The 72,089-nt window shown below is 36.4% G+C and overlaps 5 protein-coding genes and 1 non-coding gene across 8 annotated transcripts; 3 read left to right on the forward strand and 3 right to left on the reverse strand.

Annotated features, from left to right (window-relative positions):
• The first annotated feature begins 12,565 nt into the window (after positions 1 to 12,565).
• LOC116203445 (putative germin-like protein 2-1) lies at positions 12,566 to 14,227 on the forward strand. 2 transcript variants are annotated; one of them, XM_031535174.1, is made up of 2 exons: positions 12,566 to 12,795; positions 13,443 to 14,227. In XM_031535174.1, exons 1-2 carry the CDS (start codon positions 12,684 to 12,686, stop codon positions 13,979 to 13,981), a joined length of 651 nt encoding a protein of 216 aa, XP_031391034.1. In that variant the 5' UTR covers positions 12,566 to 12,683; the 3' UTR covers positions 13,982 to 14,227. The 2 variants fall into 2 exon arrangements, with proteins under 2 accessions (XP_031391034.1, XP_031391035.1); XM_031535175.1 differs by having other exon boundaries at positions 12,567 to 12,795; positions 13,446 to 14,227.
• A 3,431-nt stretch (positions 14,228 to 17,658) lies between these two features.
• On the forward strand, positions 17,659 to 22,511 carry LOC116203446 (protein DETOXIFICATION 46, chloroplastic-like). The gene is made up of 14 exons (XM_031535177.1): positions 17,659 to 18,209; positions 19,050 to 19,144; positions 19,318 to 19,426; positions 19,564 to 19,619; positions 19,852 to 19,907; positions 20,112 to 20,250; positions 20,373 to 20,510; positions 20,595 to 20,663; positions 20,790 to 20,900; positions 21,012 to 21,140; positions 21,442 to 21,519; positions 21,704 to 21,775; positions 21,871 to 21,933; positions 22,037 to 22,511. The coding sequence occupies exons 1-14, from the start codon at positions 17,720 to 17,722 to the stop codon at positions 22,136 to 22,138; spliced, it is 1,707 nt and encodes a 568-aa protein (XP_031391037.1). The 5' UTR covers positions 17,659 to 17,719; the 3' UTR covers positions 22,139 to 22,511.
• A 2-nt stretch (positions 22,512 to 22,513) lies between these two features.
• LOC116203447 (lysine-specific demethylase RSBN1L-like) lies at positions 22,514 to 25,680 on the reverse strand. The gene is made up of 3 exons (XM_031535178.1): positions 24,920 to 25,680; positions 22,982 to 23,188; positions 22,514 to 22,865 (listed from the first exon to the last, which is right to left on the reverse strand). The coding sequence occupies exons 1-3, from the start codon at positions 25,643 to 25,645 to the stop codon at positions 22,806 to 22,808; spliced, it is 993 nt and encodes a 330-aa protein (XP_031391038.1). The 5' UTR covers positions 25,646 to 25,680; the 3' UTR covers positions 22,514 to 22,805.
• A 73-nt stretch (positions 25,681 to 25,753) lies between these two features.
• Positions 25,754 to 25,825, forward strand: TRNAP-CGG. The gene has a single exon. It is a non-coding gene; the product is annotated as a tRNA-Pro (tRNA).
• Positions 25,826 to 32,069: 6,244 nt separating this feature from the next.
• LOC116204172 (protein terminal ear1 homolog) lies at positions 32,070 to 34,653 on the reverse strand. The gene is made up of 5 exons (XM_031536246.1): positions 33,983 to 34,653; positions 33,492 to 33,617; positions 32,650 to 32,791; positions 32,255 to 32,323; positions 32,070 to 32,141 (listed from the first exon to the last, which is right to left on the reverse strand). Exons 1-5 carry the CDS (start codon positions 34,651 to 34,653, stop codon positions 32,070 to 32,072), a joined length of 1,080 nt encoding a protein of 359 aa, XP_031392106.1.
• A 13,512-nt stretch (positions 34,654 to 48,165) lies between these two features.
• On the reverse strand, positions 48,166 to 49,859 carry LOC116205350 (B-box zinc finger protein 20). 2 transcript variants are annotated; one of them, XM_031537930.1, is made up of 3 exons: positions 49,646 to 49,859; positions 48,884 to 49,375; positions 48,166 to 48,725 (listed from the first exon to the last, which is right to left on the reverse strand). In XM_031537930.1, the coding sequence occupies exons 1-3, from the start codon at positions 49,829 to 49,831 to the stop codon at positions 48,459 to 48,461; spliced, it is 945 nt and encodes a 314-aa protein (XP_031393790.1). In that variant the 5' UTR covers positions 49,832 to 49,859; the 3' UTR covers positions 48,166 to 48,458. The 2 variants fall into 2 exon arrangements, with proteins under 2 accessions (XP_031393790.1, XP_031393791.1); XM_031537931.1 differs by having other exon boundaries at positions 48,586 to 48,725; positions 48,889 to 49,375.
• Between the last annotated feature and the right edge of the window lie 22,230 nt (positions 49,860 to 72,089).

Below are 72,089 nucleotides of genomic sequence, written 5' to 3' on the forward strand. Positions count from 1 at the left end.
AACAGTATAATATTAGATATATAATACTAGGAGTAATTTAATTTCACAAACAAGATAAAAGAAAAAAATTATATAAAAGAAGAGGATTTAAAACTAGTCTTGAAAAATTCATTATTTCAATATTATGCATAAAACATTAAAAAGAAAATTTTCAATCACGGCAAGATGATTTTTTTGTCTTCAATATTGTCATGATTCATAAGCATAAGAATATTATTTTTTGAAAAGCAAACCATATGATTTTTTTTATCCAATCTTCTCATGAAATATTTATAATTTAAAAAAAATAAAAAAGGCCAGCCCCATAAATCTATATCATATGTTTAAAAAAAATAGAAAGTTCATTTTTTAAAAAATAGGTTAAAAAGCTGAGAAAGTAATGATTGGTCCCATAAATCTATATTTGTATCTTTTAAAAAAATTTAAACATAAAAATCAAAAAATAATTTTTAAAGAAAGCTAAAAAAATTGACAAAATAAAGAACGATCCCATTATTCTATATCTATATCTTCTATGTATTTTAAAAAATTATAAATAAGATTAGTAAGATAAAAGGAATATAATTATTTTAATTGAAATTAAGGCAATTAATTAAAACTTTTTAGTTTATATAAGGAACTTTTAATTGTTAGCATCAAAATTTATTATACTGGGCGAACTCTATGAAATATTTTACTTACACAAAAAAGTGCTACTTCTTCATTAAAAAAACCATTAATTTATTATATTTTATTTTATAAATATAAGATTAGCAAAATAAATTTCTTACTCTAAATGAGGAACTTCTAATTGTTAGCATCGAAGTTGTAGACGATACTTTGATTTTTGTTTTAATTTTATATCTTTCGTACGATAATAAACCACTTCTATAATTTAAATGTTTCAACTAAAAATAATATAAATTTATTCCACGTATTGTGAGATTGAAATAAAAGTTTTATTGATGCATTTTATTTTGAAATATGAATTTATAGTTTTATTTCTAAATTTATTCTATGCACCATTAGTCTTTGTATTTATTTTCTAATATTTCACTTAATTATTATCCAAATAGAACATTTTCATCAAATTAGTGTCGGATATTAAACTTATGAATGAATAGTAGAATAGCTAGTTGAAATTTTAATTATTATATTAATTGCACATTAGTTTCACATGAAGCTTATGACCCACGAAATAAATTTTCGTTTACTTAGAAATGTTGAAATTGTCTCGTAGATCAAATTCAAGATTAATTAAATTATTACATTTTTAATTTTTCAAAGAACATGTATTTTGTTCCAGATACTTTTTTGTGATAATGAATGCTAAAATTACTATATATATCACTTTTATATTAGTAATGAGATTTTTTAATTTAATTTTAGGTGTAATTAATTTTACTTTGGCAAATGTGAAAATTTTTAAAAATTTCAAAGATTTTCGATATTATTATTCAGAAGTAATTAATTATTTAAGATGTTCAAAGAACGCGAAGTTGAGGAGTCGCTAGTAGGAGTTTGTCGTGTTTATTTAGACTTGCTAAGACATGATTGAAAACTCTGTTTGAAAAAACATAAAAAGAATTCACATTTTTATGTAGAGTAATAAATTAATGATGACATTTTAAGCATGCAAGGTTCCAAGGAAATCTTAAAAGGACAAAACAACTGAAAACAAAACAATACAATCAAACTTTCAAAAATAATCTAAAACGAATGGGGCCTTAATGCTTATTTAATTTTTGTGACCTTTATGAAAATGTTCTTTAAGGTCATGTCCACCAATGCCTTGGCATCCTCGTATCTACTGTGAACGTGTAAGAATTGAATCTTATCTTTAGATAACTCAAACTTTTGGATTTTCAACTTACAAGAGATCCTTACAGCAGTCGAATATATGTTACTTATCATTCGCTCTATCGCTTTTGTGTTACCTAGAGATGTCTTGACGGTCAACAAATAAAGGTTCATTCCCGTATTTTTGTCCTCACAAATGTCATTAAAATGAAATATATCTTTATATTATGAACATGCCAGTAAACAATTCAAAGTCGGTCTTCATCCAAAAATGATCCGTTCATGTTGTTTTGATCAATATTGACAATTTTTTTCCTGACCAACATTTGATCCTCTATAAATGCGAGAGGTAGCTCATGGCCAACATAAAAGAAAAACCCTCAAACATATAGTGACAACTCTGTTATTTTCTTCTTTAGAGAACTTATTATGTTACCATTAACAGGAACTCTATTTATGAATAAACATTAATTTTCAAAATGACTCAATCTTTTTCATATATGGTTTTGAATGTGACTGCTGTTCTAGACATCAACATAAATACTACTTCTACCTTTTAAATTGCGCAACTCATGCTAATCGAATACGATGGACCTCAAAATAGAACTTTGTCTAAAAAGGAAAATTCTTGGGATAAATTACTTAGTTATATCGACCAAATTCTCATGATGAGCAGAGCATAACTTGTAGTGAAGTATTATAAGCTCTACTTCAGTCCATGTAAACTTCAAAGTCCCATGCTCTAGAATCTTCAGTCAATTGCCTAAAGTCTCACTCCCTCCTATCAACTTGGCTAACAAAAATTATAGGAGACATGCTAAGTTCACTTAATCTCCTCTTCATTCCTCTACCGTATGTTCTCATTTTATTATTGATGAACCCGCCTTTAATGAAATCCAACCTCTTCAAAATATCTCTCTAGTCCTATAATTATTCTATAGTATGAGGGATATTGTTTGAAGAAGCTGAATTTCGTTAAAAGTGGGTTGGCTGTTTCAAGGTATAATTTTCTGTAGTTACTTATGTATCCCTATGATGATAAAATTTGATGCCTGCTGCATACTATAATAAATGAATGAAACCTACTAGAAGATATATATACCTAAGTAATAACAGTTGGAAGCTTTTTTAGAAATTCAATTTCTCGCTAGGTTGTTTACATTGATGAACCTACTAGCATAGTGGAATTTGATTCTAAGAACTGCAGTTTTTGATGCAACAATGTATGCAAAGGGATAGCTTATCATTATTCCAACTAGTGAGTAATCTTTCTGATTCCTTGTTCTTGTTCTTCTAAAATAGTACATGAAAAATATGAAAATAGACTTACTGGGAGTAATATACTTCTTAGCATGTCTTCTTAGAGAGATATATCTCTATATTCTCGGTTAGCCAATTTGATAGAAATGGCAGAGACTTTAGGCGCTCGATTTGGGATTTTGGTGGATGGGACTTTGAAGATTATGGGAACCATAATAAAGGAACTTCAGTAAAAATTATGTTCTGCTTATCATGAGAATTCATGGTTTATATATAATTGTCAATGTTGATTTTTTGAACTACTCATCATTCAAACTATGAAAACTACAATTTATTTAAGTAATAACTAACTTTAGTCTTAAAGGAAAAATTCATCTTGAAATTTTTCTTTAGAGAAAATCTTATCTTGAGGTCCTTTGTATTCAGTCAACATGAGTTCCGTTATTCAAAATATAGGAGGAATATATATGCTAATACCTAGGAAAATAGTCATGTTCAAAATCATACATAGAGTGGATTGAGTCACTTAAAAAATTAATGTTTCCATCGACATAAATAGAGTTTCTAGTGATAGGAACAGAAAGGAAGCACATGCTAGAGTTGTCGTTGTATATAGAGGATCAAATTTTGATACGGTTGGTCGGAGAAAGTTATTTGAATGTTGATAAAAAAAAAACATTGAGGAATTATTTTTGGAAGAAAACCAACTTTGAATTGTCTATTCGCATGCTCATATTATAAAAACCATCTATTTCCTTTTTCATGACAATTCTACGTGATAGTTGAAAACACAATATGGGCCCTTCGCCGAGATTATCTATTGCAAGTTGGGAACCCAAAAGTTCAAGCAACTGAAAAAAAAAAAAGTTGGATTCTTGCATATTCACAATCTAACCAAGGATGCCAAAGCATAATTCGATGTAAAATGTTGTGCAACAGTGGACATGATCTTGGAGGACATTTTCATCTAGGTCAAGCTAAGTAACCAATTATTAAATTCTTCATTTTAAGAATCCTTGTTGTCCTTTAAGATCAATTTTGCGGATTGTATAGTTTTGTTTCCTCCGCCACACTGATTAATAGGACCAATTTGGTAAATACATACAACATATTTTAGAAAAAAGGAATTTCAAAGATTGAGAATAATCAATATCTACTCTAGATCAATTTTAGTTAAAAATAAGAAAGAATGGGAAACTAGATTTGAATTAACAGAAAGCATGATTTTGAACATAATCAATGTGTACATTTCTCTAACAAAAATGATGACAAAAACCATGCTAGAATTGTCACTCTCCAACCATGGATATAATCTCTAGGATTTTTTTAAAGCTTTTATTACTATAATATTTGCATATGAATATAAAAATTTGCTTGAAATTGTGACAAGAAACTAAATTGAAGGTTGTTCATTTAAAGTTGACTTCGGGGCCAAATTATTGGCCATTTTCTCTAATCAATACTTAATTTATATATTTTTATGATGACGCTAATTAAAAATAATAAAATTTAAAGCTATTAAATAGTGGACGAAAAAACTTAAAAAATCTTAGCTTGCTTATAAGTTCTTTTTTAATAATTGCCTCATTGTTCTGTTTTATGATGAATATAATTCTCATAAAGAGGCATTTTTCGATAGGCCAAAAACAATTCCAGTATAATCACTATATGAAATTAAGAATATTACTTACACCTACCCGTGTTACATGCAGGATTCATATGACTAAATTTACTTATAGAAAATTTAAATTTACTTAACCGCCGGCGGGATAGATGGCCGTGACGGGGCCGTCGATATGCCTATTTATTTTTTAAAAATTTATTTATTTATTTATTTTTATTTTTTAGTATTTAATTAATACTGTTAACGACCGGTTGACGGCAAGGACGAAATTGATAGACTGAAGGGTAATGCTGGAGGTGTTTTTGATGGCTGTGAAAGGTTGAGGATGAAATTGATGGCCGACTCAAATGTGAGGGACCAAATTATCAGTTTACTCTTTATTTTTTATTTTTCTCAAAAAGTAAAAATAAAATATATAAAATTATTGTGTCTATACTAAGGTTAAAGTTTCGTTTATTGTTTCATATGTATAAATTTTAATTTTCGAAAAAAGCATGCACGCACGCGTATATGTACGTGTCTGTTGCTCTCAAAAAGTTGAAGAGTTACTCAAAGGATCTTTTAGTTAGAGAAATTCTTGTTCAGTGGCTGCATATTGAGTGGTTGCATCCCGTACGAAATGTTTTCGTATTTAAAAAATAACGTTTCGTATAAAATAATTAATCGATTGCATATACGAATCAGTCGACTGATGTTTTGTACGCAGTATTTTCATACTTAAAAAACATTTCGTATAAAAAGAATAACGTTTTGTACAAACTTTCAGTTGAATATTTAGCAGCTGGACTCAACAATAGCCCTTTTTTAGTTGATGTAATTCTTCCAGAATTTGGTAGCAACCTTTTTTTTCCTTTTGGAAAAGTAATTGGTACTGATTAGCCATCCCATATCTAATGTTTTGTTCAGATTGCATGAATGCACCCGGAATTGTTGGATGACTCTTACTGGAGAACTTAGCTCCAGTTTTGTTGACTCTGACTGGTTTTCTTCAATATATTGTCGTACATAACGGCTTCATTTTTTTTTCTTCCTGATACTAGTCATTTTCTTTGCAAATGGTTCTAATGCTAGTTTAGAAACCACTGCTTATATTTAGTGGCAGTAAATTGCAGCAATCTCCAGAGGTGCTTTAGTTGGAGTTTCTGAGTAAGTTCTGCTCAAATCCATCCGCTCTAACTTCGCATTTTTTCAGTGTAAACCCTAGTATCTGAAAGTGCAATGAGCTAGATGTTTGACGGTTTTTATAATTCTCCAAATGCACGGGCCGTGACAACTAATATAGAATGAGTAGAGTATCGTTTCCACATGAGAACTTGATTTATAATTCTACTAGTATTCGAATTATCACAACCTAATCGAAATCAAGCTAATCAACAATCGGTTTTTGAAAAAGAAAGCAAATAAATGAGAATCAAAATTCATTTGGTGAGACAACTTAAAATTACAATTTCCCCCGCACTTCGCTAATTCAATATACTCCCTCTTTTCCTAATTCGACTACTAATCTCAATTTCACAAGTATTTCCTAAGTATCTTCTGAATTGCTTAGAAAAAATATTTAACTCAACCAATCCCCCATATTCCTAGATAAACTACAATTAAGCTAAACTCATTAAGTTCCAATTTGAATTGGCTACCTAAGGTGTGCAAGTATATTCCTAACTTACCCACTAATCAACTCAATTTATCAAGGTTGAACTTAGGCTACTCTATCATTGTTCTAAACCCAAAATTCCTTTCCCAAATTCATTCAGATTAACAAATCATAACAACTGTTGATTAGGCAATTGCAAATATTAAGCACAAGGTAGAATAAATAGATCAAGATCGAAAACTAATTAGATCAAGAGAAAATAGACAAACTAATTACGTGTGGGTTCAATGTAATCCTAGCATATGAAATTAGTCCAAAAAGACAAAAGAACGCATAAAAAGATCCAACATAGACATCGAAATCTAAGAAATCAACGAAAAAAATAAGAAAAATGACAAGGATCTGCCATGAACCCCCAAAATCCAAGTTGGCTTTCTTCTCCAATATGTCTTTTGCCCTTAGCTATTCACGCCCTGATCTCACGGCTACTCTTGCTTTTACAGGAGAAAAATATTAAATCCTATCTATATCTCACTATATTTAATTTCTCTCGAAATCAAAGTTCATTTTTCCTATCTTATGCAGCAGGAATATCTTTCCTAAAATCCAAGAATAGGACACAAATAAACAAAACAACTCCCTCTTAATTTTCTTCTCTAGACATGCCTGAGATCCACAGAAAATATCGAGAAAGTCAATTTCTGGTCGGATCATCTGATTTGGACAGCGCGGTAAACTTCGATTGGTTGTATCTTCCTCGTACGAGCTCCAAATAATGAACCGTTTGAACCACAGCGTTCCTAACTCGATAAGCTTTCTATCCATATGCAATGTGCACCAACAACTCAAATTTAACTTGTCCAAAAAATAAGAACTTAGAGACTGCAAAAGGTCGATTAATGAATTAACTCATAAAATCACCTAAAAACAAACCTAAAACTAATAAAAACCCCTAAAACCTTTATGAATGCAAATGAATGAAAAATAAATAAAATATCTACTCAAATTAACCTAAACTCGATAAACTAGCTCCAGTTATATCCATAAAAAGTGTCGCATAACTTTATCATCACCTGACTAATCTAGTCGAGCCGGGTCGACTAACTAAGGAGTAAAACTCTCTCAATGTGAATTTTTTCTATCCACAAGATTCGAACCCAAGACCTTGCTTAAGAAGAACAAGCGTCGAACTACTTGAACCAACCCATATTGGTACTACCTTCATATTTTATGTTCTTAACTTTTATATTTTCAAATAATGCGGTTGGCTCAAATGAAAACGGATCAATTTGAGTCCATTTAATTACTATGTCAAGTTACTATTAATCCATAATAATAATCCAAAGGTATTTAATTACTATGATTATTTTTTCCGTCAACTATGGTAGAATTTTCAGTTACGCAACTTCCTCTCTTTACTCTGAGAACCAAATGTTTTATATAATATATATATATATATATATATATATATATGATAACTCGGTAAAAATCAAGTTAGAAGAATACATTCTGGGCAAGAATCGGTTGCTAGGACTTAGAGTTTTTCTTGTTTTAGATTAATTTTCGTATACTTTTAATTTGAGTTTGGTTTTTGTGTTTGAATCGTATTTGGTTGGTTTTTTGAGTTTTCCATGGACTTATTGCTATTGATCTCGAGTATATTGTTTTAAGTACAACTTTAGAAGCACGGAGAAGTCCAAGGATCATGATGGAGACTTTGGAATCATCAAAGAAGTCAAGATTGAACCTCAGCTGGATGGTGCCCAGGCGCCCTTTCAAGTGTGCCTCAGAACAGAAGATCTAATTTGATCGATTCAACTCTGTAAAACCGTGCTTAGGTACACACTTTGTTGTCCGAGTTTCTCAGCGAATTTTGTGTTTCTTCGGGCTATTTTGGGCAATTTAACGAGCTGGAGACTTTCTTGGAAGGGAAGGTATGATGGGAAGAGTTCGAGAATCAATGTTTGAAGCAGATATTTTGGATTTCTTTTGATTGAACTCTTATTTTTAGGTAATTATAATCTAGACTTCTAGAGGATTTTTAGGTTGCGTTTGGTTTCATAGTAGGATTTTAAAATCAGATTTTGATTTTGATTTTGAGTGGTATAAATGGGGTCCACCTTTGACTTTGTATATGTTATGTTGTTTTGTTGTGGAAAAAAGTGGTATAAATGGGGCCCACTCTTTGACTTTGTATGAGTTATTTTGTTTTATAGTGAGTAGAGTTAAAGTTAGAATTGTGATTCTAAAATACTATCTTGAAACCAAACATGCCCTTAGGATTTCTCTCTTATTTATTTAGAACTCGGCTGAACATAAGAGGCAAGTCAACACTAGGGAGAAGATGAAGAACGTCAAAGAGCAACGGGAGACAAACTTGAAGATCGAAGATGACTCGAGCCCGAGACCGGCCATGTTTCTTCGACTTTTCTTTTATTCTATCTTTGTTTTGTCATGTCTTCATTGATCTCTTGGTTGTTGAATTCCATTACTATGAGTTAATTTCATTTCCTAGGGTTTCAATAGAATCTAGGGTTCATTCTTAATATGTGATATTGCTTCTTGCTATTCAATTGGTTGATCGCGTTTATTTTATTCCATTTTTAAAGCTATTTGATTGATATGCCACCAATTAGATTGTTCTAGCAACTTAGATGAACTTGGAATACGGATTCTAAGTTTATGTTTGGGATAGAATAACCTAAGATTAATTCATGTTGAAAAACGGGATTGATTTGCGAGAGGATTAGAAATAATCAATCGCCTTGGTAAAAAGGGCATAATGTTTATTATATATATTTTGGTTATCATTATATCATCGTAATTTAAAACTCAATATCTATTAAATGTAATGAAAAGATTTCTCTTAGAAGTAACGAATTTAATTATTGATTGTACTCAGCTGACACTACGCTCAAGGTTTTAATATATTCATTTCAATCAAATAGTAATATTGAAAAGTTTCATTATTTGTAAAAGTAATAACTAAGTTCTACTAATTTTATCTAAATATCGATATCAATACATTCAATGTTTTCTAATTCTTTTATATCTTATCATGTTGAATGTAATTCTCTATATTGGGGACAAAAGTATTTCTATATATTGTTTTATCTTCCGATCCTTAATTAGGATTGAAAAAAGTATTTCTATATGTTGATGGAATCGTATATATGGTACCGCCGATTTTATAACCGTCGGATTGATAAATACATAAACGATAAATAAATAAAATGTTGAATCCAACGGCTATAAAGTCAGCGGTACCATACCGCTAGCGGGATGTCAGAAGCTCCCCAGAGCACGAAACTCTTCTTTTGCCTTTTGGTTCTATTCTAACTATCAAGGACACTTTGCTATTTGCATATGGGAATAAAGTGGAAATTTTACCTCTAATGTAAAGCTTCAAATATCGCACTCACGTTCAGACAGGATTCATTTCAACTAATATGTTGAAAACATCCATGATCTCATTGAAAAAGAAAAATTCAAACGATTCCATAGATTAACCAATTTGACATTTTTATGGGTGATTCAAACAGAAATTTGAACGGGTAAGAATATTTATATAGCATACCAATTGATGAGCCGGAAAATTCTTATCTAACAAAGAAATATTGATCATTACCGCTCCCATTTCACGTACCTAAACCTTCCACTCAACGGACACCTTCGCCCACTAATTGAACAAACACCAATCCCACCAAAGCCACCAAATCCATACGCTCGCTCGCTCCTCCTGTTACTGTCCGCACGCCTGCTTGAGACTCGGCACAGTCACGTACCTAATTGCTATGCTCAGCCACGTCCTATCCTGCAGAAGGAACCAATGTCTGTTGTCGCCGCCGCCCACCATTTATCCACTGACCGGTAAATCAATCTATGGAACACTCCTGCAGTGAACCCTGGCCTTGGAAACGGGGCATGGTCCCCTTCACACTATTGACCTAATTTGCATCATTAGACTGGTACCCATGCTTTCGTGTTAATTGAAACTTATGATAAATTTTTCCCCCATAGGCTGTTTTCTTACTCTATGCTCATATCCTTTTGTATACAATGATATCCTTCTCTTGAGAGACAAAAGAGTCGAGTAATTTTGAAATTCAAATAAAAAACTGAAGAGATAAGAATTGATAAATGCATACCGATTGATGGGCCGCAAAATCCATGGCTACGATGGAAATATTGATTGCTATTAGAGAGAAAGCAAATAGCAAAGCCTAGCGGGTGGAAAAATTAAAGGTGTGCGATGACAACGTTCATGCGGTTATATTTTACAATTGAAAAGGCACGTAAAGGGATATGAATGCATGGTTTTGACGAGACATGCTTTAAGGAGTTTCACACTAACATATATGTTAATTTTATAGATGTAGATAAATTTATGTTAAAAGGGCACAATCAGTAGTCAAATGTACCTGAAAAGGCATTTCGATTATAATAGTCAAGTTGTAACAAAAAAAACACAATATGTGTCAAGATACATTGAAAGGAAACAAAAATAGGCATTTTAAAAAATGCCCATGTATATTGAAGGGCAAAATTAGAATTTTAAAAAAAATCAAGAAACACTTGTGTGAGTTTCACACTTTTATAGATGTTATAGATATAGATTACAGATTAATGTTAAACTGGTTCAGAGCTGTGCTAGAAAATTGACAAGGAGCACCATCTTGTATATGTTACAAGCCATTGCTAAAATGAAAGTAAAATGGAATAGTTCCAACTGATCATGATATATTTCCACGATACAGTCGAGAATAGACATGATGAAGACGTAGAAAAATTGGCTGGCTAGCTGTGTCTAATTATACTCATTCAAATGCCGCAACCGTGTCCCGCCCGCAACTTGAGATCTTTGAATGAATCTCAAAACATTGCACTTATTGTCAACAAAATGTAGCAGCCGGCTCATGTAACACCAAAACATCCTCTCCATATTATATATATCAACTGCATATATATGCACACATATGTCCATATTTGCTATTAGGAACACATTTTGGTTACACCAGGGTTTACAAAATGTTTCAGCAATGTAACACTTTGGTACAAAAAGAAAATAAATTGACAATTTAGCACATGAAGTTTCAAAATGTTTCAATCGGATTTATTCCGTCGATTTCAGACTAACATCTTTAGCAAGTAATGACATGGCATAAATATTATAGTACCTATTATTTTTTCATTTTAAAAAGAGTAAAATAAATATATATTATAATTTTTTTAAAAAAAAAGTCTCCTTCACAAATTTCTATCTCCTTTATTGCTTTTTTTTTTTTAAGGGGATCGGGGTGGGGGCGCCCTGCTGACGAGGGTCGCCGGCGAGTTTAGACCCTTGAGGCTACCCCCATCGAGGCTGGGCTGGCCGGCAAGGGTGTCCCACCCCCTTCTCTGATCTTGTTTCATTTTTTCTTCTTGAAAAAAATAAATTTGCTTCTTTCGAAATTGCATAATGAATCTGTGTGAGATCTGTTTGCTTGGGTTTGTGTGTGGATCTGGAGAAACAAGATGGGGAACGCGGCTATTGTATCTACTGCTTGAATGCTTTAGAAGTTCATGCGGGCTTTCAACCAATCGAATTCAACTTAATTTTATTTTATTTTACTTTTTTCTTCAAATTAATAATGAAATCATTATTTTTTTATTTATTTATTCAAATTCTCTCTCGTACTTTTTCTTATCTATTATTACAATTAATTTTTTAATACTAAATTTTCTCAACAATTCAATATTTTTTCTCAATTCAACAAATACAATCATTACTTTTTTATTTTCTTCTTCAAATTCTCTAACATATTTTTTTCAGCTATTTTTATCTTCATCTCTTCAAATCAAATTAAATCAAATTTAACTTCGTCATGCAAAGATAATCTTTTGATTTTTATCCTTTTTTATTATTTATCATTTTATTTTTAGTTTATTATATTATGTTACGTCAGTATTCGCTAACGATGTTAGTCATGATGATAAAATGTATTTGATTGAAACTTTTGGAAACTTCATGTACTAAATTGTTTCAATTTTTCTTTTTATACTAAAGTGTTAATATTTTGGAAATATTTTGTATTCCTAGTGTAATTAACCCCAACTGTTTAGATCTACTGAAGTTTTCTTTTCAGACGACGGTATTGGACTTTGACTCTGTCAATTCTTATTCTTTGCCATGAAGTTGAGGAGACGGCACCATAAAGAGATTATTAATTAATTATTCTTAAGCTGAATATCTTAAAAGATGGATCGTACTCCATATGTCCATTGAGCGTTGTTAGTTTCCCTTATAAATAAGCAGATGCATCACTCCAGCTTTCACATAACACATAAACTACCTCTCAGGCTTCTTCACCAAGATTGTTACAGTTCCGACCTTTCTAGCTAGATCTATATATATTCACTTACTCTCGATAAAGATTATCGGGATCGATGGCAACCCATGTTCTCTTGATTGTGCTCCCAGCTCTTCTATTCTCCGTTATCATGGCTGATCACATTCCATTGCAGGATTTCTGTGTTGCAGATGTCGGTAACAACCGAGGTATAATATACATTAGCTTATTATATAGGATAAATTTTACCATACAATATGATATTTTGAAAATTTTCACCTGGTAGCACATATTATATTAATTTTATCAAATTACACGATATTTTAAAATTTTTCATCGCATAGTACGACGTCAATTTTCCATCAATTCTTAATAGAAAGTTAACATGGTCGACGTGTGGGCCCACCCTTGCATAGCTGGGCTTTTTGTGCGGCCCCAACGGCTTCTTCCCATGATATAAAATGGGCAATTTGACAAAATTAATACTAAGTGTGCTACATTATGAAAAAATTTTAAAATCCGTGCTATATTGTGAAAAGTTTTAGGGCCCACAAAAAGTCCAGCTATGCAAGGTGGGCAAAAAACGTCGACCACATTAGCTCTCCGTGAGGGAATGATTGGAAAATTGACGTTGTGTTATGCCATGAATAAAATTTCAAAACATTGTGCAATTTGGTGAAATTAATATAATATATGCTATATGATGAAAAATTTCAAAATGTTGCTCTGTACAGTGAAATTAACCCAATTATATAACCGGCTAATGATAGGCTATTGCGTCATTATGGGAATTGTCAGATTTTTGCGAAAGGTGTTGATGAAAATTATATTGATAATTAATTGGCTTTTATTGAAGCAGTACTAGTGAACGGGCTTTCCTGCAAGGACTCAAAGACTGTCCAAGCCAATGACTTCTTCTTCAGCGGTCTTCATCTCCCGGGCAACACATCGAACCCTGTTGGGTCGAGGGTCACCCCAGTGACCGTGACCCAACTTCCGGGTCTCAACACCCTTGGCATCTCTATGGCCCGTATCGACTACACACCGTGGGGCATCAACCCACCCCACACTCACCCACGAGCCAGTGAGATCTTGACCGTCCTGGAGGGAACCCTAGAGGTCGGCTTCATCACCTCCAACCCCGACAACCGCCTCATCACCAAGGTTTTGAGCAAGGGCGACGTGTTCGTGTTCCCAGTCGGCTTGGTCCACTTCCAGAGGAACGTGGGGAAGGTGAACGCAGTTGCTATTGCCGCCCTGAGCAGCCAGAACCCGGGGGTCATCACGATCGCCAATGCTGTGTTCGGGTCGAAGCCCGCCGTCTCTGCTGACATCCTTGCCAAAGCTTTCCAGGTGGATTCCGGTGTCATCAATAAGTTACAGTCAAAGTTCTAGAAGGATGACAAGAGTATGGGGCCAAGGAGTTCGGCGCTATGGAGTATAATAATTTATACGAACCATGGCTCAGTTTGTCTTTATGTGCTTATTTTTGCGTATCTGTAATTGATTTGTTTGGTGTGGGGAGTGTTATATTTGTTGACCATTTGGCATTCATTTATTCTATCCGATGTTTGTTGTCTGAAATCATCATTGTTATTCTTGGATGAATTTTTATAATCTCATTCCTTTCTATGTTTTGGAGTTTGCATAAATGACTTTCCTTTCTTATCTTAATTTTCCTAAGATTTATGAAAATTTGATAGATCAGATTGCTAAGGGTTGTTATTTTTTTGGTTATAAATGAGGATCTTAGAGTAAATACAATGAAATAAAAATCCTAGTAGTTAGGGGGCGCGGGTACTTTCACAACGAGTAGAATCTGAAATCATCTAGTACTTTCGCAAGTTTATATGGCGAGGGTTGCCTTACATTTTTAAGAGAAGCCTTTTAAATAATAATAAATCTTACAGCCATTATATCACCACTTTTGGTGAATGCCCTCCCTGGAATTTTCCGATAACCCATCGTCTATTACTTTACCCAAAGTAAAGTATATCATCTTATACTAAAGCTAATGCAAGGATGGAACGGAATGAGGAGGCAAAGAGACAATTTTTTATATCAAAATCTCCATCATTTGTGTAACCAAAATGTTCAACTTTTAAAAGGGGTTAATCTGGCTCGAACTGAATTAATAATGGCCTGTAATTAGTACATAGGAAAAAACTTCATCTTTTAATTTTTTTTTTCTTTTTGGGGTCCTAGAAAATTAAATAAAATTTAAAACAAAATGGGGGAGATTCTAGTTTGCGGCCGTGTCTATTGGCTGGAAAAATCCTGAAAATTGCAATCGTATGGAACACCAAAATTTTTAAAGCCAATTAGGATCAGCCCATGAGATGCTACGTACTTGCATGTCCGCCATTGATTGTGCGGTTGGTGGGTATGAGGAAAGTAAGGTGCCGACCAAATTTCGAACTTATTTTCCTGTCCTCCAAAGTGTATTGTGAATCACAGAAGAAACTACAGTAAAGGAACCAACAAATATTCATGGAGTGATAAGCAACTTCAAATTTTGTAAAGAGGATAACACAAGTTCGAATTCCAAAAAGCATACTTATTGTGAGAGGAAATAACCATAAATGCTCGATCTCTCGAAATTGCGGAAATAATGTCACTCATAATTTTTCATTATACTAGATCAATGACCTCAAAAATAAATGAAAAAATATAAGAAAATAAAAAGATGCATTTTCTTAACAGGCGACACAAAAAGGGCCGATGACGAAAACATGGTCATGAATAATTTGTAATTCGTAAAGTAGGTCCACGTTGGGTCATGTTGCTTCTCCCAGATCATTTGATAACTTCATCATATTACTTATCAAAATGAGTAAGGATCAATCTACATCTAGGACATAATCTACTGCATAACCGATACAATTTTCGGAACCGTGAAGGACTCTATTTATTTCGTATCGAGAATTACTTTAAGAAATTAATTGAAACGAAAAGCCCATTTTGTAATGATAATCAAGGAAGAGAGTCCAATCCCTTACTAGGACAAATGAATTCAGAGAGAAAAACAATTACATGTTGTGTCAGTTCATATTTGCTTTGCTTGCGACTAGTTAGCATATACCCTCCGTTTGGATTGAGGAAAACGGAAAACAGAGTTAAAGAAAAAGGAGGGAATAGAAAGTTGAAGGAGTTTTTAAAAATTCTATACAATGTTCCCTCCACTCCCTTATCATTTATTTCCTTCTCATTCAAACAAGCTGGTAGGGCTGTTATGGCAAAAAAATTAGGATAAATTGCACTAGCGATCTAAAAAGTTTTATAAATATTTCAATATGATACAAAAAGTTTTTTTTGCTACTTGATGGTACAAAATATTTCAAAGTTTCAGTATAGTACAAACCGTCATATCGCCATTGATACCGTTAAGCCGACGCTGATTGTGCAAAATCAATTTTTGTGGGACGTTACATGATGGTGCAAAATATTTTGAAGTTGTAACTTAATAGTACAAAATATTTTACGTAAGTTACATGATAGTGCAAAATTTACAGTCTTATAAAGGATGGCTTGACGGCGTCAATGGTGAGATGACGGCTTGTACTATACTAAAACAACTTTGAAACATTTGATACCATCGAGTAGCAAAAAAAACTTTTTATACCATATATTTATAAAACTTTTTGGACCATCAGTACAATTCACCTAAAAAACTAATAATGTAGAATTGTTTCGGGCCGAGTTCCGGAATGTGGTAAGGTCCGGTTTAAGCCTTATTGGAATTGCCGCTGGCACGACCGCTATGGGAAGCGTGGGCCCCACAAGTGTTACAGTTAGATCCGGCGGCGATAAAGAAGTTAGTTGGAGGGTTAGGAAGCCGATGTCTCTCCTTCAGCCCAGAAGCCACCAAGCCGAGCTTGCCTAAGGGTGTTAATGGCTTGAAACTTTTCTTTAATGAAATAAAATAATTAATGGCTTAAAACTATTCCAACTTCTGTCCATGTAAGGCATCATTGACCTATCGGGATGTGACACATGTCACTTTACCACCAACTCGACAAAAAATAGATGTGCCAGTGCCACCAATAAATAGGTGATCATCGACCTATCATACTAGAACAGTCGGTTTAATTTGTGAGTTATATTTCTAAAATTTTAACCCTACTCATTATATAATAAAAATTAATAATACAATCATTATTTTTTTTATTCAATTTTTTTAATTATTCAATTTATTTTTTAATGATAAATTATCTAACTATTCATTACTTTTTTCACAATTCAACAACACAAAATATTACTCATTCTCAACTATTCATTACCTTTTCACACTTTTTCTCATAATTCAATAACACAATTATTACAAATCTATTAAAATCAAAACTCAACTCTACTTAACTCTAAAATCAATCACACCAAAAATAAAATTCAAATGAGAGTTCCTTCTCTAATGGAGAGAATTCCTCAATCTATCAGATAAAAAATTTGACTATTTTTAAGGTCTTCTTTAAGTTAGCTTCTTCTGCTTCATTAGGCTTAGATGAGTGGAGTCATCATTGTTAATTGAGAGTTTTCATTTATGTGCTTGAGCGAGTGTCTCGTGTATATTCTTTGATATCAATGAAATTCTCCATTTATTCGAAAAATAAATAGGAGACCATATCTCATTTTCTGTGAATGCACCACATTTTCATTCATTTTACCATCTAAATTCATTTTAATAGTTAATGCTAAAAATTCTGTTTTTTAAGTTTTTCATTCTAACTAATCATACAATTTCCGACCATGATCAACCCGAAGTAAAACATTAAATTCAAGATTCAACCACATAAGGCTCGACAAGACTCTCGTTTCTCAAGCTCTAATTTGTAATTCATATGATTTAACTATTATCGGCATTTTGACTGAAGCAAGAAGAGCGTCCATTCGTTTTTTATTTACATCAAGGAACGGATCAAATGCTTTCTTCCCTTTTAGCTACTATTAACATCACAATTTGACCTTTCCTTTAATTCCAAGGACAAGCCGAGCCGAGCCACGTCATAGTTGCTTCAGCTCTCAGTCTGTCTTTTTTTTTTGTTAAACCACATAATAAAACTGAAACCGCTATTTTTCCATCTCACATTTTCTTCCCCACAGTGTATTCCCCTGTTTCCTCCATTGCCGCCATAAACAATGCAGCTCAGAGCTCTAACCCACCCTTCTTCCTCTCACACTGCATCATCAATTCCCCTTCCTGCAAGCCCGAAACGCCTCCACTCTCTCCCTCAGCAGCTACTCCTCACATCCCGCAATCCATCCCGCTCTTCCCCGCTCCGTCTTGCGTCATTACCACAAATAACCCCCAAGAACCGCCACTGGAGCTTCCTCCCTCCTCCCTCCTGCATCGCCTCGGACCAGCAAGACCTCATCGACGACCGCCCTGCTGAAATCCCCATCAAGAATGCGGAGAATGGGGCGCCAATATCAGCGCCGACAGAGCAGGGAGCGGCGGCATTGAGCAAGAAGAGAGAGGACCTGGCAAATAGGAGCTTATGGGATCAGATCAAGGAGATTGTCATGTTCTCGGGGCCCGCGACGGGGCTGTGGATCTGCGCGCCGCTGATGAGCCTCATCTCGACCGCCGTGATCGGCCAGGGGAGCTCAACGGAACTCGCTGCTCTAGGTCAGTGACTGCTACTACTGCCAGCAGCGGTAGTTCCTCCATAGGAGAATCTGAATAAACATTTTCAGTTGGGTAGATAGTTAGGTGTGAATGAAATGTCCTTAATTTGGACGGTCTCTGTTCCCTCCTACTCTATTTTCAGTTAGGAGAATTTACCTAAAATGACTCATGATTTATCCGTTTTGTCAAATTTATCATATATTTTTTTATCAAATTTATCCCATGGTTTACTTTTTGCATCAAATCTATCCCGACATTATCTTTTTCGTTGACATTTAGTGGCCGTGCTGACGTGACACTCACGTGGCAAGTGTGGCCTAATATCTCTCTACGTGTCACGTCAGCATAGCCGTTAAATGTTGACAGAAAAAATAACGTCGGGATAGATTTGATGCAAAAAGTAAACTATGGAATAGATTTGACCAAAAAAACATATGATAAATTTGACAAAACGAGTAAACCGTATGCCATTTTAGGTAAAAACCCCTTTCAGTTATTTATACTTATTTTTCAAGGCCCGCGCATTTCTAACTTTTGAAAGATCCGAAAAATAAATATTGAGTTCCTCGACTTTTGATAATTTACATTCAAATCCTTTAGTTAGGCATCGTCTCGAAGTAACCCCGTCATTTGGGCATGGTATAGGAATATTATTTCCCAGGCATAGTACTTTCTGGAGACTACTGATATAAGAAAGAGTTCTGAGGGTGAAAATGCAAAAGAATAAAAAGATCCCCCGGAGTGAAATTATATAAGACAATGTCTGGAATTCATGAAATTTGTTACCAGCATTCGCTTGCTACATAAGGTTCCGCAATTCAATGGTTTAAATGTTGACAGGTCCCGGGACGGTCTTTTGTGACAACATGAATCTTTTGTTTATGTTCCTCTCCATTGCTACTTCAAATATGGTTGCCACTTCGCTCGCTAAAGGAGTAAGCTCTTCAAGGCTCTCGTTTTCAATCTCATGTTCAAGTTTTCATAAGCTGCAAAATAGATTCTGAGAAATTTGGACCAAAAAAAAAAATATATGCTTGATATTCGGATCATGTGTCAAAGGGATTGGTTGGTGAATGCAGCTCGGTTAAAATCTCTTATATTGTTGCAGGACAAGAATGATGTGCAGCACCAAATATCAATCCTGCTGTTTATCGGATTGACCTGCGGCACCTTGATGCTCTTGTTCACGCAGTTCCTTGGTTTCCAGGCACTCACCGGTACTGCATCAATATCGATCTTTTGCTGTTTCGACCAATAAAATGATTCACTTGAAAGGTCCCGTGTATTTTTTTTTTCCCCCTGTTCTAAACAATCAGCTTACTCGATTGCATGTTTTCTGACTTACTGTTTTCAGCTTTTGCCGGGGCCAAGAACGCACACATTATACCTGCAGCCACTAAATATGTTCAGGTTCGTTCTGTTTCCCATTATACAAATGCCGGTTTTCTTATCTTTTACAACTAATACTTGTTATTTTTGTAATTGGAACTCGACCTTTTGCTGCACTGACTTGCTGGTTAAAACAGCATATCAGTATTTGACATTTAACTGACTTCCAATCTAACACCCAATATTAGACATGTCCGCCACTATAATTCCACTCGAGCATACCCAATCATTCGGGACTTTCTTTTCTTGACAGATTCGTGGTCTAGCATGGCCAGCAATTCTCTATGGATTGGTTGCTCAGAGTTCAAGGTGCCAATACGAGCCTCTTAATCTGCCTGCTCAGCCTGATCTGTATTATGTTCCTTTTTGAATAGATTATCTGTTTACAATTTGGGAATACAACCTCCGCAACTCTGGCACTGTAAACCACATAAAAGATAGTCTGTCATTTTACTGAGCATATCCCATGAATTTTACACTCACAACCTTATGCTCGTATTCTGTATTTTACAGCCTTGGCATGAAGGACTCCATGGGCCCCTTGAAGTCCCTTTTAGTTGCTAGTACAGTGAACGGTCTCGGCCACTTAGTCCTATGCAGCATGTTAGGCTACGGCATAGTTGGAGCGGCATGGGCAACACTGGCTTCCCAGGTATCCATACGTGAGCTCATAGCTTAGGGTCATGACCATACTTTCTCGAGATGGCAGCTTATCTATTGATTTTTCATCAGTTTACACGTTCGTCTTGCTCTAGTAATTCGCACATTGCGCAGATTGTTGCAGCATACATGATGATTCAAGCCCTGAACAAGAAAGGGTTCAACAGCTTTGCCGTCTCTGTCCCATCAGCTAGCGAATTTCTTCAGATATTCGGAATTGCTGCTCCTGTGTTCGTGACAATGTTTTCAAAGGTCAGCTCTGCCTCATGTTTTTCTCTCTCTACAGGATAATTGCGAAGCATGGCAACGTCAGCAACACATTTTTTGATGTTTCAGGTTGCTTTCTACTCTCTCATTACATATTTCGCTACAGCTATGGGAACCAATACAGTTGCTGCTCACCAGGTTAGTCTTCATTCTTGTTGAAGAGTTTATTTGCATATGTTAAGCCAAAATCAGTATGATTTCGGCCGTAGACTCCTAGCCATCTCATATATTATTGATATTGACTGACTTGTTCTGCATATTCAGGTCATGATTCAAATGTACGGAATGTGTGTGGTGTGGGGTGAGCCTCTTTCTCAAACAGCTCAGTCATTCATGCCCGAGTTGATGTACGGAAAAAATCGGAGCTTAGAGAAGGTACTCTTTTATTTAGCAGTATGATCGAGTTTTCCTTTAGGCATTTCTTTTCCTTTTCTCTCCCTGGGATTTTCATCCTCTGAGCTCTAAAGATATGTTGAAAACGAACAGGCCCGGATGCTCCTGAAATCTCTCATGATTATTGGAGCTATTCTTGGATTGGTCATATCTGCTATAGGAGCTTCCGTCCCTGGTCTCTTCCCAAATATTTTCACATCGGATCCAAACGTCATACAAGAGGTTGGTTTCAACTTCCAGACTGCAACAACAGTTTTTCTAATTTGACCAATTTGATCATCAAGCCTGCATTTCGCACCATAGAGCATGCTTACGACCTTTGAGAGAGAAAAATCTGATAATATCTCCATCCGTATTAGTGATTGCAGATTCCGTAATCTTGTTATCCAGTCTTTATTCACTGTTTAAGTTAGAATTAGGAGTCTGTAATGTTTTCCAAGACTCGTTCGTCTTTCTTTGCATATACTTGATGCCATAAGTATATATGCCTCTTCTAAAAAGCATTAACAAACTTATCTTGCAGATGCACAAGGTCTTGCTTTTCTTCTTCATCGCCCTATCTGCAACTCCATGTACTCATAGCCTCGAGGGAACATTGCTGGTAAGTCCCATTCAGTTCGTAAATCAATGACCAATGCATGTCTCCTCATAATAATCCACTCTGAATCTGCCCTTCAGCCCGAGACAATGTATAGTTCGTTCACTTTGACACTCCATGAGAACGTCTTATGTGATTACGCTGAAGCATCATCATCCACTAATTCTGCTACTCTTTCTTCGTGCAGGCAGGACGGGACTTCAAGTTTGTTAGCTTAGCAATGAGTGGATGCTTCTGCCTCGGTGCCCTTCTCCTTTACGTAAGTGAACATCTCAGGAATTTCCATTAAGTATCATGATATCTTTTATGATTTCGTAACGACATTTGCAACGTTTCTCTCATCTTCATTATCAGCTCGTAAGCAGCAGAGGATTTGGATTGCCAGGCTGCTGGTGTGCACTCGTTGGGTTCCAATGGGTAAATTTTCACATACTTAATGCTCTCACAAAGTCTCAAATGTTCAGTTGTCCTTTCAATTTAGCCTTGAATTCTCTAATGCTCGAATGATTCTTCCTTTCAGGCTCGATTCTTCCTTGCACTCAAGCGCCTCCTCGCTCCAACCGGCATGCTGTACTGCGAAAGCCCGAGCCAGCATCAAGTTGGGAAGTTGAAAGCTGCTTGATTGGGAGTATGCAATCGAAAAATTCAAAGGAAACTTCTGAGAGATGGCGTTTTCAAATGCATATCTAAAGCTTCCGCCAGTGGCATCTCCTCCCTGCGTTTACATTTATGGGCTTCTCATTCTTTGATGCCTCAATTGGGCAAAGGGCACATTTGCTAAGTTACAAAAAATTTAGATGCAATTTTTTACCCCAAAAAAAAAATGTAATTTCATAGATTTAGCTGGTCTATATGTTATTGTGTCAACAGAATCACTATTCGCTAGGGATTTTTGGAGAAAATAGGTTATCTGCAATTCTTGATTGTAATAAAGAATCGCTTATTTAAACATGAAGGCCGTGCCTCTGGATAAATAAAGCAATTGTAACTCCAAATCTCGAATGAGAAGAGGGCAGATGTCGTTGTTGATTCCATTGATCAAAGGTTCACAAGCCGGAGGAGATACATACAAGGGAGCACCCTAAGTTTTTCCTCCAAACTACCACCACCACTCTTAATACTACGTACAAGAGAAATATAGTATCCATCCTCTTCATCCAATGGCTCAGTATTTACTTCACTCGTAATTGTACATCTCCAACCGGTGGCAGTTCAAGATTCGATGCAAGGATGGAAGTATACGAGTTCTTCGGGACAAAAAAGTTCTCACATGCATGGGTTGAGAAATCTCACGCCTTGCTGCTCCCACGACGAGCTCGGGCAGTCATTCTTGATGCTTGTCCATTCTTCTGCATATCAAAAGACAGTGTACCACCATCAGCATTAAGCAGCAGCTGAAAGTAGAATTTCCTTAGGAAGATCAAACAAAACAATTTTTGCCCATATCTTTCTTTTTCCAATTTACCACGAGTGCAGGTCTGGGTTTCATCCGTTTCCTCATGAAAACACTCTGGGCCTGTTTCTTCTTCTCCTCAGCCTCCAATTTTGTGAGGCTGGGCCTGTATATGATCACTGTCCGACCGATCTGACCTACCACCACCGAACCAGTAACTGCCTGCAGCTTGTCCACCACCTCATCCAGCTCTCCAGGACAAGTCCGGTGTATCTTGATCTTTACAAGAAAAAAATATAAGTTACATTTTAACTAGAACAGTACCCATTGCGGAAACTCTTTGCTCGTGCAAATAAAAGAAACAAACAAAATACAGGACAGAAAGGCTTGACAATCGAAGATCCCAGTCACAGGAAGGATATGCAGGCTTAGAACAAATATAACCAAAGTGTTGTCTACCATTCCCCAGCCATGCAATTTCACTACAAACAGCTGAAAAAGGATCCAAGAATTGCCAGACTCCAAATTTTTCCAATTATCCATACAACCACGAAAACTCGAAAGGAGGCCCCAGAGTCAGTGAATCCCAAAGTTAGGATCATGTAACTTACGATCAAGAGCAGTAACAAATAGCATAGCAACCAGTGATGTATTGAAAGGGGGGCACACAGAGGTGGTCGCCACCCTTGAACTCGGGTAAAAACTACGAGTTTCTAATATATACTATTGAGTTTTCCCTTCTTTTCATGAAATTATCTTACTTCGCCCCCTTTAGATTTATGATTTCCCTCTTCCTCTTACCTCCCCTCAAATTTCTGCTCCGTCCTCGATAGCAACTCGGTAAAGATCTGCTACCTTGTAAAGATCCATCAGAAATGCGCTACGATATCGATACAATTCACAGCTTCCGATCAGAATTATCACAATAACACCAAACCCAGTTGACTGATGACATTTTAACAGCAATTAACAACGAGACAATTTTGAAGGAGAAGGCACTTGTAAGAGACAATCCCAATCAACAAATCCGCTCGAACACAACCCATATCTCAACAATGGGCAGTGCCGTGCTATAATGATTTGAGATAAGGAAGAAGAAGCAGAAGAATGAATATGATAAGGTTATACCTTAAGAAGCTCATTGGCTTCGAGGGTCTCGACGAAGGAAAAAAATATGAGTTACTTTTTAAATAGAACAATACTCATTGCGGAAACTCTTTGCTAATGCAAATGAAAGAAAGAAACAAACTACAGGACAGAAAGCCTTGACAATCAAAGATCCCAGACACAGGAAGGTTATGCAGCTTAGAACAAATATAACCAAAGTGCTGTCTACCATTCCCCAGCAATGAATTTCACTACAAACAGCTGAAAAGGTATCCAAGAAATGCCAGACTCCACATTTTCCAATTATACATACAATGTACAACCACTAAAACTCGAGAGGAGGCCCTGCTGCCGGTGAATCCCAAAGTTAGGATCATGTAACTTACGATCAAGAGCAATAACAAATAGCATAGCAACCAGTGATGTATTTAAAGGAGGGCACAGGGAGGCAGTCACCACCCTTGGACTCGGGTAAAAACTACAAGAAGCTTCTAATATATCCTATTGAGTTTTCCCTTCTTTTCATGAAATTATATTACTTCACTCCCTTTCGAATTATGATTTCCCCATTCCTCTACCTCCCCTCGACTTTCTGTTCCGTCCTTGATAGCAACTCGGTAAAGATCTGCTACCTTGTAAAGATCCATCAGAAATGCGCTAAGATATCGATATAATTCACAGTATTCGATCAGAATAATCACAATAACACCAAATGCAGTTGACTGATGACACTTTAACAGCAATTAACAATGAGACAATTTTAAAGGAGAATGCACTTGTAAGAGACAATCCCAATCAACACATCCGCTCGAACGCAACCCGTATCTCAACAATGGGCAGTGCTGTGCTATAATGATTTGAGATAAGGAAGAAGAAGAATGAATGAATATGATAAAGTTATACCTTGAGAAGCTCATTGGCTTCGAGGGTCTCGACGAAGGAAGCTGCAACATTTTCAGTAACACCGGATTTGCCCACCAACTGACACTTGAGCTTCTTCCCCAAGCTGTGGGCATAAGAAGCGAGCTCCTTCTTCTCCTTCACACTCAAGTTCAAGCTCAAGCCCGGTCCTTTCTTGCCGTTAACTGGCCGGATGGACTCGCTCCCCTTCGGTTCTGGTTCCGGTTCCCGCACCTCTTCCGCCACGGCAACAATTCCTTCTCCCAGTTCCTCCTCCTCTTCTTCTTCTTCTTCTTCATCATAGGATTCTTCTTCTTCGTCGTCATCATCAATATCGCGAATTTCGTCGTCGTTCTCTTCTCCGTCATGAGAGGCTTCCCGATGCGAAGAAGATGTTTGAGGAAATGCCGCAGAGGAGATGGACTGGCGAAGCAGGGGAAGAGGGCGAACAGTGAGAGAGGCGGGGGGACCGGTGATGAAGAGCGATTTGGAGGCTGGGGTTGGCGGGGTTAACTTAGGAGAGGAGGAGAGTACTGTCGCTGCCGTTGCAGATGAAAATGCTGCTGCTGCTGCTGTGGCCGGAGGAGGGGTTGCCAAGAGGGGCTTGAAGAAGAGGGAGAGGAGCGTGGAGGACGACAAGGGCGGCGGCCGCGGCGGAGGATGAGGGCGGCGGAGGTGGTGGAGCCGGAGAAGATGACAGGAAGGGGATATAGTAGTTGCCATCGACATTGTTCTCACTCAACGCTCACTGCGCTCACTGCTATCGTTCCTCTGCTAAATATGAGATCACCTCATTGACAATGAATAGACTTAAGATCAACTCTGCTGCAGCCAAGCGGGTGTTTGGTCTAGTGGTATGATTCTCGCTTCGGGTGCGAGAGGTCCCGAGTTCAATTCTCGGAACACCCCCCATTTTTTTCCATTTTCCTTTCTTTGAGGTAATTCCTTTTCTTCTTTTTTCTTTCCTTTTTTTTCCTATTCAGTGAAATAAAATTCCCTTTTCTGTTTGTGCTTTTGATCTTCCCATATATGGTAACTACAAAGTACAAATGCAAATAATCATATGAAAGATTCAAAGATATTACTGCGGACATCTATACAAAAGGCCATTCGTATTAGAACTCGATCAATTGTATAATATATATCCACTGTCCTTTCTCTCTCCCTCTTCCTCTACTCACTACACAACAAAAATCAATAACACAATTATTATTTTTTATTTTTTATTCAATTTTTTAACCATTCAATTCAATTTTTAATATTAAATTCTCTCAACTATCCATTACTTTTTCCACAATTCAACAACATAATCATTACGTTTTCTCAACTATTCATTAATTTTTCATAGTTTTTCTCATAATTCAACAATACAATCATTACAATCTAATTAAAATCAAAATTCAACTCTACTTAACTCTAAAACCAAACACACTATTCCGGTGGGGTGAGGTTTTTGCCAAGTTCCATAATTCATTATTCAAAGAACAAGTGTGTATATGTAATCACAACCTTTCATAGCACATTCGACAATCTACATTTAAAACCTCTTGGTTACGATACATAATCTACCGGTCTATTTCCCATGCTTTTCACCGGCTTGTTTTCATTTATCTACCATTGTATTTATTCAATATTCTAACATGGTCATCAAATCGTGCGTAACTCTCAACATCACAGTAACAAACTTGAAATTCCAATACATTTTCATTCATTAACTTCTTCTTTTTTCTATTACATTATATGCCAGTTAAAATTTCAAATTTTTCATAATTCTAATGGTCTATATATTATAATCAATAATTTTAAATCATTTTTTGCATTTATTAAATTATTGTAAAGCACAGTTAGATTTAGTACTCCGGTCGCACCCCTTTTATTCATAAAAAAAACATTTCACTAGAATTATAAGTTATTAGTCATATGGCTAACTCGAGAAGTTCAAACTAATTGATCCAATCATCTTATATATCCCATATTTTTTTGGGTATGGCATAACAACTCCCAACATATATATTTATTTTTTAAAACTTTTCACAAGTCCGGAAGAGCAAGTAAAATTTTTTGACAATGGATTTATTGAACATTTGTTTTTTTTTTCCTTTTGGAATACAAAAGAAGTCTATGATTTAATATAAAAAAAATGAGAAAATAAATAAAAGAGTATAAATAGTTTCATTGATAAGAATAAAAATTTAAAAATAGATTATATATATATATTTAACGGGACGAGAAGTGGTTGCATTACACTTTCTTTCTCGGGAAACACTTTTACTCGAGCATTTCTTCCCCTCAGAAACAATGAGTAAAGAAAGTTGAAAGTGGTTGGATCTGCAGCTCAGCTTGGCTCTTTCTTTTCTGGGAGATAATTGGATCTGTCTGTGACTGTCAGCTACTTGGCGTGAGAGGCAGAGGACAGGAAGAGGAGATGAAGAGCAAGTCCGCGCGAATGATAGCATAGCATAGCACAGCATGGCAGTTGATAATGATTGCTTTCTATATCGGTATGTGTGTAAAGTCTGTATAGCTCAGTAGTAGACGTCAGTCTACTTGCATCGACTGCTTCCCGGACAAGCAGGAAAATCTTCTGTCATATAATCTAGAAGAGAGTTATAAAAAACTATAAAAGAAAATAGAATGTTAAAACTCCGTTTAATTTCGCAGTTAAAATTACAAAAATTTTAATTTTAATTTTAACTCAACACACTATACAATAAAAATATATATTTCTCAAGTTAAAAATTTTAACTTTAATTTTAACTCAATATACTACATAATCATTTGTCATTTTTTACGATCAAAATCAAAGTTATTTTAATTCTGAAACCAAACGCACCATACAAACTTTCATTAGCTTGTCGTAGAAAATGAACAGATGTAATGAAAGTAATGCGTGATTAAATACACAAATCACCGTATTTAATAAAATTAACCTTTTTATTTAAGCGATTGTGGTATCTTAAAAAATCTATCAAACCACAGATTCGACCACACTGACATTTACCTTCATTTTAATTAATCCAATCCATGTAATGAGGGAAAGTAGTGAGTAATAAATATATTAAAGGTTAATCTATTTTGAGTACAAATAGATGAAAGATAAATAAATTATCTATGTTACCTCTTTATTACTTGTTAAATTGTGTTCTATTTAGATTGTTATTTTTTTTCGGTGTGCACTCTAGTCTTTGAAAATTCAACTTGACCCAACTAATTATATTCGATCCAGATCGGCCCACGAAGGAGAAAAACTCTTTCAGTGTGAATTTTTTCTATTCATAAATTTGAATCCAATACCTTATTTGAAGGTAATGGGTGACAAACCGCTTGAATTAAATCCATGTTAGTAGTTATATTTTTATTTTGCATTGCCTACATACTAAAATTCTTAATTAGTATTTTTAAACATTAAAATACTTACTATTATATAATTAGTTACTCGATTAAAATCTTTCGATTTTTAGTATTGTATAAAACAAAAAAGAAGTTAACTTAAACATAAAATTTTATTTTGAAAATTTTATCAAAACTATCATAATATATTATTAAATTTTAGGCAATTTTTAATATCGAGTATCACTCGAGTCTTTTCACTGATATAAGGGAAAAGACGAACCTCCTTCGCCACCATCATCTTTCCCTACTTGCAAAATGGATTTTCCTGACAGCTCCAAAGACTCATATATGGTGCAAGAAAAGTACCCTCTAGCGTACATGATCTATAGTTTAATGTATATTTTATTGTATATTTTAATTTTCAATGTGACTCTTGGTTGAGGTTTTATTGAATAACTATTTATAAAAATAAAGCCATTTAAGCCTGGACGGTAGACCATCTCCAGCAGAGATGCGGCCATGGCTCTCGACGCCAGTTGGTGTACGGGAGACGCGTACGCGTCTCTCTCTATTGGAGTTGTCTCCACGAATGGCACAACGTTGAGACTTGTCTCTATACAGAAAGATGCATTAGCGTCAATTCAGAACTCTCATGCTGCTACTGCTGCTGCTACGAGCAGTTTTTGTTTTTTTAATCGAAGATAGTAAAGAGCTGTTGGCTCTTTTGTTGTGTGGCCCGACGCTTCAAGCCACGTGGCAAGAAATCGGTCACATATTTAAAGCAGTTTTTTCTTTTATTAAAAGGTAAATTATATTAGTGGTTCAAAAAGTTTTACAAATGTATCAAGTTGGTTCAAAAAGTTTTTTTGCTACTTGATGATATAAAATATTTCAAAATCGTAACATTATAGTGCATTCCGTCAATTCATGATTGACGCCGTAGCAAAATGCTGATGTGGCAATAATGTTAAAACTCCAAACCTTGTAAAATTTCAAAACGACCTAAATTTTTTGAACTTTTTAAATTTTGTCCCAACCCGCCACTATTCATCGTCTTCCTCCTCTCCCTCCACTGTTCATCCCAAACCCGTCCTCTCCTTCGGCCTGACGAGTTCCCGTGCAACGGCCCCCACTTGGCGGACCGGACATGGTCGAGGATTCTGTTGAAGGAAGCTCATCTCTTGCTCGCAAGCTTCGACGTTGATTGGGACTTGGACTCTCTCTCTCTCTCTCTATATATATATATATATATGTTTGGTACGAAGTGAAAAAGCTTCCATTGGCTTCAGGAGTCCAAGAAGCGCGGCCTTGGACTTCGGATTGACGGAGAAGTGTTGGGAACTAGAGTTTGAGCTCGGAACCAGGCTCTTCTGCCAAGAGGATTCGAGCGTTCTTCGCCCTAACGGCATCCTCGAGCTTCCCAGATCCAAGATTCTAATGTGGTACTGGAGCTTCCTTCAACGGCATCCTCGACCACGTCCTTTCCGCCAAGTGGGGCCATTTCATGGGAACTCGCCTGGTCGAAGGAGAGGGCGGGTCTGGGATGAACAGTAGAGGGGGAGGAGGAAGACAATGAACAGTGCGCGGGTTGGGGCAAAATTGAAAAAGTTCAAAAAATTTAGGTCGTTTTGAAATTTTACAAAGTTTGGAGTTTTAATTAAAATTAAAAAATATTTTGTTATTATAATATTATTACCACATCAACATTTTGCTACGGCGTCAATCACGAATTGACGGAATGCACTAGAATGTTACGGTTTTGAAATATTTTGTACCATTAAATAGCAAACAAACTTTTTGAACCAACCCGATACATTTGTAAAAAATTTTGGACCACCAGTGTAATTTACCAATTATTAAATAATTAAAATTAGTGAGATCACAATAAAGACCCAATGAAAGATCAATAATTAGAGTTCCGAGTCTTTTTTTGTTCATTAGTCTTTGTTTGACGTAGCGCATATGTGATGAAAGTCGAGCCCACTTTCGAGACCCGTGGAGTCTCTTCCGCCGGAGATGGTATGCATCTGTAGAAATTACTTTTCAATAGGGACAGCGGTAACAGAGAGTTAAAGGCGGGCCTACAGTACGAAAGGTAAGAGTAGAAGGCGCAGGAAAGGGTGGATTATGACAATTCGACGATTGTTCCCTTTAAATAAAATTTTCAGTTTAAATCTTATAAATGAAGAAAATCTACAATTGGGATAGTTTTACCTCTTAATGAACTGATTCGACTTGAACTAGATTAGTCAAGATCCGTTAGATTTTCGAATATCAAGATGTATATTGAAAAAAATAATATACTTCCCCTCCTTTTTACAGATATTAACCTCATTTATATCTCAAGGGAAAAAAGAAACCTTGCCTTATCTAGCTGGCATCTTCTCCGATTACAAAGTGAGGTCAATAGTAGAATAAAAATATAAATTTTAAAAGTTAATAAAGAAAAATTAAATCTACAATACTTTATTTTAATTAACAGGCTAAGAGCAAGCACTACTACATGTATTATATTCTCTTTCCAACGTCTATATACATGTATATATGACTACCAGATTCAACGATATATAGTTCAAATACTAGATCATAAAAAATCTATTGAAACAACACTAAACCAGTAGTCTTTCCCAACCAAACTCCACCCAAACGGTATTTTTAAAAAACTTGTCCATATTATTGTTGCGAAATTTTTTTTTTTTGAAAGGCATACCGGAGGAAATTTTCTGCCGTGTCTTAATTTTATCCAGAGATTGAACATTATCGGTTGACCATTAATAATAATTTAATAGCACCACCATTACACTTAAACCCCATATATATTCACATATATGAGAGTATTCTTTTTTGTTATTATTAGAGGGGAGAGTTAAAATGTAATTCTTTTTCGGCATTAAAAGAGACCCAAGGTATAGCATATGAAAGAAAATTCATAAATAACGAATAAAAAATATATATAATTTCCTTAGATGTCAAACATGTAATCTCTAAGTCAACATGTGAAAATCTACATCATTGTGCTACTCCTTTTTTTTAATTAAAATGCAATTCTTATGATTATCCAAAAAAAAAAGCACCGCTTTGAACTTTCTCTTATAGGAGTTAGTTCTAACAATTAATAATTATTAAACGCATTTATTATTAACAAAATATTGACTGAATAGTAACCAACTCCAACCCCGTAAGAACATAAATTCTAATTTCAAGAACACACTTATTAAGAGAAAAAATAACTTTTAATACTCAATTTCTCTTAATTACAAAAAATATTTCTCTCTCTTGATTACAAAAGCAAAATCTCTTGTAATTACAAAAGCAACAACTCCCATGATTATTATATAACCGAAAAAGCAATGTTATTTCCTCCTATTCGCATTTCTATAAATTCATGGCGAACAAGTGACAATTTCTTAGACAGAGACAGATAGGAGGATCTTCCTCGGAAAGTGTTTGGCGGAAAAATAATTATACGGTTTACAATTAAGAGTACTTCCACATGAGAAAGAGGAAGAGGATTAGGATTCAACTCTTCCCCTTAATTATACTCAAGAGCTTCTAAATTCAACTTTTACACGAATAACCCAATGAAGTAACATACTCCATGCATGGAGATGGGCTTATTCTAATATACCTCACATTGACAAGCATGATGCACCTGGAAAAGGCTATGACGGGCATATCTCATCACCGCATGAGATTTGATAATTGATACAATAACATCAACATCGTGCAGACAACAACATAAAGTACATATAATTACAACAGAGGCACAAAATGATAGAAGCCATAATATCAAAACCGCTGATTTAGTAGGTGGTGGACCTCACAACCCAGACATCGCCAGACGTTGCTCCTTCCGGGTGGCAAGCTCCACCCCACTAGCCATTGGTTCCATCTACATACAAGCACATAGGAAATTTAATACTTGACAGGAGTGAAAGTGAATCCCCCTATCGTCCTCTGTGTCACAGAATCGCCAGAACCATCCCGTGGGGGGCTAAAACAAACCGGCAAGAAATCCTTGGACTCGCAGGCAAACATAGTCTTAGAAAAGTGGTGCAGGAGTTGTTCCTTGCCCTACAAATACGATTAACAATTAACCCCCAAATAAAAAAATCTAGCAACTATATATCATACACTTCTTTATGTACTGGATCTTATTCACAAGCATGTATACGAGCAAAACGTTTCAGATACCAAAGGTAATATCGTAAAAAAATGCAGCTCGCGCAAACTGTAACACAAAGACTCCAATAAGTTAAAAGCCCATACAACTCTCTTGCCAAAAATAATCATTTACGTGAACTGACAATTCACATTGTAGCCCACATTATCTTCTACAAAATATATATATATGAGAATAGCACAATCTACAAGTATATGAGATGTATAGATATATAAACCTGGAACCTTGCCAATGCAACCTCCAAAACTTTTTTCGAGCCAAAACAATCCCACTTATGAGAATTGAAAGCCAAAAAGAACTTCCATGCAGCCCTCGGGTTCGTGAAGTTCACAAACGCATATCCAAAGTTTGCTTTCCTTCTGCCACAATTAAATATCAAATAATTTATACAAAATAACATCACATTTGGTATATGTGCTTTGCTGAGACCAGTATATATTTTCATCAGTACACCAAAAAAATTATATAAATTAGTTTCTAGCTAGCAGCAGACATAATGCTTTTTCACTTCAAAGCTCATTGAACAGGCCCGACTTCAATCAAGGCACGCTTACTAGGTATATCCAAGTAATCAGGTTTAAACTACTCAGATTTGGCTTTTAAGCGTCACATCATACAGGTCAAATTTAAAACCATTAATAAAAATGACACGGCTACTTATTTATATATATATATATATATATATTCGAGGATATTTTGGAGCCACGTACATCATTGGATGAGAAATCCATGTTATCATAACAAAGAGTCATGTTAAAAAAACCCTTATTTTCAATATAAAGCCAATCCATTTCCTTTTGCTCCCCCTTTGATGGAATTAGGGTTTTCTGACCTTAGGTGGTACAGATTTCAGATCAGTCACCAATCACCATCCTGCTCATATTAAACTTAGCAAAACATACGTGTACTAAACTTTCCCGTCAGTGTGTATATGTGCAGACAGATACGTATCTATGTGATTAGCACAAATTTACGTATCTCTGCATATATCGAAATGTGTACATATTATCTCAAGCTGCAAAATGTAAAAAACAAAAATTGAAAGAAAAAATTACGCACCTTAGATCAAAGGGCAAGTAAACGAAATCATAGGCCGACCTCTCGTCGTCGGTGTCACCGGACACTTCAAGCTTTTGGTTCTCCGCAGCACAGTGACTGTCGAGGAATTCAACGAGAAGCTCCCGACTATTAAGGGAAATTAAACAGCCCATGCATGCAAAAATTTTTTAAAAAGGGTTATTAATAGTTGATTCAAATTCAAGACCTATCGAACAATTTCCCATCTATCTATACAAGACGTACAAAAGTAATACGTGAACTAGTACATACTACATGTATATAACTGAATGGGCAAAATCTATATAAAGCCATATCAAATTCCATCAGCTGTATATATATGCGCGCGCGCGTCCAAATCAAGAAAACTTGCTTGGTTGAATCACTGAAAGGACAAAAATCTATAAATTGAAATATTTCAAGAACACAATCGGTCACATTTATTTCTTCTAACAAAATTCTAAGAACAAGGACGTTGCAGTAATGACCCTTACGTGTACTTGTTGGGGATGTTGCGCATCATTACGGTGGATTCTGCACCGCCCGGACTGAGTGTCACGACCGGCTTCTTCCGCCGATTGATCGGCTCATGGCGGGGGCGGGCTATCACCACCCGATCATATGACTTCGACTGTCTTGGGGTCGGACTTGTATTTGACGCTGACGTCCCCTCAACCTCTCCAATACCAGAGCTTCCGTTATCGAAACTGTCATCATCACGGCGCGTCCAAAAGGCCCATCTCCGGGGGGGTATCCAACTCCATGCTCCCCGGCCTTTGCCGCAGCGCGAGCTGCTCCAGCCACGAGCAGCTCTGAGCCCTCTACCTCTGGGGCGGTAGCTGCTGCCACGGCCGAAACTGGCTGCGGCAGCAGGTAACGTCTCCTGCTGCACCGGGTGGCCAGTGGGAGGAGGACGGGGAATACGATGAGGAGGAGACTCCCGGGGGTACGGCGGGTTGTGCGGGAAGTAGTTGGCGGCGTGTGGTGGAACCGGCGGTGGCATCGCTGCGGGAGTGGGGATGAATTGGGGAGGAAGAGGAGAGAAGTAGTGATGGAGAGGGTTAGGGTTAGGGTTTGTGATGGACTGGGGGAAGAAGGAGGCAGCCTGAGGGTTCAGTCCACGGCGGCGGCTGCCGTTTCCTGGGATGGGGGTGGCGGTGGCCATGGCTAGACGTGTGATAGTAGAGCGCAACTATGGAGGTGAAGAGTCAGTGTACTTGCTTTGCAAGTAAGGCTCCAAGCTAGGGTTAAATAGCATTACGAGCTAGTGAGAGAGACAGAGAAAGAAGTCATGTCAATGGGGGAAAGGGACAGATGGGAGTGAGAGAAGGGGAATGGGAAATTGGTCAGAAGAGAAAAGAGTCGGGTATCGGCTCTGTCGGGATGGCAATGCAGTTTGGCTCATCATCATCATCATGCGTACATATATAAATACTTTATTTTCTTTTTTTTTTGGTTGAATATATGCCAACTCTTTATCTATTTTTAGTGAAAATTATACTATTCTCTTGAATTTCGATTAATTTAATCAAGTCATGTCAATTCATTAAGAGTTAAAATTCTTTTAGCGTGATTTTTTTACATTTATAGAAATTCGAACTCGAAACCTTATTTAAACAAAATATATTTCGAATCGCTTAAATTAATTTACATTGATTGTTTCGATTATAAATAATAAGGTCAGAATAGACGTGAAATGGAAAATAAATGTACAATTCATTCTGACAAACCTTGCTAATCTTTTCCCTCCCTCCCCACATTCTCATCTTCACTATATTAGAAAAACAAATTTCCTAGTTCAGCTACGTATATACAGCCACACGTAGCATGTCCCTCCACTGCGCCGAGGGGGACGAAAAAAGCATTCGGAGAAAAAAAGTGATCGAAGAAAGTAATACAGTGATCGTAAATTTTTCTTCCTCTTTGGTAGCAAGGCATTCTTAACGCAAATTATGCAATGGCTTTTAACTTTTCATAATTTACTAGGTCTAGTCATTCGTATTGCATGAATGACTACAAAACTAATAAAATTTAGTTTGTTCGATTTTGATGAATTAATATTTTAATTAATATTTTGTTAGCAATGGATAATTTTTTTTAATTAATTTAAAGAAATTATTTAATATATTATGGATATCCTACATGCATAGAATGTAGAAACTGTCTTCTCACTATTCTACATACATAAAATGTATAAAAATATGAAAAGACAACAATATAAATTGAGAAATACACTAATTTCTTATCAATAATTAAATTCTCTAAATAGTCGAAAGGACAACGATCAACCACAAATTAAGGTTCTAAAAATTTTAGTCACGTATCACTCTGAGCTTTTATATATTATAATTGATAAATAATTTGTAGGCTCACGAGTTGTGCAGTGCGAAGAATAATTAATATATTTTAATTTATTAATTTATGAGAAATATTTAAATTTATAAAGAGAACCTTATCTAAAATAGTTCTTAATATTTATTCTCTAATCGGTAAATTTTTTCAAAAGAATAATCAATGTTTATTCCCAAATCAAAGAATTTTTTAATAACTTCGGATCATTGTACATTTGTTTAATTATGATATTTACTGGTCGAGCAATCAAAGAGACATTCCTCGCCAGCTGAAGATACCACGAAAAGGTTATGTAAAGCTCCCTTACTAGTTACTATACTTAAAGATTTTTATATATTATGATTGATTGATAATTGAAAGATAAAAATGTATAAAAATAATAATAAGAAGTAAAATGTAATATTTTTCTCGCTATCAGTTCTATCCTTTTTTGACTGAATGCTATCGTTTGTATCTGATGGCGTCAGTTTTTTCATACATATATAGACATTATACGTGCTAAATATAAAAGAAGTACGAGTTCCAGATTATGGGAATTTCGGCACGAGAGATACACATGCATCCTTCATAAAGATCTACGTCATAATAGAAATGTTTAATGTAATTGAAATAAATTATTTTTGGGTGAATTAATCAAAATAAATTGTTCTAATTGATAATAGAATAGTCCAATATTAAGTAAATTACTTATATATTTCAAAATGAAATAAATTACTCAGGGCCTGTTTGGTTTCGCGATTCTATTTTAGAATCACAATTCTAACTTAATTTTACTCACTACAAAACAAAATAACTCATACAAAGTCAAAGAGTGGGTCCCATTTATATCAATTTTTCCCACAACAAAACAACATAACTCATACAAAGTCAAAGGGTGGGCCCCATTTATACCATTCAAAATCAAAATCAAAATCTGATTTTAAAATCCTATTATGAAACCAAACGGAACCTCAGATTTCAAAGAATTTTATTCACATTTCAATCAATTCTACAGATTTCGAAAAATATAATTTGAAGTTGAAGTACTTTACTTGACTATATCATCCAATCAGTTTTATTGGTCATCCTGTGGAATTTCTTGCCACTCCACCAGATCGAGGCAATTTGGGGGCGGCGCGTGCATGAAATCCTCGGCTTGGTGGGCTTTGTTCTTCCTTCCTTCGTCATGATTAAACTCACAGAGCTGCATTTAATGGACGGGATATTGTTTCCCCAGTAAATCCCAGTTATTAATGAGCAGCCAAATCTTTTTACTAATTTCAACCTTTCCATCTTTCCTTCTTCTTCTTTTAAATTTATAGGATTAATAATAAAAAGATATAAAATTTTCATATTTTAATAATTCTAACACGAAATAGAAGGTACTAACTATCCCAATCGGAGGAGGGTGTCGACGACCCCAATCGAGTAGTGGTGATAAAGGTCGTGACTCTACCCATCAAAATCTAAAGAATCTCTGATTTGAGGTTCTCCCTATTCCGGGGAGTGAGTGCCTCGATTTCGACCATCATCCCCTGATTAGGGTCGTCAACTCCCTCCCTCGGATTAGAGTCGTCAACACTCTCTGTGATCTCGATTCCGTCTTAATTAACGAAAAATTTAACGCCATTCTAAAATTGTTATTAAATAAAAAGTTTGTGGATGGAAAAAAATTGGTATTGAAATTATTAAAATATGAGAAGTTTATATTTTTTAAATTATTAATCCGAACTTATTTATATCTATATGTAGCTCCCACGGATTGTCCAATCAAATTTTATGACAATACCACACATCGCATGATTACTGGGATTTTTTTCCCCTTTACTTTTGCTTTGTGTTTCGAGTCATGACACAAGGCCATACCGTATTCGGATCTAGAAGATGTTGCTTCAGCCTTAATTCCAACATCTTATACATGCAATTGTGTATATAATATATATATATATAAATATATATATATATATGCATGTCTTTGGGATCATTTCAGTCCGATCCACACAATATACAATATATAATAGAATTAAAAAAAATATAATTTTTTTTTACATTTTAACAATTCTAGCATAAATTTTTTTCTTAATTTAAAAATATTCAAACTTTTGATTTGATAATAATTCTAACACGACGTCATATTTTTCGTTAATTTGAACGAAATCAAGGCCTTAGAGGGTGCAGACGACCCCAATCCGGGATAATGACTAGGGTCATGGCTCCACCCGTTGGAATCAGGAGAATCTCCAATTTGAGAGTTCTCCAAATTTTAGGGGGTGGGAGCTTCAATTTCGGCCATCACCCCTCGATTGGGGTCGCTGGCACCCTCCCCTCTATTTGGATCGCCAACGCCCTCTATAACATCGATTCCGTTCAAACTAACATAAAATTTAACGTCGTGCTATAATTATTATCAAATCGAAAGTTTATACAATTTTAGGTTAAGAAAAAAAGTTCACTCTAAAATTGTTAAAATGCAAAAAAGTTTGTGTTTTTTTTTATTAACTCCTATATAATATACATATATTTTCAGAAAAAATTACTAGCCCGACTGTGTTATGAATTTCCAATGATGTTGATCGTGTCTGCATTCTTTACAAAGTATCATTTCATTTTTGCTTACATGCATAATAATCTTTGCATGCTTTGTATATCTATATCATTACTGTTGGCATAATATAATTAATCAACCCTCCCTTATTAAGAATGCATTTGGTACATGAAAATCTATCAACATTTCCATGAATGAGGGCCTACTAGATTCCCACGTTTGATTTGGTCGTGGTAATCCACATTCTCACCGGAGTGATAATGTAGATTCCCACTAAGAGGTGGGAAGTAGATTCCCTCTTTGGTAGGAATATACATTATTGGTAATCACTTTATCAACAAACTGTCAAACGCACTCTTATACTTTCTTTCCCGATGAGATATAGATTATGTGCATACCTAGTCTATTCAATAATAGTGATTATTGAATAAGTATAAGGACCTCAAAGAATAATCTCGTTCATAAATAATTCTTTTTTTATAGCATACCAATTTTTATACTATAAAAAAATCTACGTTACAAATTAGAATGAAAATACTCGGTATGATTTTTTATTCCAATATTATCCATAATAAAATATATTGGTCAATCAAGATCAGTCGGATTAAAAAAATTTTAAGAGTAAACAGTAACTTCATACGCTAACCAGTTTTCAATCAAGTGTGTTACACGGGTTGTTTGCATATAATAACTATTTACAATAATTAAAGATGAATGTACTTTTTATGAACAATAAGACTTTTCAACAATTAATTTCTAATTAAAGATGAATATACTTTTTATGAACAATAAGCTTTTTCAACAATTAACTTCTAATTCAACTAATAATTTCTAACAAATGACACATTAGACTAATATTTAATGGTTCAGTAACAATTTTGTACATGTTTTTTTTAATATCTAAAGTGAATTGCGTATTAATTTATTAATTTGTATGTTATGTAGAATACTTATATACATTAAATTCAAATATACAAGCTTGATTTTGTAATTTTTTTATATAAAATTTTCTAATATTTGGGACATCATATGTTCAATTCTTATTTAAATCTTTTTAAGATTAATACCTGTCTTATAATTATTTTTAAAATCATAGAATACTTGTTTATTAATGAAAATCTGCTTAATAATTTTCTAGCTTCTTAATTAATTTAATATGCATGCATATTAATATATAGCACATTTATCTTATTCCATTATAAAATTTTCTAATATTTGGGACATCATATGTTAAATTATTATTTAAATCTTTTAGATTAGTACCTGTCTTATAATTCTTTTTTAAAATTATGTAATAATTGTTTATTAATGAAATGTGCCTAATAATTTTCTAACTTCTTAATTAATTTAATATGAATACATAATAATATACAGCACATATATCATATATATACAAGCTTGATTTTGTAATTTTTATATAAAATTTTATAATATTTGGGACATCATATGTTAAATTCTTATTTAAATCTTTTACATTAGTACCCGTCTTATAATTCTTTTTTAAAATAATGTAATAATTCTTTTCTTAATTAATTTCATATGAATGCATATTAATATATAGCACATTCAGAACAATTATTGCAAAATATGACAAATTTACTTCTATTAAACTATTCAATATCCATTTTCACATTTAGTTACCATATACTATTAGTATTATAATTTTAGAATAATTGTTTGATCTATTAATAGTCATGACTGGAAAATGTACTCGTCAGCATCCCGTTTTGGTCCCCTGGCTTATGAACGCCATCGAAGGACTCTCGGTTACGACCCTCCAAAACTCTAGTAAAAGCGGCATGGTAGACCCGAATCACTATTTACAGCTGGGTCAACAGGGTCAACCGGACAACCTCGGAGTGTAGCAATATAGGACTCAGGATTCCCTTCACTAATCTCGGAAGAGCAACCGGAGAGTCCAAACAACGTGCGAGCTCGGGCGAACATAAGTGGACTCCAGCAGCACTATTCATCCCTCGATCACCAAGCCATCTGAATATATCTAATATTGGGCTCCGACGAACCCTCATGGAGCCAAATTGGCGAAGAGCCTCTTTGAGCGCATTCTGTAAATCATATGCTTGAGCCAGAGGGCTCTAGAGTAATCATAGGTGGCTTCCTACAAACTTCCGGGGTCGCTCAATCACCGGGCTATATGAAAGTTTCCAATATTAGGTTCCAAATATCCCTCATGGTGATAAAATGACAAGGAGCCCCTCTAAACACGTTTCGTAAATCATTTACTTGACCTATAGGGCTTCTAAATAATCGCAGACCCTTCTAGCGAGGCTCCCTAGCCACCGGCTCATAAGGCGAAACATTAACACTCAAGGTTCGGTCCGATTCGGTTAGTCCTACGGATCCTCAGAACCGTGGAACACACTTCAAACTGCTATCTAGAAATCATCTTCACCTCTCCAGTGACTCAAAAGTGGAAAAAATGAGCCCTTCCATCGAGGCTCCAGAGCAACCAGCTCATTAGACCAATTGTTAATACTTGAAGTTAGGCTCAGTCAACCCCGGGGGTTCCCAAAACAAAGGAGATTTCTTTCGGTCAATCTCCAAAGATCATTTACACCTTCGGTACAACTCCCCAATGATCGCAGGCGACTTCCAGCATTCTCCCTAAGTCGCTCGACCATCGGGCTATCAAAAGGTATTCAATATGGGGTTCTAAAGATCCACCATGAGGCCAAGTAGATGGGGAGTCCATCAGAGCGCATTTCGTAAATCATCTTCTCGAGTCGATGGACTCCCAAAGAGATCACGGTTCCCGACCTGGCCCCTGAAGCCGATTTCGACAAGGGATCATCCCGACGAGCCCTGAGTACTCCTTGGACTATCCAGTAACCTTCTGCAAGGCTCCGGGTCACAAATTCTACAATCGACCTTAGGTCAGCCCCGGGTCAAGCTCGAATCAACAAAAGGCAACCGGTTGATCCCGATAATAAAAGATACACAAATGACTGGGACAAGGCCACGACGCCCGGGGAATCGACTAAAGTTGTTAACTCCGCTTTGATCATCCGAATGGATCGAAAACGACTCCCGAGCACTTGTGGCTCCCAGCTCAATTGGATATCCAGAAACTGTCAACATTGGACTTTAAAAATTCCTCTCCTAGCCAGCACCAATAACAAGTCGTCCGTTCGTTCTCCTAAAATCTTACATGCCAGAACCCGAACATTCCGACTCTGTTTTCCTTTCTTCTACTTTTACTATTCACCCATCACATCCTTTTTTCCTCTCATCTCATTTTTTCTATTCATTTTTCACATACCCATACACCAACCCACACATCTATATACACTTCTACCATCGACCCATCATCAACATCCTATCATCTTCCAATCCCTCATCCTCCAATCATAACTCACAAAAATCCTCTTCCAACCAATCATCATCCACCTATCTTCTTCCTCTCAAATCCCCTTCACTCGCTGCTCCTCCAAGCAATCGAGTCACTACATTCATATTCCCGAGGTGTAGGTATAACGTTCATACACTTAAAAGAATAGGTCTTTTAACTTTTAACATACTTGTAAGGAGAGAAGACGGAGATCCGAGTCGGGGAGTCCTTGAGGACCTAAGTCAGGTTAAGAGGGGTCTCGCCAAACCCAAGAGGGTTCAGTCCAACCCCCTCCTGATCTAACTTGGGTTCAAAACTGACTCATTAACCTCGATCTGACTTTATTTTTGTACCGGTATCATTAAATCGATTCCAGCGTAATATAGTGTTCTATATGTGGTTGTGTATATGTTGTATGCAAAACGAAGTTGAAGAGACCGCCTCGGACCTGAGTCGGGTGAAGGAGGTCTCGGACCAATACGTGAGGGTAAGGCCAAGACTCCCCTCGCCCGATTCGGCTTCGTTTCGTATTTTCACGTGTTCCTCGTTTATCATGGAGGTACCGACCTCATATGTATTTGTTTGTCATCGTGCATCTCGTGTATGCAATTATGTGATTTCCACGATTTTTGTGTTTTCATGTTTAATCTACTAATATTTGCATGGATTCATGTATCATGGACCATCTCGGGCCCGCGAGGGCCCAGGGGGCTCTCGTCCATCATTAGCCGAGTCTCCTTAACTTTCGGGGACCGTCTCGAGCCCACGAGGGCCCATGGGGCTCTTGGCCATCATTGGCCGAGTCTCCTTGACTTTCATGGACCCATCCCAGCCCTCGTGTCACATGTCATTTTCAAAAATTAAAGCGATCAAGGATTAGGATTCCATTTGAATGGTCTGTCAATGATCAATTTGACGATTCGAAACCCGTAAAACCAAGAGCACTTAGTAATCCATTTAATTTAATCAATCTCACACGCATAGTAATTGGGACGATCCACTTAGCTAATTAATTCACTCGACATTTTAAATAAATTGCACGAACCAGCTAATAATTTGTAATCAAGTGATAAATCACGAATCGGTAATCATGTCATTTTCAAAATCCACAATTTTTAAGAAATTATCAAGACACGTGGTAAGCGTAGCATGGACATTTAGGAAGGACTCGCGTGTCATGACTCAAGTATGGGCTCAATTTGAGGCGGCTCAAGTCGGAACGCGAGAGTTCTTCTTAGACCACTTTTAGGCGGATCAATCGGTTTCTCGGCTCCCTTAGGGTCTACAAGACCTTGGAGAATCTAGAGAATTGGTCGACACCGGCTATCGACCTCGATTGTCCGTACACATAGTCTTAATTTCTTTTATTAAAATAACTTTCTCATCGTAAGGGCACGACGATCGGTTCCTGACTTGCAGACAATCCTACAGTTAGAGTGATCAAAACACTCCGAGCAACAAGAAGCGACAGGTAGCCCGTGCAGGCATAGCTCTCATCTGCATAACCCCTTCTCTCTGTATAAAGTGTTTCAATCATCTTAACATAGACCAGGCGCTTCGGAGTGTGGATTAGAGATGCGAGTGGGGAAACTCGTGAAAGATCACAGGACATGTGTAGAGGCCTTGGCACCCTTGTGTTGTTTCGTTTTCCCCACCTCCTAAGTCAGTGCATTAGACCAAGTTTATTTGCCATAAAACACGAAAACAGCATAATCACACATCAGATATAATTAAACACACGGGAACAGGCGGGCCAAACTCTAGGTTTAGGTTTCAAGTAAATATCAAACTCTGATCATAGCCGGTTAACTTCTTAGGGTCATTCATCATATAAAATTAAAAAGAATCCATACACTCTCATACTCGAGGAAGGGACTTCGTATCCTTTGAGTGTCTTTAAACAAAGCCTGAATGCAACATTCCCTCATGGATGGCCCATTACCAATTTCTTAGATTGTATGTGCCCAAACGAGTCTTTCATATTTAGGATAGAGACTTGTATGCCAAGCAATTGGGAATCATAACTTGATAATCACGTAAACTTGACAAAGAACTTACTACTTATTTGTTTTATTCTGCTTTTATTCGGGTCGAACCCAAACCCATAGGACACGATCAACACATGGTTTAACGCTCAAAGCCATCGATCACATGATCCAACGCCCCTACACACCGAGTGCACGCGACCCGAGCGCGACATGAGGTCTAGCTTTGAGTCACCGTTTTATCCCAAGTATTCAAGCGAAGGATGGCTTGGGTTGGGACGCGCGAAATAATGTTAGATGACTACTCGAAAGCTTGACCAACCTCGTGAAAATATCAAGGACCGTTTGGTCCTCCTAGGACTCGCTAATTCGGATTGACTCGACCCCTAGCTCTCATGAGCCCACGTTGCATTAATATATGTTTCGGTCTTTCAAACTCTCGGTAAACATGAGCAGAATATTGGCCGAGCACAAACCGACTGCTATCTAATTGATGTATTTGTATTATTATTAAGAGTACATTGCGATAAAGTTATTTGTATATTTATTCATGCAATGATCATGGTCAGCGAGCGAACGATCTGAGTGTTGAACCGGTCGAGTTGGTCTACGTTCCCTACGAATGAGTAAACCTTACATTTTGTGGTTTTAGCCCGCACAAGGAACCGGTCATCTTGGCCCGGCGAACCGCAACACGAGGATGGTGGACCAAGCCCTCGACACGAGGGTTTAATCGTATCTCGAGCTCTTAGTCTGAATAGATCGCTTATCAATGAATTTACGGTGTTCAATCAAGCAAGACAAGCGAAACTTAATCAACGCGGTAAATAAACTAAAAACGACAAACCTTGGACAAACTAGAGTACAGACAAGGAATTCGGAATATAAGCTCGCATGTAACAAAACCATCGAACTCGGAATTCATGGTTCCGCAAGACCATATGCTTTAGCAAACTAGGTATATTTCGTTCCCCTAGACCCGGAAAATTTACATGCCCTCGACTTTTGGGTCTTAAATAGGTAGTGGTGACTCGTTCTCATACGCGTCCCTTGGAAGGTGGATACTCCCAAGTCGTGCGATCATGTGTACGCATGTGGGCCTCGACGAGACGATATTCAGGTCTGCGGTACTTAAAACTATATACAATATATAAAGATTTTGCGCTCCAAATGATATTTCTTCATGTTCAAAGATTTTATTACTAGGAAAATTACTATTGAAGTCCTAAATTTATGCAAAAAGATAAACTTTAGACCTAATATAAACTATCTTTTTGGCTCAAGTAATTCTAAACGTTAAATTCGTTGGACAATTTTGGTCCAAAACTGTGATGAGAAGTTAACGACATTAAATCGGTCCACGTGACATCTTATAATTGGTCAAATAATATTTTCATTATTAAAACTTTAAGAAAATTCAAAAAAACAAGAAAATGATTTTTTTTTATTTTAAAGAAAAGGGAGGGGAGTCTCACTGACCACACCTTGGCGAGGTCTCTGGAGGATCAGACGCCTCTAGCGACCCTGCCCGACTTTTCCACTGGCTACCTCCTCTTTTCCCCCAAGGCGAGGTCATCAAAGAAGGTGGCCGACGGGGGAGAAAGTGGCTGGTGGAGAGCCCCCACTAGTAGGACTCCCGTCTCCCTTCTTTTTCTTTTATTAAAAAATATTTTTCTTTTTTTGATATTTTTAAAAATAAAAATGTTATTTGACCAATTAGGAGGTGCTATATGGACCAATTTAACGCCGTTAACTTTCGATTACGATTGTGGACAAAAATATTCAACGGACTAAACATTTTGGACTACTTGAGCCAAAACGATGGTTTTATGATTGAAATTTATCTTTTTGTAAGGTTTTAGGAATTCAATAGTAATTTTGCCTTTTATTATTCCATTTGATATAAACTTTTGCTAGTATTTTTTAATAGAAACATTGAATATAATTTTTTCCCAAAGCAAAATTTCTTTTTTATAAATAGAGTATATTAATTACCAGGTGTCTTTTTTATTGTTGTTTTCTTTTTATATTAATATTCCAATTTATATTCTTATTGTTTAGAGAGAGATTGCACCGAGAATAGCCATGTTCTTCTTCAGTTTTTTCATTTTTCTGAAATTAAAAGGTTATTTTTCTAAAGAAAAATTAACGAAACTTGAAAGTGATTATAAACAAAGTTATTTTGAAAGCATGTCCTTTAACTGCTAACATGTTTCGGTTTATGAACAAAGTTATGTTGAAAGAATGTTCTTTAATTGCTATGTTTCGGTTTTGGCTATATTTACCCACGAAATAAAGTTACGATTTTTAAAAACAATTAAAACTTTCAATAAAATGAGAAACAATAATTTCTTGAAGAACTCATTAGAGGAGCATTTAATGATTTCAAGTGAAATTTAGATTGAGGTGCATTTATCGACCTCAAGTGAATTTTACTCATGTATAGATATAGATAGATTTTATCTATCAACTCACAATTACTCCCATAATTCTCTCTTTTTCCCCTCTTTCTATCTCAATCCCCTTCTCGCCACCAAGGAATGGTCTCCTGTGGTCAAGGCTTGAGACAACAGTCTTGATGCCTCGAGTTTGAGTCGCCTGCTATGTAATTGCATTTCTCCTAAATCAAGAATTTTATGCGTAGTTAGAAAAGTTTGTTGGGGTCCACACAAATAGGGAGAGTTCAAGTAAGTTGTCACATCACATATTGATTATTAGCACCTTGGCGAGGGGCTGCACAGTGAGGATAGCTATACTGGTCAAAACACTGGAATCTGAAGGGAGTGTGACTGTCCACTACTCCCAAACTCCCTATTTTTTCAAGTAGGAAAAGAAAAATCCCCCTCTCCCTTTCCATGATTTTTCATTTATATATTTTTTGTATTTTGATTATTTTATTTTTTCAATTAAAAACATTTATTTTCACATGTTAAACAAAGAACTACTTCACAATTTAAAAGCATAAAAAATGTCTAATTATATATGTCTAAAATGATTTTATGTAAAAATATTAAAAAATATATATTTATACAAATACCGGGTAATGCGGGCATAGAATCTTGTGATACTATAAGCATACAATATGTATTGGAGTTACAAAACAAAATACTTGTATTTATAGTGTTATCTATTAATAAGAAAGTGCTTCTTTTTTTTTTTGCGTGTGTAAACTGGGAGCCAAAACCAAAGTGCATTAAATTAAATAAATAGTAACAAATACAGAAACGAGGCGTGGTAATTTCTATATTATCCCCATATAAGAGTAGATCGAGCCTTGGAGGACAATCCCCCCACTATATGAACACCCAGAAATAGTATCAATGCATGATTTTGCCAAGCAATCCATGTACCTATTCCGTTCTCGATACACATGTTCAATCGTGATCAACCGCTCATGGAGAAAGCACCGATATCTCTTAATAACGCTACATTTCAGCCATCTTGTCCACGATGCAACCGTATTAGGTGGCATACCACTTCAAAATCCACTTAAGAAGGCACTCTTAGTTCAGTTTGGTAAAAAAAAAAAAAAGTCAACGCATCCGGTAATAATCTATTATGAAATCCTATGAATGTGGAAAACGTACCTGATTAGTGGATTGCAAAAATTGGAATAAGAAAGGATTTATTGCCTATCACATAAGTACATAACCCAAATCATGGCAATGGATTTTCCTATAACGCGTACAATGGCTTGCGAATGTATTGAAAAAAATATGTAATCAAAATGAATTGATTGAGATGGCTCGGCGTTTTTTTTTTTTTTAAAATAAGATTTCGAGTTTAAATCTTGTGAATGAAGAAATAAATATATCATTGGAAAAGCTTAACTCTTATTGGGGCTGACCGAACTCGAATCTAGATTACTTAGGGTCCTACGAACTTCCAGGTAATGCACACCGGAAAAAAAAAATGTATAGATGTAATAAAACTTTGTTGAGATACGGAAACTAGGTAGATGGATCCATCCCGATGGCCTGAAAGGGTGCAGGAGATTTGTGGGCTAAGCCCATGGGCCTCGTGGGGCTTGTCCATTGCAATATTATCGAATCTGATGCCCATAGTGAGTTACCATCTTCATCGGTGAGCACATGAAAAGCAGAAAGGCGTAGCTCAGATCTAGACGATGGCTATGAGATGCTTGCAGTACATCCTCTGAAATAATGGATAATGTGCCGAAGCATGTGCACAATCAGATAATCAATAAAATCGGCGATGGACCTACAAGAAGTGGGTCCGTTGCGATCCCTGAGAAGTGGCCAATAGATCCTAGGATTGTAGTAATGTTTGTGTAGTAATTTGTCACCACGTCTGGGCTAATGTTGTCATGCACATTCCAAGTACATACGTACATTACATGTTTTGCCCGAGCTTCTATTCGTGTACTGAGAGTGGGACTTTTTCGGCTTCTCCATCTAAAGAACATTATCCAACTTGTCATAGCATGACAGATACATCGTCATATTCTTTCACTTAAATTCTTCCACATAGTACATGAGGTTGATTTAATACAGTTACGTTTTCATCCACGACAACGTAATGTCACTACGAGGTCACCGGGGAACAAAATGGAGCTTTGTTAATTTCCAAGGAGAAATTCCATAATCTTCCAAGTACCTTTTTTTTTTTTTCCCTGGAAGAAGCTTTCTCAGATCGGTAAATGAGAACCAAACAATTGAAAGCAAAGACACATCAAAAAACGTATCTACCGGACAACATCGGACGTTGGAAAAGTCCATCGAGAAGAAAGAAAGGACAAACTAAAGCACAAACGTGTGGACTCCTTGAGAAAATAGAGCCTCATTAAAAAAACCATTGCGGCGTTTCCTCGAGGATCTCGTACTCCTTGCGTTCTCCGGCTCTCGAACACCGTCAAAGAAAGAGGTCTGGTCCTGAGGTGGGCATTTGTGATGAGGCTGGGCAAAAAACTGAGGCACTGGTATCGGGATGTCTCTCGGGGCGGGGGAACTCGAGCTCGTGTCACTTCCAAAGTCATAGTCCGGCATAGGCAACTTGCGATCAAAAGTCTGCACCCGATCAATAATTCAACAACATATCAGAAAATGACCGATAACAAAATTTCAATAACGTGTAAAAGAATAAACATAAAATGGTTTTCCAAATAAATAAAGTATGAAGATAATAAACTAAGAAAAGATTAAAAAAGAGTAATACTACTGCAAACCTTACAATAACCATTGGAGGACGAACTGTTGTTGTTATTATTATGATGATGATGAGCGTGATGATGGCTGAGGTGGTGGCTGCAGTCAAGGAACTCGTCCACGCGCCACCCAGGGAGCGTCTCCATCAAGTACTCTGATATGCTGCTCGTCGACATGGACCCTCCGTCGCTCACCATCATTTGGTTCTCCTCCTCCCGGCCTGCCCCGGTGCCACCGCTGGAGCCCACCTCGAATGTCGGGTTAACGAAGCCGCTCCCCTGGGGCGAGGAGCTTTCCTGCCTGCAGAGGCCGGTACTGGTAGTGGCGGAGGAGGAGGGCAGCAGCGGCTGAGGGTAGTGGGCGGCAGGGGAGGTGGACGGGGAGAGCTTGACGCCAGCGAGGAGGAAGCGGCTATGCTTCTGGGTGTGCTCGTTGGCTCGGTGGATTGGGATATCGCACTCTCTGCATAGGATTGCTCTGTCCTCTTGGCAGAACAGCAGAGCCCTCCTCTCCTGTGGACATTAATCAAAGTCAATTTCAATCAATTCACGTGGTGCAACTCTCCGATCCAAATTAGCTCTCTCTCCTCCAATCTATCTCGAGCTCGATTCAACGACACAAACCAATCGCAGTTAAGAATTCATTCAGTATCCCCTCTCTGCATTCATTCGGTACAGACTTTAATACATTTGCGACCCAATGGTTGCGGCTTTACGTAGATGACACGAGGCCCCATTGACCCACCAGCTAAACTGAATCGAGGAGTGGGAGTCCGCACTGACCTGGCAGATGTCGCAGAGAGGGGAGTCCTTGAATGTGGGGTGAAGGAGGGAGTAGCGGTTGTGCTTGCTTGCGAGCTTGTTCGTCCAGTGGACCCGCCGGTCACAGCCGTCGCACAGCACGGCCTCGTCCGCTGAGCAGAAGAGGGTGGCCTCCTCCTTCTCGCAAACGTCGCACTGTATCTTCATCTCCTCTCTCTCTCTCTCTCAATATTGGACTTTGGCTTAGATTGGAGGTTTGAATGAAATTCTCTCCTTTCTATATGCCCCTTGGAATTTGATTGTGGGTATATATTATGTTAATTCACCAAAAGGCAACTTTTGAAGGTACAAATAAATATATATATATTTTTTTTTGCTAACCCGAGGTGTTCAGGCTTTGCCCGACTAATCTCCTGGGTTCCGTGAACCCCTAGCGGCGCACATAGCTGGTAATCACGCCAAACACGCTCCGGTGACCCCAAGGGGATTCGAACCCGAGATCGGGTGCAAACTTAGGCGCACCTTGTAGTTCGAATGCGGAGGAAAAGAGCAGAAAAAAGAGAGGATGGGGACAAGAGGTTATGGGCAAGGGAGGACTTGAACAGCTCATTCATGCAAGAGGGGAGGTTGATTTTGGGGGAGGAGGGGTCCCTTTTATTGCTACACTTGATTGATAGGGGAAACCACTAGCAAGGTTTCTGGATATTATTTGAATCTTTGTCATTTTCCATTTTGCTCGCTATATATCGTCACGCGGACAGGCTCAAAAGCTCCCGGGTTCGGTTTATTTCGGTGTAGCACAATATATGGGCTCTATGCTTTACAAACTTTAGCAACTGGCCTCCAATTTTTGATAAGTTTGGATCGTAGCAGAGGATCGCCGGAAAATTACAGAGTTGTTTTACTGGTACATATTACGAGCATAAGCACACTTGTGGTTGTTATGGAGTTTGGTTAAACCATGTTATATGTGTTAGATCTAGCGCATTTATAAGCATAATCTTTTCATAGCGTCTCATTAAATTTTTAACCCGAAATAGTAAGAAATTGGATTAACTCCCTTGCCATTTGAGTCGATTTATATGTAAATGATTAACCAAGTTACATATACTATATGGAAAGTTCTTTTTAAAGATTGTCCTCTGTGTTGTCTTTGTTTTATTTATGTTTTATTTGTCTTGTTTAATGACAGAGAAAGGAGCGAGCTGGTTATGAGACATATCATTATTCTTTTCTTGGGTCAAAATCATTAATTTTCTACTTATTTGCAAAAGATTCAACTGTCACTAGAAAGGATGGAAAAAGGCACGAATCGGAATTCAGCCATGAAACCCTCATATATCTTTCTGTATTGTTTTTTAATCATGGTATAGCATAATAGCAGAGCTCGTAGTATCTCGATCATACAATCGATGTGGAAGAGACTTTCTATGAGGTGTAGACCTTGATATTTGTTGGTGATTTTTATACGACAGTAACAAAGTTGATCAATATCATAAAAACTTGTGTCCCTTAAATAACTTATTATTTACCAATATGAGTTGATTGAAACAGTTCATGATTGTTTCTTTTAAATAAAGATTTCAAGTTCGAACATTATGAATGAAAAAAATATATACTGGGAGAGTTTTACCTCGTTAATGTGCCGACCTAGCTCGAACTAAGTTAGTCGAGATTCGATAGGCTTTCGAATACCAAAGCGCACACCAAAAACATAATCTATTATTTGTTGAATATTATACATCACATATATGTAGTATGGTTAATCGAAATAATGTCTACTTGATTTATATTATGCAATTGCTCGTGTGGACGCAAAGAGAAATGTCGGGTTGTCAAAAATATGAATTTTGACTGATGCAGAAATTCCACGGATAGGCCGGTGCTTACAGCAGACTTTTGAAAAAAAAAAATGAAGATTACTTTTACCGGTAACAGGCGTGATTTAATAAAAGGACATATAAGGAAATAAAGATTAAAAAAAATTAATAAAGAGGCATAAATATTTTCACCAATTATATGAATCGAACCTAAACTTATAAATTATTACGCAAGAACATGTATATACCACTGTCACTACACTCTCTTTCTCCATCAATTTCATCATTTTAATTGTTCCTAAAGAAATAAGTGAAATATTTATATACAATTATAAAAACCAAAATAATGTGTCGAACGATGTCACGTAAGATATAGGTAATCCATCGTTGAGTGACTTTTGAAATACTCACAAATCATTACGTAAAAAATGTTAACTTATAATGCCACACTACTTATAGAACTCCAAAGATCTAATAGTCTCTAAGAGGTAAAAATATCCTACAATTTGAGCAAACATACCCGTATCATCTTCACAATACCAAACGAAAACTCTTATTTTAAAAAATCATTAGGAACTCCAATTTTTGTTGAAAATACAAAAGTATAAACTTTGCAAGACATTACCAGCCTGTATGAGAATAATTTAAAATTTTCAACTAAAATATGATTAATAAGAGATAAACTTTAACTAAATATGTTGTCATAAAATAAAAAAGTTAAAACAATTGATTCTCCAAGCGAGACTTCTGCTGAAGTGGCTGCAAAAGAACCTCTACTAAGATTGTCACGGACATTTTATATATCCATAATCTATTATGAAGGTGATGACTAGTCTTTTTTATATGTTTAAATCGCGTATATGCACAAGTCTTGCATCTAGTTTTCAATAAATTTGAAAAAAAAAATTCTCTCTTCGTTGAGCAAGATTTTGAGTTCGACTTTTGTGATTGAAGAAAATATAGGATTGATAGAGTTTTATCCCTGAATCAAACTGGTTCGGAACTGGATTTGAAGCGGCACATTGAAAAAGAAAGGAAAATATAAGACTATCCGTAGCGGGAGAGACACCATGGATCTCTAAACTGGGTTCAATTTTTGCCACATAGATGAGAGACAACCTCAAGAAAAAGAGAAATTAGGAACTCTATGGTCGGTCTTTATTCGAATCTTTATTGTGGTCCCACACTTTTTTTTTATAGTTAAAGACACACTTAAAAAAAAAGATTGTGTGGCCCTTTGCATGCCATGTGGTTGGAGCAGCGGGCCTCAAAAGGCAAAAGAGTTGTTGGCTCTTTTACTCAATCTCTTTTATTTTTTTTAAAAAGAAGATAAAAACTACCGTATATAATAGTTTTAACATTAGTTGTCACGTGACTGCTCATGATTGGGCCTCGCACGTCTCTCTGCATGGCGACTCATGATTAGGTTGTAGAGAGGCGCGCACAGTGATATTTGACGTGCGTTGCTTAAGTTTCAGCAGAGAGAGACGCGCATCTCTCTCGACAATCTAAATCATTTTTTAAATAAAATACGGATTTTAATACGATTCGAATTCTTCAGATTCTTTTTAGAATTACGATATTATTTGCATTCACTTCTCTATATGCATATATATATATATATATATATATATATATATAATGCCCGCGCATTGTATTCGATCGATTTTTTTAACATAAATATATTGTATAAAGGAAAATCTTCGTAAAAAAAACATTTTTTTAATTGTATGATCTTGTGGAGTAGTTGATTCAGCAAACAAATATTAGCAGGCCTCTAAAATTGAAAGTACTAATACAATTCCAGCCTATGAAAGACAGAATCTTCCCATAAATTGTAAAGAATGACTTTCACTCTCAAGTTAGATTAATAAAAGTACTAATATGACTAGGATTTCCTCCTTAGTGTTATCATTTTGCTCATGACTAAAATTTGGCTCACTTAGAATCAGTAATTTTCTTCTAAAACAAATCAGAAAAATATAGGCAAAAACTTCAAATAATAGTGAGAGGAATCTGTGAAGTGTTTTAATTGTAGGTGCTACGATGCTTGGAAGCTTCGATTTGTCAATAAGCTGTGGCATGGCATGCAACATTCATTAGAACATTTGATTTGTATCGAATAAAACTTGAACAAAAAGGCGGATAATTAAGAGTGGTCGTACGATTGGTATACCCAGGTGATGATAGATTGGCACGGAGTTGGTGCCAATTTCTCGACCTGCTTCCTTCCCAAGAGAAGCTCCAAGAGCACAACCCCAAAAGCATAAACATCACTCTTGTCAGTCAATTTACCTGAAGAAGATATATCAATCATGAAGAAAATTTGAGAAATGGGGTGTAGTGCAGTGGCTAACACCTTCACCTGATAACCTAGAGGTTCCATGTTCAATTCTCATCAGTAGGACTACATGTGCCCCTTTATTTAGATTTCCTTTCAATTTCCCTTTATTAGGCCATGAGCCTCCTATTGTAACCGGAAAAAAAAATCATGAAGAAGAAACATCTTTTCAATAATGGTAGCAAATCTTCTTAGTAAGCCAACAAACCATAACCGAGCACAAACTCAAAGAACTAAAATTATTCGACTTGAACCGGCATTGGTTGGTTCAAGTGATTCGACGCATTTTCCCCTTAAATAAAGTTTAGGGTCGAGTCTTATGAATGAAAAAAAAAATTGATCGTGAGAGTTTTACCCCTTAGTAGACGACTCGGCTCCATTGAATTATTCGGGACTTATTAGACTTCCGTATTTCAAAGTTCACATTGAAAAAATTATGCTTCGAGATACTTTTCCAATCCTAAAGACTTCTTTTACAACAACTAGGCCCAGCTTTGGGACAAATGCCACATACCTTGTTTCATATCAGAAGAAAGAGTTCTTTCTCTTTACCCTTAAATTTAGCTTCTCAACAACCCTCTCATGCTTGGAAGAGGCATCCCCACCTACAGGAGCTATTTCCCAAATGTAGCTCAATTTGTCAATCATTATTTTTTAATAAACTCATTCTAATATAGTCTCTACATATTTCACGTGCGTAGGTTATTTCAGCTTCAAGAAGTAATGTGGCATCACGACACTTCGTCTCTTGTCAAATTGCTATTTGTGGTCATACGAAGGGTCATGCAAGGAGAACCATCCTCCGTCTTACGTGGCGTTTCTAGATGTGTTGATTTGACTTTTAATATTGTATATAGATTATTCCATCGCAAATGGAGAAAATCCATTTTGGAAGAGTTTTAGGGCATTCCCAATTCTAGTCTCCTTTTGGGTCTCTTAAGTAGGGCTAGTTTTCGCCACATAGGCGCCATGTTAAACATAGACTCATTCAAAGAAAAGACAAGGACAAGTCTAATGCAAGTCTCTTTTTTTTGGTCTTTGATGGGAGCCCACATACTTCTTACATATAATTAAATGAATTAATCTAATATAAAAATAATTTATATTAATTAATTAATTATTTAAATTTGTAAAAAAATATTAAAAAGTAATTAAGTTAATTAAACATAGTAAAGAAAATTAAATATAAAGAAATATAATAATATTTAATTAATAAAATAATAATTTACAAATATAAAGAAATATAATAATAATTTACTTGATTGACTTCATTATACTAATAAAATTATATGAAGTTGAAGGGGAAAAAAGTACACGACAAACGACCATATTACGTTCATTGAAACATTAACTACAATCGACAAGTTAGCGAGTATGGTGAAATTGCCATATACGTTCTACCAAGTCTGCATATAGTTGTCAATGCTTTTTCTACCTCGAAATTGGATGTTATTGTGAATATATTGCTCATATGGAGCAAAAGTTTCCTCCCTCAGTTCGGTTGTGATAAGTCGTTGGACATATCATCGTAAGAGGAGAGCTTATCAAATTTCACAGTATGTGCGTCCCTCTCACCCTTAACAATCATATCATACAATATGATACAAACTCTCATGATTCTTGCAAGCATCTGCTTGTGCCATATTCAAGTCGGACCACGTAGAACTAGGAAGCGAGCCTACAACACTTCGAATGCTCTCTCCACTTCCTTTCGTGTTATTCTTGATATTTTGCAAACAATTAGCTCTTCTCTCCCTACAGTCGAGTGATTGTTTTGACGAATGTTAGGAGTGTAAATGAGCCGAGCAGAGCCCAAATTACTAGGCTCGAGCTCAGCTCATCTATTAGTTCACGAACTCGGGTTCGAGCTCAAGCTTGTGCGAGCCTAACTCTTCGAGTGGCTCAGCTTATTGTATTTAGGGAAGACTCAGCTTGGCTCGTATAGGCTCGCCATGCCAGCAGAGCTCGACTCATATGAGGCTCGTGAGCTTAAGCTCGTATAGACTTGTGAGCTCGAGCTCGCATGTGCTTGCATTGGACTGCCTTAATAACTCATAATATATATATATATATATATAACTTATAGGAATATATATATATATATAAATAACTTGTTTAGGCTCGTGAGTTCACGAGCCGAGCCAGGCTCGAGCCTTATAAAAGCAAGCTGAATTTGAGCTTTCATTGCGTCAAGCTCGACCCGTTCGCTAATATCTCAGCTTGTTTATACCCTTAGCGAATGCATTCCATTCAGGGTATATACCATATGTTAAATAATGTCACATGGTATAGGTGTTGCCATTGATAGTGCAATCGGCCGTGCATTTTTTCAGCAGGAATAAGCATGTTCTGCTTATTACATTGACCCTCTGCTAGAAATAAGGATCAATGCTTGAAATGCCTTCCTCAATACAAAGGAACACATGCTTTCGCATTTGGAAACTTCGTCGAAATGTCTTAGAAGGGTGCACTGGCTTAGATGTGAAGTAGTCCTTTAGTAGGAGTTCGTGTCCTCCCATGCCGTCTCTGTGTATCGTCCTCTCACGAGGTCTGGAGGAAGAGCTTTCGACATACATCTACTCATACATCTGCATAAGGAGTTCAAGATGGTGCTACTCTAAATTATCGAGCAACAAGTCTTCAATCCAATTCATGGGATCCCAAGAGAAATTGTTGGGCTGATTAGGGTTTCCCACCATTTTTTGGAGGAAGGGAATATTTGGAGGATTTGTGTGAAAAGAAATTGAAATGTGGGTTGGTATTTTGGAGGAAAGCAATATTTGGAGGATTTGGAGTAGATTTGTGTGAAAAATTGAATGTGATTACAAAGAAATTTATTTTTTCAAATAACACAATTTGACTATTGAACGCTCAACGTCCAAATTAAACAGTTATATCCTTTCTTTTTAAATGGCCGGGATGCGACAATTGCTCGTTGGAGCTCTCTGTAGAGGGATATGTCCCTTTGTTGAGAGATGGGTCGCTTTTTAGTGATCCGCTCCAACGCGGGTGATCTCCATCTACGTCTCTGATTTTTGTCATGTCGGCATCAGATAGACGGCATGGAGAATGCAGTGGGGATGCGGTTACCCCTTTCATGGACCGATCCAACTTGAACTGGATTAGTTGGGATCAAGTGTGCCTGAATTACAAGATACACACCAAATATTTATATATATATTCCACTGCCACCTTTCGGTATACGATATGATAATACTAATCATTCATAGGCAATCTCCGAAAAGCTTGGCATAACCAATTCCCTGTACTATTTTATAATTATCACGTTTACTATTTGTGTATTTTTATTGTTCTGCCCTCGTCTGCCTCTGCCCCCATTCGTATCTCAACCATCAATTGACTATTGCATGGTTGCCACATGCACTTTGTATTATTAGTAGCAATTTTCTATTTATATTACTTCTTCAATAAGTATTTTACTTGTAAATTCATATTATACCACCCATTCTAAATACTCATTTGAAATATTCTTTTTTAAATTAGAAAAAAGAAATAGAAGCTAAAAATTAAATTGAGAAGGAATATGATCTCGAGTTTTATTTTTAACAGAGTCTATTCCAATTTTAAGACCTACGCTTAGAAGCGCCCATAAATCTATCCATTAAAAAAATTCCTTTTCTTATTAATTGGATCAAGTTTCTTCTAGTTAACTGGGTTAGCGAAACCTCATATTGTTAGCCAAAAAGTAAGAACCCGATATCCATCCACACAGGGGAAACAGGGATTACATTCCCTCCCGGAGAAAATGCCTTCGCAATGGCTGAACTGGGATAAATGGACCCCAAGAAAGGGGAGAAATTGAAGAGCATTTATAGCAAAAATAAGAATATATTTTCAGGGAAATTAATAATGGCATGCTCTTTCCACAATTAATGCCTAAGCCTGGCCCTGTTTTGCCTGCCTTTTGAAATTTCCTTTGTCCTTTACTTTCTTTTACTGTTTACTCTGTCTTTTTCTGAATTGTGATTATTCATCTTGACCTCGCAGGGAATGAGAAAGGGGAGGTGGGAGGTCTACCCAAGAAAAGAGATAGAATAGGCTGCGAGCATGCGTGCTTTCCTTCCCCCATACTGTGGACACAAAAGAACGCGTAAGGGACGACTCGTCTCTCTCTATATCTCGTCTCTTTCTCTCTATATATATTATCGTCCGTTGTTGTTGGGCTCCCAAGACAACTGCGGGGGAGGGATATATAATGTATACATATAATATATACATACAACTGTCCAATTGAATTGAGTTCGAGCTTCAGCGAAAAACGAAGAAGAAGAATTGAGTTGGAGCAAATTGATTCTTCGTCACAGGAAAAATCCTTCCTGCTTTACCGTTACCTACCTCCACTGATCGGATTTTTCCTTCTATTGTGCAAGCCCCCAAGTTAGAATTGAAGAGGCTTCCAGAGAACTTGAAGTACGTTTACTTGGGTGAAGATGAGACCTTACCAGTCGTAATCTCAAAGGAATTAATTAGGGTGTAAGAAAAATAACTAATTTAGGTTTTGAAGGAGAACTAAAGATCCATTGGATGGACGCTCGCAGACATCAAAGGCATAAGTCCCTCTGTGTGTATGCATCGAATCTTATTGGAAAAAGATGCACAACCGAAGTGAGACCCACAGAGGAAACTTAATTCGGCAAAGAAGGAAGTTGTTATGAAGGAAATACTTAAGCTCATAGACGTAGGAATTATCTACCCCATATCAGATAGCCAATGGGTAAGTCCGATAGATGTGGTTCCTAAGAAAACAAGACTTACCTTGGTGAAAAACAAGCGGGATGAGCTGGTTTCGACAAGAGTGCAGAACAGGTGGCGAGTGTGCATCGACTACCGAAAACTTAATGCGGCTACTAGGAAAGATCACTTTCCTTGCCTTTTATCGATTAGATGCTTGAAAGACTCGTTGGTAAGTCATACTTATGTTTTTTCGATGGGTATTCGGAATATTACCAGAGCAAATTGATTCTTCGTCATAGGAAAAATCCTTCCCGCTTTGCCACCCCCTCTGCTTTGCTCCATTTGTTTAATAGAGCCGGGAACGCTGGGCGACCTTAGGGCGGTGACAATTGTCGACCGATTCTTCAAGATTTTATGCTACCTCCAATTATTTTTTGTTCGATTGGAGAAGATGAACAAAAGACGATGTTGTACTGTGTTTCTGTATTGATTCTTTTAAAGTAATTAAATTATTTTTTATTTGGTTGATTCGGTGCAATTTAGTTCAATTTAATAGCGGACTGGATCCAGTTCATTCACGGATAGGATCGAGCGTCAACGAAAACATGCGTGGCCAAAAATATGAATTGTCAAACTATGAGGACTGAATCTTAAACCAAAAGAATCTCAAACACGTGTATGGTTAGGATCTTAAGTAAGGAGATCTAATGGTCATGAATAAAACAATTGCAGTAGTTGTTTTTAGATGCTAATCACAGTAGTATCACCCAAAATAAATAATCAATGCATATGACTTATAAATGAAATATATAGTAAAAAACATGAAAGGCACTCGACTGGATTAGTTGAGAGCCCAAGCTTCCGGATATCAGGGTGTACAATGAAAAAATACTCAAATATATAAAGAGAAGAGAATAATATACTTATAGAGAGACTGTAAGCGTGTAATATGTATAAATGATTATGAAAAGTGGAGATGTCGTATTAGGGTGTAGAAAAAGTGTAGTGAATAGAAACGATGGATAGAGTGAATTTTATCAGGTATTTATAGAAAATTTAGCATCATAAACTTATAATATCATGTATTTTGAGGAGTACTTTTCTATCATCGAGGAAGCTTTTAATTTTTCAGAAAAACTCTAATTATATATTATTACATGCATATAATCTAAATAAGTTTTTGACATTCATTGAATATAATGTCAATTAAATATAGGACGTTCATCTATATATAATATATAAAAGCTTAAGAGCGAGATATGAAAGCTCCATTTAAAAATCCTTAGCTCCCAGTAGAATGTCTTTACGTTCTCGAATCAATCCACATTATAACCCTCTGCTTCACGTTAAATTAGCCTTTTAATTTCAATTCAATGAATTTAGCGATATTTTTGTGAGTCATATTCGACGTATTTTGATTATTTGTCTATATTATTTGCACCTAATGACATATAATTATTTTTCATAAAATTAAAAGATTTATCGATATTTTGAAAGAACTCCTCAATATAAGTGATATTTTTTCAAGTTCAATGAACCAAATGTCCCATAAATATGAAACAAAAATTTCGGTTTTTGCATCATTTTTTTATACATGTCAATTTTTCCTACCTCAAAATCCTCTATTTTTTATTGGTCCAATGTAAATTATAAATTTATAATATATATTTTTTATAACAATGAATATTTGGGTTTCGCCTGACTAATCATTGCAGCCACACAATGAATTCCCATCAAATCCATGGGACAATTCCTCCAGCCACGCTAAGCATGCCAACCATTGGGCTAATATTATAGGGTTATTGACTGTTCATATATTTGATCTTCACATATAATAATATGACTTGATTACATATTGTTTACCATCATGATATTAGTTCTTTCATAATTTATAATATTTATTATGTCTATTTGATAATATATATGATTTTTATTATATGATTTTTTTATATTTATATCCATTTGTACGTTATATATGTTAAATTTTCAATATAAAAAATTACAACGCAATGCGCAGGTGTCAACTAGTTTAAATAAAATTGAAAGGTCAATTCATGTGGAGTTGAAGGTTATCAAATGGATTGATTCAAGTAACTGAGGACATCTTATTAGAATCCGAAACTTATCAAATGAAACTATCATATTTCGTGCCTCAACTTTTATATATATTATATTGATTACATGTATTTCGAGTAAATTGTGCGTATTTTGTGGAACCAATTAAAATAAATTATTTACCCTACCAAAAAAATTATTTAGATTCTTTATTTCGAAATTTTTTTACATATCTTATAAGTAAATTATATGAATTCTTACTTAAAATTTTATATGAATTTTGAGGAAATTTTATTTAAATGTTTAGTAGAATATTTAAATATATCATACAACCATTTTTAATAAGGGTGTGCATGGATACCGGGTATACTCGGAATCGGTTGAAATCTACCTGTTAGGGTATGGTCTAGATAACTCCAATTGAAAATATGATAGGGTCCGAATAGTAATTTAAGGAACCGATAAAAATAGGTTCCGGTTTCAATATACATGGTACCCAAATGGAACCGGTACTCAGGACCTGTATTTTTTTGAAAAATTATTTTATATTTACATAATCTTCTATGTGCGATGTAGTAGTTACAAAATCCTAATAAGAGTATCTTTGCTTTGTCTACTAAGAAAGGCTACATCATCATTTTTTTGATAAATGACTATATAATCTTTTAGTTGCATATTTGTTTTGTTTATTATATAATCCTAAGGAGAGCGACATAATTCTTTAGTTCTGTGGATGGATGTGATCCGATTAATCTATGTCGACATTTATATGTTTTGCATAATTGTGAATAAGATCTTTTCAATTTTAGTTATTTGTTTCATTTATTGTGGTAAAAAAAAGTTACAAGTTCCAACAGGGTATGTGGAACATGCAGTATAATTCGGGTTTCGGGTATGTCCCGATTTTAGGTTTCAACATGGTAGAGTATGATTCCAAAATCTTGGAACTTGTCCCCTACTAGGTAAGGACCGGGTATTGTGAAAAAAAGGATACCCGGACCCTCACACCTCTAATTTTTAATAATTGCATTGTAAAATTTTTCAATGGGAAGAGGAATAGCGCAACTGAAGTACATCGAACCGTAGAAAGAAGTACAAAAGATTACCTTAAGTAATTGTACTTGGCGAGATGTTAAGGCTCTGTTTGGATTGTTGATATGATTTTAAAATCTTGATTTTAACTCAACTCTAAATTTTTTAAAATTTCAAAACAACCCTCACTTTTTAAAATTTCTCAATTTTGGCCCACCCTTTCTCTCTCCTCCAGAACACTATTCATCGTCTTCCTCCTCAAGCCACACTGTTCATCGTCCCTTCCCGATCCCGATCGAACGGCTTGAAGATCTGCCTCAGCTGCTCCTCCGAGTAGGGAGACTTGTAGGGGCTGGGGAGGACTGAGGATGCCACGAGGGCCACGAACTCGAAGAACTCCACGGGCCGTTGTTGGTTTTAGGGTTTCTGAGTGAGTGCCTCGAGCTGCTCGGGGCTGGACTTGAGCCCGACCGACCAGAGGAGCGAGCCGAGCTCGAGCTCGGTGAGGCTGCCGTCTCCGTTCTTGTCGAAGGAGCGAAAGATCTCGTGGAGCTTCGCGATCTGGTCCTCGTCCAGCTTCACCGATCAAGGGAGGAAGGGCATGGGAAGAGCAGGAGAGAGAGAGTTGAGTGTGGAGAGAGAGAGAGCTTGGGGCATTTTTTAAAAAATTAAAAATTTATGGGTTATATTTTAATTTTTAAAAATTTAAAATCAAACGAAAACATAATTTAACTCTGAAACCAAACGCCATCTAAGCATCTCAATAAATCACTTTTAGGAGTAATTAAATATGTTTTGGAGATGCCCGAGTGGCATATATTTGCCAAATCCAAGATATATCCATATCTCAATTTCCCTTTCGGGATCGCCTGTGAGAAATTGTGAAGATCCTTTGACAGAAGGAAGGCATGTCGTTCTGTCTTTGCCCCTTTTCTCACAAGCTAATTTAGGAATAAAAGCTATGTAGGACCACATTATTTATTGGGGTCATTACATTAGACATCCAATGGTATCATCTATTTCTCAAATCTATCTCATACTGTAAAAATTACCCAAAAAGGTCTATGATTTACATTTTGTTCCAAATCTATCACGTCGCCAATTTTTCCATCAATGAAAATGGACTTCAAACCTATCTCATGATTTTAATTTATTTTTTTAAATCTATTATATGGTTTTAATTTTTTTTCTCAAATCTATCCCGAGCAAAGGGCCACAGTGCAAGAATGGGCGCACTTACATTCCACGTTAGCAACACCATTAAATGTTGATGGAAAAATTAACGTCAAGATTGGAACCATATGTAAACCATGAGCGTTTCAAGGTAATTTTTAAACCATGGGATAGATTTCAGAAACGGGTGATACTGTGAGATATCTGGCATAATAACCCCTTATTTATTCTTATTTTCATTTATATTTTCTAAATTTCAACATTAATACCTACCGGGAAAAAAAATCAACATTAATATAGGAGGACCACCTCCCTTTTATTAGTTTGCATGGAATGGGTGCCAGAACTCGGCAGTGATATTTGAAGGTTGTGTTTAGTTTTAAACTTGAGTTGAGTTAAGTTTTAATTTTAATTAGTTTTTAATGATTGTGTTGTTGAATTATAAGAAAAATGGACAAAATAGACGATTTGGTCCCTCAAAGATGCTGCTCACGGCAAGTTCATCCCCAAAAGATTTTCCCTATACTATTTGGTCCGGCCGTTTGAAACCTTTGGACTAATTGGTCCTTCTGTTCCAAACATTGCAAGTCCCTGACGGAAATTGTACTAGACGCCGTGAGCAACGAACAGAAGTCGCCCCTGCTCATCTTCTTCACGCATTCCCGCTCGAATTTCCCCCAAATCGAGCAAACCCTGTGATCTTCTGATTCCCTAGTGTTCTTCCTCCATCCGCCGCAAGCTTTCTGGTGGTTGTTTTTCGGAGAGAAGCCCGACAGCTGCTCCAGGTTCTACTTCCTCATTCTGGTTCTGGTGTGTTGCTCGTCTGCTGTGTTCGTTGGTTCTGTTGTGTTGAAATTGCAGATTTTCGCAAAACTGAAGCTCATCTTAGGGCTGCTCTCTCCATAGAGCAAGTAAGATTGAGAAGCAGCTTCCTCTGAGATGGATATTTCTTTGCATTTTCCGGAAGTTTTAGTTCGATGGCTTTGATTGAGGTGGCGGGAGGTATATAACCAGAATCCGAGAGCGCTGGAGTTTAGATTCGATTTTGTTCTTTAACAGTATGATTAAGAAGTTTCATAGTTAGGGAGAGTCTCTAATTCTTTTCCTCTGTACATGCGATCTGCTATATGAGAAGGAGATTTAGATGAGAGTTCGGATTTTAATTTCCATTAGAAATAGAAGCTTCTAATTTATTTATTTTTCCTGAGTTCGGAACCTACTTGTTACTTTCGACTAGTCCTATTCAAGTTCTACAAAATCATTGAAGAGAACACAAATGATGATGGTGATTAAAGTCATCAATTTGAGATGGTGACGGAGTCAGATTATTTTGAGATTCTTAATACATCGTCGGCTCGGAATGTACTTAGCTAAGACTTGGCACGGAACAAGCAAACAAATGTCGGCTCGATAGAATTAGAAGTAGCCTAAAATTCGAAACACATGCATTTGATTGCGCCTAAAAATTCGTACGGACTGTCCGAGCTTGCTTTCATCTGATAAAAGTTGGGAAATAAGTTTGAGTCTTTGCCTTGTTAGGAACTGGTTCTGGTGTTGAGGATTATATTTCTCTACCATTGTCTTTTTTTCTGACATATTTTGTAACACGACGAAACCAAAGAAGTAGAAGTAGTAAACATTCTACTGGCAGACCAGATGAAATCTTGAACAGGGTTTATTGAATTTATAGTTTTATAGTTAATTTTCTGTATATGGGAATTAGAGTAGAGGCTGATTCTTCTGCAACCTGTTTCCTCTGTGTTTCCTTTGTGAAAGCAAGCTCTTTTAAAAGGTTTTTACCTGCTTTCTCATATATATATATATATGCAGATTCCTGGAGATGTGATAGGTTTTATTCCTCTAGGCTTTGCTGTTAATCATTCTTTGATTTTGTAGCTTTTCCAATCTCACAGTGAGCAGAGTTCTCATATGCTTGAGGTTGTGAATTTTAGCACATATTCATGCGGCTGTGAATTTGTGAATTTTGCTGTTGAACTTGGTATCACGTATTTGTATTCTCAGCACTGTGATTTTTGCTGCTGAACTTGGTATCACTTGGACTTGGTAGCACATGAATTTTGCTGCATTTGCTTGGTGCTCTGTTTAGGTACCTGAATTATGCTTGCGTGCGGTTGCTTGGTCTGTTGCCGTGCATGTGCTTGGTGCTTGTATTCACATCACATGTACTTGTATGTTTAATTTCATGGTCCGACTTTTCAAATTATTAGCCCATTTGGAAGCGACATTGAACAGAGAGAGAGAACAGAGAGGGGTATCACAATAGATATGGGAGGTGAGGGAAGCCATTGGAGTGGGACAAACCAATATGTCCAAAAGTCCACGGCTTATTCATCGGTTGAGGAATCAGTCAATCTCTGTGGTGTGGAAGGAAGCTCCTATTACAAACATCTACAAAGAAACAAAGCTATGGTAGGCGTTTTCTTGGTTGTCCCTTATGGAAAAGAAGTGATCTTACATGTGGATACTTTGAATGGGTTGATAATGAGGAGCAACTTGAAGTGCAGCAGACTGCAAGACCTCAGACTGGAGCTTCTTTTACATCCCCGAAGAAACAAGCTTTAAATGGAGAAGATAACAAGCTCATAAAGAAGATGAAGAAGAAAATTCGAATGTATGAACATGAAAACAAAATGCTTAAGATTGTATGTGGTGTATTGGTTTTCATTATTGTTTTAGTCGTAGTTTGTGTTGTATTGAGATGATTCTGGTATTGATAATATAATACAACGTTTGTCTTTGCGTAATCTGCTGTTATTGTTGCAAATTCTGCGTGGCTTTCTGTTATTGTTGTCTGTAATGTATTTTTTAGACAGAATACATAAGAAAATGCATTTTTCAACAGAATACAAAATAATTTGTATTTTTTCACCAGAATACATAACATAAAACGTTTTTTCAACAGAATACAAAACAATTTGCATTTTCTAACAGAATACATAACATAATGCATTTTTGCAACAGAATACATAACAAAATGCATTTTCACAACATAATACATAATAGAATGCATTTTCACAACAGAATACATAACAGAAAGCGTTTTTTCAATAGAATACATAACAGAATGCATTTTCACAACAGAATACATAACAAAATGCATTTTCACAACAGAATACATAATAGAATGCATTTTCACAACATAATACATAACATAAAGCGTTTTTTCAACATAATACATAACAGAATGCATTTTTTCAACAGAATACAAAACAAAATGCATTTTCACAACAGAATATATAACAGAATGCATTTTTTCAACAGAATACATAACAAAATGCATTTGTTCAACAGAATAAAAAACAAAATGCATTTTCACAACAGAATATATAACAGAAAGCGTTTATCCAACAAAATACATAACAAAATGCATTTTTTCAACATAATACATAACATAATGCATTTTCACAACAGAATACATAACAGAAAGCGTTTTTTCAACAGAATACATAACAGAATGCATTTTCCAACATAATACATAACATAATGCATTTTCAACTTCAGAATACATAACATAAAGCGTTTATTCAACAGAATACCACACATAATACATAACCACAAACATACAACTGCCCTAATATTCTACTAACTCCTCAAGATCTTCGACTAATGGTGTTTGATCCTTGTGATGAGCTTGAATGAGAAGTTGAAGCTGAAGCTGTTGAAGCTGGTGCAAGTCCTCTTGGCCTTATAGGAGGGGCTCTATAAGCATGAGTACTCCAATTGCCTCTACCCATCACTGCTGCAGGGAACCTGAATGGAAATGTACTTGGACTTTGAGATGGATTAAATGGTCTTGGAGGCCTCCAATTAGGACCTTGGTTTACCGGTATCCCCATTCCTGAGCTAAAAGTCTTTCGTTGAACCTGTAAAAACAAGATTAGACAATATGTTGGCATCCCTTAATTAAAACAAAATTGCAATACTCAATGTAAGTTCAATCAACCTGTGCAGAAGAATGTGAAGCCGATCGAATGGATCCCATTGAAACAGGTACACTAGGCCCGAGGATGATAGAGTCTTGAAACCCTACAATGGGGACTGAGGGGTCTAGGGGGGCTTCAACCTATCAAAAGAGCAAAACAATTTGCATTTATAAGACACAACTAATTAAATTTATCATAGTTAACATAATAAACAATGGTCAAACCTGTGAATCAGATGCATTTAGACCCTCCATTGTTCTTCTATTTCCCCTCGTATTTGGAGCATCATTAGTGGCTTCATTCATACATCTTCTAATGTTATGCCCAACCTCTCCACATTTAGAGCAGTGAATCTCACCATACTTTCTTGTTGCCTTGGACGAGTTGACAGAGTTGCTTGCCTCACCTTCAGATTGCCTTCTCTTTTGCTTAGGCCTTCCAGCTGGTCTTTTAAATGCTGGTGGTTCAATTGGTGACAGTTCAGTGCGGTGCCAGTCACTTTCACCAGTAATTGGTTCGATGTACAGAACATATGTGGCTCTCCATCGTTCAGTAGAATACCATGAGTGAACATACTTCTCGGGTTCCAAATTATTATAAGCCATGCAAGCAATAGTATGTGCACATGGTATCCCAGTTAACTGCCACATTCTACAACTGCAAGTTCCAGCACTTAAATCTACCACCTTGCATTGAGGCCTTTTCCACACTTGAAATTTGTAACCATCTGCATCACCAACCCACTCAGGAGTCCAATATGAACTATCTTTTCTAGACTTGTCTAGCCTACTCTGTGCTACTGGACAAATTGGACCCACAAAGCTATTTGCCTTCAATCTGTGCTTATTCATCTTCCCCATCAAATAACATCTAATCTCTTCAAGCATCGTAATGATTGGCTTACCTCTGAACTTCACAATCTTCGAGTTAAACTGCTCACAAGTATTATTTAATAGATTATCATTTTTAGAATAATCACTAAACCCAGCTTTGCTCCAAGCGTTAGGATTAAATCTCTTCAGCCATGCCCATGCATCCTCATTCATTCTCTTCATTATCATCATATTACGTTCAAACTCCACCATTGTGGTACTTCTTGCACATTTCCATAGTTGCTTGGTTAGTTCCATGTTCTTGAATTTGCTGTAGAAATTCCTCCATATGTGCAATACACAATTTTTATGTGGAGCACCAGGACATAATTCCTCCAAAGCCAATTTCAAACCCTGCAAGAATCTTTATTGTCAAATAATATTCTAGTTTTATTCAATATTAAAAAATAATAGTTAATTGATAGGTACCTTCTGCTGATTTGATATAAAGTTCCAACCATTGTCACTGTACTGTCCAATATCCCCAAGCAAATTACTCAAAAACTAACTCCATGTATCCCTACTTTCTTGCGCAACAACAGCTATTGCAATCACATAGAAATGTTGATTGCCATCTTGAGCAACAGCAGACAGTAATTGTCCTCCATAATACCCCTTTAGAAAACACCCATCCGACCCAATGAGGGGTCTGCATCCTTCCTTAAACCCCTGTACATTTGCATTAAAGCAAATGTATAGCCTATCAAATGTTGGTGGCAGCTCTAAAGTAGGTCTCTATACTGTCAAACCAAATGTAGAATTAGGATTCCGCCTCCTAAGCTCCTCACAATAGTCCCACAATTTTTGACATTGCAACCTCTCAGATCCCTCTACAATTTTCCTAGCCACGCTCATTGCTCTGTATATCTGATAATCATCTACATGAATACCTCTATACCTTTTAAACCACTCAAAAGCATCATGTGCTGACATTGTCGAGTAAGATCTTAATTCATCAACAAGTTGAGCAACCAACCACTTCTTATTAGCTTGCTTGTTTTTGAACCCTCTAGCACAAGTATGTGGCTCCACGAACTTCTTTATTTTGAAAGTTTTCACCTCATTACTCTAAGAACAAAAGATCTCCCATTTGCACCCTTCCGATCTACACTTTGCCCTAACCCTTTTGTTGTCATTCTTCACAAACTTGAACACCCTTCCGATTGCTATGTTATAATCTGTCACAGCTTTCTTGAACATAGTTAAGTTTGTGAATAACATATGTAACTGTAATTGAACCGCCCCAAACGTGGCATTCTCATCAAACTCGGGGTACTTTCTTAACCCCTCTTCACCATTGTCATCATCGGAGATACACTTGTCCACTAACTCTTCTGAAATATAGCCTTCCTCTTTGTCACTGGATATAACCATATCCGCTGTTGTTGGTGATAATCTAACAACTATTTCCTCCCCATTTTCAGAATCTGATCGATCACCAAGATGCTCTTCTTCTTCACCCAAATGACCTTCAGCATCGTCATTAACCAAAATGCATTCTTCATCCCAATAAACTCCTGAATCAACATGTTCAGCACCTTCATATTTAAACTGATCCTCCTGCCTATTTACATCAAATCCTTCAAGATTATTCTCCTCACCAACCTCATAATCATTCCTTCACAAAACCAAACAATATAGTTAATATATAATTAATACCAAACAGAAAGACCAATTGGAATGAAATAGATATTGATCTCTATAATGAGTTGGAAAAAAGAGCATTCTATACTTTGTACCATAATAAAATTATAAAAGAGTAGACATTAACATGTACCAAGAGCAGCATCACGAAACATAGAAGTTTATTATCCATGAGTTCATACATTTGCTACAAAAAAATACAAAAAATACTGTTCAAGAACGCTGGAGCGAAGAAGACAAAGAAAATTGCAGTTCCAACACATTCTAAGATAATTGATGTTACAATTAAACTCATGTGCATAAAACTGTCGAAAATACCTACTGCATTGCAGCACAAGAAGCAACACAATACGGATACGCAAATACAGCAATTGTACTATAAAGGTATAATGATTACTGATGATATGAAGAGTCCCCTGCTTCCAACCAAAGTTTGACAAGAGAACAATGCCAAACATGAGAAGCGATGCTCACATCCCAGTGGCAACACGATGTCACATATCGAGGCACTGTGGACTTCCAATTTCATTCACAGGAAAGCACAAAAATCCATCAGATCAAAAAAACAAGCAGTTGGTGAGCGGACATGCATCCCATAGAGCACCAGCAATAATTGGTAGATTATTATGCACCCGACGGCGAAGAAGACAAACGCAAGAAAAAAAGATAAAACTTTCCAAGGAAATGAGTTGGATGACATAATTCCATTTTCCATTCTCAATTCTGTTTAAAGTTTTGCTTTTTGGATTGTTGAGACCAGTGATGTATTGTAGTTAGAATGCAGAAAATAATTAAGTTCTTTCATATATGTGGAACTTCAATAGATTATGTTCTCACACATCCATATCATCCAGGATTTGAACTTACCGACTCCTCATGTGCAACAATCGAGCTTCTCCCACGAAAACTTTAACAACACAGCATAACAAACTGTTCGGGCAGCAGAACAATGACCAACCAACGATCAATCGGGCCTTCTCACACCAAAACGTCAACACAGCAGAACAATGTTTGTTCGGACAGCAGAACACAGCCCGACAAGCTCGACTTCGGGGAGCAGAACCAGCGCGACTTCGGGGAGCAGAACACACCAGAACCAGCGCGACTTTGAGCTGAGCAGAACCAACGAACACAGCAGACAAGCAATACACCAGAACCAGAATGAGGAAGCAGAACCTGGAGCAGCTGTCGGGCTTCTCTCCGAAAAACAACCACCAGAAAGCTTGCGGCGGCTGGAGGAAGAACACTAGGGAATCGGAAGATCTCAGGGTTTGCTCGATTTGGGGGAAATTCGAGCGGGAATGCGTGAAGAAGATGAGCAGGGGCGACTTCTGTTCGTTGCTCACGGGTACAATTTCCGTCAGGGACTTGCAATGTTTGGAATAGAAGGACCAATTAATCCAAAGGTTTCAAACGGTCGGACCAAATAGTATAGGGAAAATCTTTCGGGGATAAACTTGCCGTGAGCAGCATCTTTGAGGGACCAAATCGTCTATTTTGTCAAGAAAAATGTGAAAAAGTAATGAATAGTTGAGAGAAAGTAATGATTGTGTTGTTAAAATATGGAAAAAGTAATGAATAGTCGTGAGAATTTAATATTAAAAATTAAATTGAATGGTTAAAAAAATGAAAAAAAAAATGAAAGGTAATAATTGCGTTGTTGAATTGATGATAAGTGGAGTTAAGTGGAGTAGAGTTAAAAAAAATTTTAAATACCAAACAGGCATTTCTAATTCCATTCGACCGCCAAAAATGCTATTTCCTGGAAAACTTATCAAGGGAGTTCAAGCAAAAAATAAATAGAAAAAAAAACCTCAGGGAGGTAATTAGGCCGTTTGTTATGCTGGATATATGATTATAATTGTTGTTCTATTACCATTTTATGGTCATCAGGCTGCGCAAATGAGCTTTCAGTGGGTCATTTGATCAGTTGCTCCATGTACATATTGATCGGAGCATAACTGAACTCGATTTTTGTATATTTATTGATTTTCTTTTTCGCCTACTTTTGATATGAATCCCGACTCTAATTACCGTAGAAGAAGATTAGAAATTGTCAAATTTTCACTTTGACCTATACGAAATTGAGCCCATTTGCAACCCAAAATGTTAAGCTAATAGGTTGTTGGACTCAAACCTTAAATAAACTTGTGGTTTCTTTCTCAATTTTTTCGTGTGGAATAATATATCTCAACAGCCGCCTTCACGTGGTAGCGTGAAGTCCAACACGTGCCACATGCCTTTAAACATTGGTCTTCAATAACTGACCACGAGCCGAGCATCATTTTCCGTGCTCGAGCGATGGGGGACAAACACTAAACTAGCATCGAGCTCTACACTTGGGCCTAATTAGAGATTCATCTTTAGTTACCTCGGAACTGGATCGGGTCACTCTCGGGCCTTGACTAATATGAGGCACACTCTTGACTGTCTCGAAATCGAATCTGACGTATTGTGAGCTTATACGTGACATGAAAGCGTAACCCGTTTTGATACCATGTAAAATTCTCACTTGATCTTATACGGACTTGAGCACATTTGCAACCCAAAAAGTTAAGCTAATACTTTGTTGGACCCAAGTTTTATATAAACTTGCGGTTTCTTTCTCAATTTTTCAATGTGAGATAACATATCTCAACATAAGTTAAAACATAATGAGAAATGGTGTGGTAGTGTGATGATGCATGCTTTCACATATTATACATGTACCCTCTATTAATTATTAATATCTATATTTCATTGTAATAAGACTATGAGTCGTTCTCATAATCCAAAAGAAAAATTAAAACATAATTCCCGTTTTTTATCGTGCACGACTGCGCATAGGTTGACAACTCAGATGTTGACTAAAGACAGCCCAGTTCCGTGGAAGGCATCTGTGGTCTGACC

The sequence above is a fragment of the Punica granatum genome, chromosome 4 (assembly GCF_007655135.1).
Source record: "Punica granatum isolate Tunisia-2019 chromosome 4, ASM765513v2, whole genome shotgun sequence".
NCBI classification, from domain to species: domain Eukaryota; kingdom Viridiplantae; phylum Streptophyta; class Magnoliopsida; order Myrtales; family Lythraceae; genus Punica; species Punica granatum.

Coding starts and splice junctions, on each gene's coding strand:
- LOC116203445 (XM_031535174.1), top strand. CDS start 12,684: ATGGCAACCCATGTTCTCTTGATTGTGCTCCCAGCTCTTCTATTCTCC. Junction 12,796..13,442: donor AGATGTCGGTAACAACCGAG/GTATAATATACA, acceptor CTTTTATTGAAG/CAGTACTAGTGAACGGGCTT.
- LOC116205350 (XM_031537930.1), bottom strand. CDS start 49,831: ATGAAGATACAGTGCGACGTTTGCGAGAAGGAGGAGGCCACCCTCTTC. Junction 49,376..49,645: donor CTCTCTGCGACATCTGCCAG/GTCAGTGCGGAC, acceptor TAATGTCCACAG/GAGAGGAGGGCTCTGCTGTT. Junction 48,726..48,883: donor CCTCCAATGGTTATTGTAAG/GTTTGCAGTAGT, acceptor GATCGGGTGCAG/ACTTTTGATCGCAAGTTGCC.
- LOC116203447 (XM_031535178.1), bottom strand. CDS start 25,645: ATGTCGATGGCAACTACTATATCCCCTTCCTGTCATCTTCTCCGGCTC. Junction 23,189..24,919: donor AAGCCAATGAGCTTCTCAAG/GTATAACTTTAT, acceptor TTTCTTGTAAAG/ATCAAGATACACCGGACTTG. Junction 22,866..22,981: donor AACCCAGACCTGCACTCGTG/GTAAATTGGAAA, acceptor TTTGATATGCAG/AAGAATGGACAAGCATCAAG.
- LOC116203446 (XM_031535177.1), top strand. CDS start 17,720: ATGCAGCTCAGAGCTCTAACCCACCCTTCTTCCTCTCACACTGCATCA. Junction 19,908..20,111: donor TTGGTTGCTCAGAGTTCAAG/GTGCCAATACGA, acceptor TGTATTTTACAG/CCTTGGCATGAAGGACTCCA. Junction 21,520..21,703: donor GCCTCGAGGGAACATTGCTG/GTAAGTCCCATT, acceptor TTCTTCGTGCAG/GCAGGACGGGACTTCAAGTT.
- LOC116204172 (XM_031536246.1), bottom strand. CDS start 34,653: ATGGCCACCGCCACCCCCATCCCAGGAAACGGCAGCCGCCGCCGTGGA. Junction 33,618..33,982: donor AACATCCCCAACAAGTACAC/GTAAGGGTCATT, acceptor TTCCCTTAATAG/TCGGGAGCTTCTCGTTGAAT. Junction 32,142..32,254: donor AGTCCAAGGATTTCTTGCCG/GTTTGTTTTAGC, acceptor GCTTGTATGTAG/ATGGAACCAATGGCTAGTGG.